At 34.4% G+C, this 68,711-nt stretch overlaps 3 protein-coding genes and 1 pseudogene across 6 annotated transcripts in view; 1 reads left to right on the top strand and 3 right to left on the bottom strand.

Annotated features, from left to right (window-relative positions):
• Positions 1-209, bottom strand: part of LOC119644951 (titin-like) — a gene marked incomplete at its 5' end in the record, with an annotated part of 41,131 nt that extends 40,922 nt beyond the window's left edge. The window contains 1 exon segment of the mRNA XM_038044694.1: positions 10-209. Coding sequence (XP_037900622.1) covers positions 10-209 — 200 coding nt within the window.
• LOC119644950 lies at positions 208-1,137 on the top strand (annotated as a pseudogene).
• Positions 1,138-7,989: 6,852 nt separating this feature from the next.
• On the bottom strand, positions 7,990-52,347 carry LOC119631985 (titin). 2 transcript variants are annotated; one of them, XM_038024641.1, is made up of 22 exons: positions 51,927-52,347; positions 47,172-48,744; positions 46,872-47,101; positions 45,445-46,812; positions 42,563-45,367; positions 36,655-42,498; positions 36,360-36,591; positions 36,111-36,282; positions 35,866-36,052; positions 34,630-34,978; positions 33,228-34,554; positions 32,461-32,590; positions 20,298-25,331; positions 18,820-20,055; positions 18,446-18,513; positions 15,569-15,875; positions 15,170-15,244; positions 13,158-13,262; positions 11,975-13,053; positions 10,224-10,284; positions 10,016-10,057; positions 7,990-8,160 (listed from the first exon to the last, which is right to left on the bottom strand). In XM_038024641.1, the coding sequence occupies exons 1-22, from the start codon at positions 52,162-52,164 to the stop codon at positions 8,135-8,137; spliced, it is 22,488 nt and encodes a 7,495-aa protein (XP_037880569.1). In that variant the 5' UTR covers positions 52,165-52,347; the 3' UTR covers positions 7,990-8,134. The 2 variants fall into 2 exon arrangements, with proteins under 2 accessions (XP_037880569.1, XP_037880570.1); XM_038024642.1 differs by lacking the exons at positions 7,990-8,160; positions 10,016-10,057; positions 10,224-10,284; ... (5 more) ...; positions 18,820-20,055; positions 20,298-25,331 and having other exon boundaries at positions 32,206-32,590.
• Positions 52,348-66,892: 14,545 nt separating this feature from the next.
• The window catches only part of LOC119645211 (titin), a 152,221-nt gene continuing 150,402 nt past the window's right edge, over positions 66,893-68,711 (bottom strand). The window contains exon 22 of one of the 3 annotated variants that reach the window (XM_038045238.1): positions 66,893-67,275. In XM_038045238.1, the coding sequence (XP_037901166.1) occupies positions 67,268-67,275 (8 nt within the window). In that variant the 3' untranslated portion in view covers positions 66,893-67,267. Of the gene's footprint in view, positions 67,276-67,519; positions 67,560-68,711 lie in introns of those variants that run through there. The other 2 variants (XM_038045248.1, XM_038045236.1) reach the window with 2 other exon arrangements.

The following is a 68,711-nucleotide window of genomic DNA, read 5'->3' as shown; positions in this document are numbered from 1 at the left end:
GTTTCAATTTTAGTAACTTCTTGTTTATCACCCTTGACCTTCTTGATGACGCGAGTGCGAATCTTCTTTTTTATTGGTTTGCCATCTTTGGAAATAGACTCGACAATACGCAGTTCCTCAGGAAGTTCTTTGACTTCTTCTGGTTGTTCCTCAATGGTTGCTTCTTCGACTGTTACTGTGGTGTGTGGTTTCTTATCGTCTTCTTCAATGGTTTCAATTTTAGTAACTTCTTGTTTATCACCCTTAACCTTCTTGATTACGCGAGTGCGAATCTTTTTCTTTGTGGGTTTGCCATCCTTCGAAATGGACTCGACAACACGCACTTCCTCAGGAAGTTCTTTGACTTCTTCTGGTTGTTCCTCAATGGGTGCTTCTTCGACTGTTACCGTTGTTTGCGGTTTCTTATCGTCTTCTTCGACGGTTTCAATTTTAGTAACTTCTTGTTTATCACCTTTGATCTTTTTAATTACGCGAGTGCGAATCTTCTTTTTTGTGGGTTTGCCATCCTTCGAAATGGACTCGACAACACGCACTTCTTCAGGAAGCTCTTGGACTTTTTCTGGTTGTTCATCAATGGGTGCTTCTTCGACTGTTACCGTTGTTTGTGGTTTCTTATCGTCTTCTTCGACGGTTTCAATTTTAGTAACTTCTTGTTTACCACCCTTCACTTTCTTGATGATACGAGTGCGAATCGTCTTTTTTGTGGGTTTGCCATCCTTCGAAATGGACTCGACAACACGCACTTCTTCAGGAAGTTCCTTGACTTCTTCTGGTTGTTCATCAATGGGTGCTTCTTCGACTGTTACCGTTGTTTGCGGTTTCTTATCGTCTTCTTCAATGGTTTCTATTTTAGTAACTTCTTGTTTATCACCTTTGACTTTCTTGATGATACGAGTGCGAATCTTCTTCTTTGTGGGCTTGCCATCCTTCGAAATGGACTCGACAGCATGAACTTCTTCAGGAAGTTCTTTGACTTCTTCTGGTTGTTCATCAATGGGTGCTTCTTCGACTGTTACCGTTGTTTGCGGTTTCTTATCGTCTTCTTCGACGGTTTCAATTTTAGTAACTTCTTGTTTATCACCCTTGACCTTCTTGATAACACTGGTACAAAGTTTCGTTTTTTTGTGTTTTCCTTGATCTTTTGAGAGCGTTTTAATAGTCGTAATTTCTCCTGGTAATTCTTTTGCGTGTTCGGTTAATTGTGTTTCTTCAGATGGTTGTAGCGTGAGGTTTGGAGTATCTTGTGTGTGTTCTGGTATATGAGGTGTTTGTGTGGTATCTGTGTAAAAAAATGATTGTTAGAGGGCGTATCTCTTGTAGTGTCTTTTTTACTGTTTGTGTATTATGTGTTTCTTGTAGGAATTTATATTGAAAGGGGGCTTGAAAAGTTATACGCCATATGAAATAAGGTTAATATTTTTTACGAGAGTTTTATTGGTACTTACCCACTTCATATTTTACCGTGTGTGAGTGAGGTTTGTCTAATATCTCCAGTACATGTGTTGCTTGTTTGATGTGATGTTTTTCAGGGTGTATTAGGTCTAAATCCTTAGTACTTGTGTAAACGGGTGTCATGTCAGTAATAAGTGTTTGTGAAAGTTCAGTTAAATTAGTGTGTGCTTTTTCGTGTTTCTGCCATTCTGTGAGCAATTCTGTTGCAGTTTGAATAGGTATGTCTTCTCGTTTCACAGGAATATATTTTTGCGGTGATTCGGTTACGATGGGAGTAAGTGTTGGTGTTTTACATAACTTTGGTAAAATTGTTTCAGTTTCTAATATTAATTGCGTTTCACATTCGTGTTTAGGATTGTTGGACTGTATATGTAGATAAGCATTCGATAATTTTGGTTTCGAAGTTATTGTTGAGAAATCTGAGGTAGTGTCTGCTATGAGCTGCGTGGATTGAACAGCTGTGGTTAGTTCACATGTTGCGATATCTGTTTTATTTGATTTAGTAAGTGACATATTATCTATCGATTTGTTTGAGAGTGGTGTAACGTGTTCAAAAGCTTCAGTGCTGTGGGCACTGTATGCATTGTGGGAATGAAATAACTTGTTAGCGTCAGCATATGGTAATACTGGATGCTGTTGTAAATCTATAACATTTTCTACAGGAACAACTTGATGTTCTTGAATATACGTACTCGTTGGTGTGACTTCAGTGTGGGCTAATTTTTCAATTGGTTTTAGGTCTTCTATACGTTCTGTGCTAACCGTTGGTTGTTGCTCGCTTGTGGTAGCAACTGCTTTGGCGTTAGCTTCTATCATGCTGCTGGCACGCTGCTGATTGAAATCATTCGAATCCAGCTCATTAGCATTTTCAAAAGGCGTTACGCTGCTTACAAGTAATTTCTCCTGATAACTATGTCTAATCACTGACGCTGATTGCGTAGTAGTTGGAGAGAATTCTAGAGCTTTTATACTTGTGTGAGGCGAAATTTCTTCAGTTACAGAAGCTTTCATATCAGATTTTGAAATTGATGGCTTTGTTGTTGTTTCATTTGGTTTAAAGTCTCCGCTTTCCTCACCAATATTTTCAAATGCTAGCACTGTAGTAGTACGTAATGCATCTCTTGCATCTGTTTTAGATTCTGCATGACTGAATCGGTCGAAGAAGGCTGGCTCAAGGTTAGTGCTTTCTTCATAAGCAATAGTAGCTTGAATAGTTTTAGCTTTATTTGATGGCATTTCCTGCGTAATGGCAGCATGTTGTTCCGCGCGTGGCTTGATCTCATATGTTTCAGTTATAGTAGTTAAACTTAGATTTTCTTCTGTAATAGCAGCGCGCAAGTCTTGGTGGGTTAAAATAGCTTTTTCTTGCTTTATATCAGATTTTTCCGGAAGTATGTCTTCTTTACCAAAAGTGGTTTGAGTGCTCACAATTTGCACTTCTCCTTCGTTGGGAGCTATTAGCACATTGGCCATTTGGGATCTAAAAGGTAAATATTCCTTCAGTTTTGAAACATCTTCGCACGCTGTCACTTGAGTGACGGTTTTTTCAATATGTGCGCTTTCATTTGTGGAGAAAGCGCTATGAATACAAGCGGAAGTTTCTGTAGGTATTTCTGCCTCTTTTTCTAGAACTAAGGGTTTATTAATTAATTGTGCTTTACCGACTGCTTCAGTTAGACTTGGTCGGACAAACTCTTCATTAGTTGAACTTTTCTTAATATTATCCAGCAGCTCCAACGCAGTTATTTCTGATATCGTAGTTTCTAGTTGCGAGCCTTCCACGTAAGCTTTAGCTCGCTCAGCTCTAGGAGATAACTCTGACAATAAACTTTCGCTTTGCATTACAACGTTAACTTCTTGCAGTTGACTACGTTGCAATACATCTTCTGCCTTACATTTGGCTATAGCTTCAGCGCGAAGTTTACTTGGGGCGTCCATAAGTTTCTCATATGGCGTGACTTTAAGAATCTGAGTTTCCGTTAACATTCCTGCAATGCAAGGCTTAGCCGTGTGTTCACTTGGTAGAAAAGCGCTTAGATCTTCTTCACTTAGTAGAGTCTCGGTAAGGGACTGAATATGCACTTCCTTGAAACGATCATTTAAAGTCACCGCAGCTTGAGACTTCTGACTTTCTTTCGCATCAAATTCTGTAAGTTTCTCCAAAGGTTGCACTTGCGTTGTACTTATTTCGTGGCTAGTGCCTTCGATATTTGGTTTTGCAACGATGCCTGTTAAAGGTAAAGTTTCAATTTCTGACGCACTCTCTTGAGGCTTAACCTCTTCAATCGTAGGTGCGCCATACATTTGGGAAGTGGTTATTTGGCTAATTTCACTGAATGTTTTTCGTGGAATACTTAGCATTCCCTCAAGTTCGGCTAATTGTTGTATTTCTAAAGTGACGCTGTGGGCTAATTCGTGTTCGACTTTTGCTTGCACAGGTTGTGCTATGTTAGATCCTTGTACCATTGTTGAACTGTCCAATAGTTGCGGTTGGTCAGATGTGCCAACATACATTAATCGGTCATCAGTGGTTTGTTTAATGTTCTGAGAGGCGAGATCGAAGTTTTCTAGTGTATCAACATTTTCCATTATAATTGATTTGTAAGTAGTCGGAAGAGGATGTTTATCTGACAATGTAAGTTGAGCTGCTTTACTTGATGTCATAGCTTCAGGCAGTTCTTGCTCTTTGCTTAGTAAAATAGGTGTTTCTTCTATTATTGTGCACTGTCGCAACTCCACAATTGATTCTGTAGGCTTTCCTTTTGTTAAAGGCTGTTGTACTTCCTTTGTTTTAATGTCTTCATAAATCAAAGTTTCCGTAGTGATGGTTTCGCTCAATACATCGCTTTCCTTCATGGCTTGTGCTTTTTTGGTATGAAAGTCTTGTAATTTTCCCATACAGTAATCGGTTTCGACGTTCTCATGGACAGGTACTTTTAAATTAATGTCAACTTTAGTGATCTGGGCTGTATTTGTACTTAGTGGGAGGGATAAAAAGTCTTGGATACTTTCCAATACATTCGTTTTCTCTTCCAATGCCGCTACTCCACTTTCCACCTCCAAATTAGCCATTTGCTTTTTGTGATCATCAGCAAGAGTCAACTGTTTTTCAGTTTCATAAATTTGAATACCTTGTACTAAAATTTCATTGAAATTTCCAGAACCTGAAATTTTACAATGTGTTTCCAACGATGAGTCATATTCTAACTCTATCAAGGAGTCACAGATTTCTTGAATATTTGTTAACGGTGATTTGTGAGCATCTACGTCGAGTCTTTCCTCGGCCTTAGCTGCGCTTGGAATTTGTTCTGTTTTTCTCTCATTTTCATTTTCTGATGTAAATGTTGTTTCAATTTCAAGAGCCATTTTGTTTTCCGTTATAGTCATATTAGTGAGCTTTGGAACATCCGTTAATTTTGTTTCGTAAGTATCTATGGGTTCCAGGCTTTGTATTTCGGAGTGAACTATGGGAGTGATTGCGTGATCTATGCTATAAGTCGCTTGCTGGTGGTTCAATTCGAATGGGTTGAACTCTTTAGGATAATCTACAACTTGATTGCTTGTAGTTTGAGCAACACCTAACGGGGTAGCTGTGGATGGAATTGCTTTTTTAGTAACTGGTTTATCTTCTGTTGGCAAATCTATTTCTTTATCATGGGTTTGGACCAAAGTGTTTATCAACGGTTCAATTAGATCCGTTTCGAACTGTGTATAGTGACCTTGAGGTTGGGTTTCAATGATTAATTTTCCAGTGAGGTCTAATTTTGTTTGAATAGTTGTTTGGGTCGCATGTTGTGTGGTCATATTAAAATTAAGTTTTACAACATTAGGCGCAGCGAATATCTCTTGTTCTTTAGAATGTTCATAAGGAAAAATTTCTGTAGTTTCGTAAGATTTGAGAACTTCTTCGCTCGGTTTGGGCGTAACCAGCACAGTATTAGGTTGTTTCTCCTTTATATGTTCCGCGCTTCCTTCAGATACATTAACTTCGTAGATTTCTATTGAAGGCTTGTTTAATGAAAGCTCTGACTTTATTTTCGCCATTTCAACATTTTTCTGAGTAGGTATTTCATCATGCGATTCCATAATTACTGGGGCGGTGATAACTCCAGCCGAAATTGCAAACACTTCTGGTTGCGCTTTGCCAACGTGAATTTGTGTTTCTTCTAAGCAAGTTGTCGAATTTTGCGTGCTCATTATTTCGACCTGAGCAGCTCTCATGTCTGTAATTACAGGTTTTCTATCAGCCGTATGAGGCGAAGGCTGAGTAAGAGTTTGTAATTCGCTTTCAGATTCTACAGCTTGTTGAGTTGAAACGCTCAGAACATTCGCAGTTTCTTCTACAGTAGCTTTGGCATTATCCTTTGCAGGTGTAACTGTTTTAAGCTCCATCTCCTTATCTTGCAAGAGAATTTCCGTAATATTAGCTACATGCCCCCTATCATTGAGTTTTTGTCTTCCTTTTTGAAGCTCAGGCGTCGACAGGTTTTCCTCTTTAGCATTTTCGAAAGTTTGATCTTGCTGAGTTGCTGCCAAATAACGCGATGGTATTAAGGTTTGTTTAATTATATGCGTCGGTTCCGTTTCTGGATTTACCATCTCACCTAAGCTTTCGGATGAAGTTGTTGCACTTACTTCGTTAGCTAGCAGTTGCGCGGATTCACTGGAAACCTTTGCAAGAGTTGCCGTGGTCTTAGAAATAGTTAAGTCTTGTGGTTTTATTTCATTAACAAATTCTTCCCTGCCGGTAATATGTAAATGTCCGGATATTTCGATCTTAGCTTGTTTAGCTTGTTCTAAATAGAGTAGCTGCTGCTCTTCTAAAGGGCTTTGCATGTCTGCTTGTTGCGTCAAGATACTGTCCTGTAGCACAAGGCGGTCGATAGCCAATGCAGTCAGCGTAGGCCTTGGTGTTGGAGTCTCTGTTACCGTTTCTGCTATTTTGCTTTCAGTTATCTCTAAAGGCAAACCAGTCTCCATTAAACTACAGGTAGCGTTAACAGTATATGGTTTGGGAGCGGGCATTAAATTGCCTTCCTTTTCAATAGCCAAGGGTTCCGCAGTTGTATAAAACTCATGTTCACGGAACTCAGTTTTGATATATTCGCTTGTGGGTTGTTCGCTCAGCGGAAGCTCTCGTACACTGTCGTGAGAAAGAGTTTCTGAAATTCCTATTTTGCTTAACATGGGAGTTCTATCACCAACTAACTTTATGTTTTCAGGCTTTGTAATATCTGCTTTCTTTTCTCTCTCTAAGCTAACTGTTTCCAATATTTCCACGGCTTTATTTTGGGACAATTCAGCTTGAATTATTGGTGTTATTTTTGGGGTTCTGAGAACACTGAGTGGTTCAATAGTATCTGAGATCATTATTTCTTCTTGTTGTTGAGCTTGCAATGGTGTTATGTTGAACTTAGCATGTTGATCTGTCTTACCTAAGTCAGGAATATTTTCACTGGCGCTTTCCCCGATTAATGGGATTGCAACAACTACAGACTGTAGTTGTTTCATATCTTTAATAGAGCTAGCTATTGCAGAAGTAATTTGTAAGGGCACTACCTTGCCTGCCATTTGTTCTGGTTGAACCTCATTGGTTTGAGGAACTGTCATTTTTATATTAGTCAGCGATTCACTGACTTTTTCTTTTGGTGGTATGAATTTTTTAGCACGCTGTTCAGTCTCTAGAACTAAAGACTCTTCTTTAAAGATGCTATTCTTTTGTGGCGTTAACTGCTTCATAGCTCTGGCAGACTTGGGCTTAACCGAAGGCCCCATAAGTGGAACTTCGGCAAGAGCAGTGGATTCAATGATATCTTGTGGTAGTGTTTGAGCTGGTAAAGCTTCGTATGTAGGTGTGGTCAAGTGTTCAAAACTTTCGTTTGTTATGCTGGTGGTGACATCATCGAATGCTTGTTTGTATAGTGGCTGAATTTCTGGTTCCTGTTTTTGAACTGTATGAATTAGCTGTTCTTGTTGTTGTTGCTCGACCATAGTTTCCTGTTCTTGTTTTTCTTGTACCTGTTTTTGTTGTTTTTTGAGCTTTCTCAATTTTTTGTCCATTTTTATGGTAAGTTGTTCTGTTTCCTGTATGACTTGTTCATGTTGTTGCACTTGTTGTATAATTTGCTCTTCAGCTAGAGTGGTTCTTACGGTTGCAGCTGATTCTGTGGATTGTGATTATTTTTTTTATAAGTAAATAAAAAAAGGAGAAACAGATATTGTCGTGCTGTAAACGTTTACAAAAATGAACAAAATTAAATTCCGATATGATGAGTGTCAACTAAAGAAGAGGAAGATTTATTGGTTAGAGCTAAAGAGACTGCAAAGGTAAATAAATGCACGAAAGTAAATATGTACACAGAGAAACAGATAAACAAATATTTTGAAGAAAGTATTGCATTTCTTATAATTCTAAATCGTGGAAAAGTGAAAAGACTCTGTAGTAAAACTATCAGTATGATTATCAGCGCTTGTTTTATTTATACTTTATATCACTTACCTTAATCAGAATGACTGATTTCCTTTTGTTTTCAATTATATATACATATATATTTGTTACTATATTATAATTTGTGCAATATATTTAGTGGGTTAGCAGGTTCAACGGATGTGTAGGCAGAAAATAAGTCGAAATCATAGCCGATCGATAGCTGCAACAAAGCTTATATGATAACAGAACAAATCAGCGAGAAAGCAATTCAACGGCAGCTAAGCTTATTAAAAAAGGAAAAAAAATAAGAATTCGCAATTAATTTGAAAACAATTGAGAATATATCGGTAATAACCGATGTAATTATACCCTCACCTTCATATGGGATTAAACACTGTATTTTAACAAAGAATTCCTTAATGTAATTTGCAGCTTGTCGTGCAATGAACATATGGGATCATCACTTTCCTACAACTAGATTGAAGACACTTTCAAGTATGGACAGGTTCTTGATTCCTGTGGTAGCCCAATTCACGTCATTTTATGTTTCTTACTGCGTATTATTTGAATTCTTAAAAAGGTTGAAGGAAGAGGTACATAAGTTGTAACTCACATATTTTCAATTGGTTTTTACGGTCCAAATTTGATAGCGTATTTTAAATACACTTATAATAATTAAAGGATTGAAGGACTCTCCATACAATTGAAAATTTTAAAATATATTTGATATCATGAAATATAAGAAATTAAGCACAAACAATTAAGAGTTTACGATAGAAGGCGTTCCAGTCGAGCCATTGCTTGTAATTAAGAAAACATTGTTGAGTATAAATATTTTGCTCAAGAGATAAATATGATTCATAAGTCGTAGTAAACTGTGAACTGAATCTCCGATTCCAGTATGTTAATTGAAACAAAATATATATAACAACGTTATAACAATGAATAACGTTTTTCGGCAAATGGAGTGGCATGTTCCAATCTAATTTTGCTAACAGACAAAAATAATTACCACATTTCGCTCTGAAAAGTTCGATATTTAATCTGCTCTCTACAAAGAGAGTAGATGCTAGATCTCTAAAAATTAGCCGATATATTGCAAAGCAAACAGCAGTTAACGAGCTGCTGCGGTTTATAACATGTTAGACTCCGACTTGTGCTATATTTTCGACAATTAGAATGATTGAACTTTAAGTGAATCGAGTTTGTCTCAGCACACGAGATGTGTACTTATTTAACGCTTTATATTAGACATGATCGGGTGGTTCTATTATCGTCTAGCGGGTTCGTTTTTTTTCTTATTTATTTCAGTTTCCTCCTCTAAGGCCTCTAAATGGCGTTATGTGAGTTTTAAAAATATTTTTAAAAACAATGCATTCCAAGTTTTTGAGTGGGAGCTATATAATTGTAATAATTCTGAAAAAATGACAATTAGTCGCCGAAGAAAATTTTTTGTAATTTGTTAGGGTCTCTATTCTTTGACTTAGAGAGGTTGGATGCTTTGTAAATTACCTTGGATGAAAAATATCAGGTAGGAACGTGAGCATAATTTTTTTGATCGTTTATGATCGCTATGGTAATCTGATCTTTTTAATTACTGTTTACTTGTATGCTAGAAGCAGCTTGTTTTGCAATCTAAACTGTCCGGGGTGTAATGAAAAAGACGCGTTTAAAATTTTAGTTTTTTGTTTGCGAACTTGTAATTTGGCACTATAGATGGGTAAAACAGTTCCAGCTTACCTCGTTGTTCGCAAATATAAAGCAGTGAAGGTATAATAAACTCTTAGGTTAGATTAGAAACGCCGTTATGGCAAATGCTACTGAATAACACATAAGAATATTATCAACACTTTCCTGGAGTTTTTGTGTTTAGTTTTTTTATATTAATTGTCATTAATTGTTTTTTTTTTTTTTTTAAATCATTTAAGTTATTATTATTTTATTTTTGCAAGTGTTGTTTATTTCATTATACAAAGATCTTCAAATATAATGGATAACGGATTATGTTCTAGTAAAGGTTATTATTATTATTTTAAATTTTGAAAATTTGTTAAAAGTTTTTGGTTGGGTTCTGTTGTCAAATGGTTTATTATATAGTGCGGTCTTATCATTCTGAATCTTCATATAGCAAACCTTCTTGAACTATGACAGTACGCTCTTCAACGATGGTTTCCTCTGTTTAGTTTAATTTAGGTACAGGTTTTGTTTATATTCATACAGGTATTAAAGCATTTGAATGCATATATGAAATAAAATTTTGCAAAAAATAAAAAAAAAAAGAAGCAAAGCATATATAAGTAAGTTGTAAAGCAAATATATCAGTCGTATTTCAAATGCTTACCGATTTTGATATGTGTTACAGCTTCACTGCTTTCAAACACATGAGTTGTTTCTATAGTTTTCTGTTTGAAAATTCATTAAAGTAAATTAATTTTTATGCTTACAGAAATTAAAACACATCAAGCAACAAAGCAAATATTGAACTAAATGCTATGAAACTAAATGCTATTATATTTTTCCCATTCTCGTTGTAGGTGACAATGTTCAAGAATGTATATAATGGAGTTTATTGGTAAGTAATTAATTTATATTTTGTAACTTTCAACATGCGCTTGTAACAAACTATGTTACCGTTACATTACATTTACTTCACGTGTCGAATATTTAAAAAAAGGAATGTCTTTGTATAAAAAATTGCAAGAAACCTTTCCATCTATTTCTTCGATACATCTACCAAGCCGTATACGATTCTTAAGCGTTTGTAAAGTCAAAATATATACATGAAGGGTTGTATATATATATATTTTCGATCAGCGTGAAACTACGAATTAAAGTAATTAACTCTGCCTTATTATATTACTGTTTGGGCTTTCCTGCATACATGCTTAATTGTACTGCACGAATTAAGTTTCTAAAAAAAAAATAAAACGTGATTTTCCTTAAAATACATCGATAACGTCTGAAAGTTTAAAGCGACGAATATTAAAAATGCTTCACCAATAAATTATGATCTATAACAGCTGTCAAGCTATCAATTTGGATTACAACATTTATCTGAGGCATTTAGTAATTAAGTGTGCCGATGGGTTTAATAACTTTTATAAAAGGGTTATCTTAAAGTGAATATAATCCTTTTTCTTGTCGCTGATTACTATGCCGTCTCTATGGGAAGTAGACATCTTTTACCTAGAGCCTGTATGCCTTATTTAGATTAGGTTAAGTTGAATCAAAGTGATGTGCCATAGGACGCTTCTAGAAATTAGAACACTTTTCACTGACCTAGAAGAAGTGGGTTAACTTGTAGAGTTGTCCTTATAGCGATTTCTTTATCTGAGTCTAATGATACTTTTGCTATTAACTAAGAATAGACCTTCAAGATCTAATGTAAATGTGATGTTGCGCTAAATGGCCTGTATTTGAAAGGTGCAAAACCGTTTTTAAGTTACGTACTGTAAATTGAATTGAATTAAGAATTTTGTGTTTGTATATATTATATGCGCCTTACTTTTTAAACCACGGATAACTTTTATGGAAAAACTCAGTATATTCAGATATACTGAAGTATTTTATTAATTTTGGATTAATTGAAATAGTATATCAGATTTCCAAAATATGTTATTTGAATGTAAAATCGTGAGTGTGGAATTTTGCAATTATTAAGATAATCTGTAGTAATTTATTAATTTTGGAAGTGTTTGATTGAAATGGCGCTTCGGATTTCCAAAATATGTTATTTGAATGTAAAATCGTGAGTGCAGAATTTTCCAATTTTTCAGAGCGTTTCACTAAAGTAAAATTTAGGGGCCCGAGTAAAATTACCGGTTTCTGAAACCCCCTTTGCATTGCTTTTGAAAAAATAATGCTCTCTAACAATAATGAACGGCTTTCGGTAATAGTGAAATCAAGGAGCATGTTGTACACACTGAGAGCAAAATTCATCCAGAATTGACAAAGCTGAACAACTTTTATGTGCTTCTAAATTCTGCCAAGCTATTCAGTTAAGTCCACTCTGCCTTTTTCACTTCCATTCAAAGGGTATCAAGAACGTAATAACTATCATATACACTCGAAACACATAAACAATAATCAAACCTCTTTTCCAGATATCTTCCAGTCTTGTAGAATAAAATCTTCTCGAACAAATTTTCTTATAACTGTCTCTATTGTTATCTCACAAGTTTCAATCATGCGTATGAAGGCCTTAAAACCTACAGTGGCAGCCAAAACGGCTTCATCCTCATTCGACGATTCGCTTAGGATTTGTGTGATTAATTCTTCATGTCCTTCGCGTTCCACTAGTTGTACGAGAGCAGCTTGTGATTCAGGCTTTTTCAAAGCAATAAAAATGTTTTGCTCATACATAAAATTGATTTCGAGCGTAGTGCAACCATAACGTATCAATAAACCAATAGTAGCCAAATCACGTAAAGCCGACTCGCCGATACTGCCGAATGATGCTGAATTCATTGACGTTAACAGCATATTGATTTCACTATGTTGCTTTATTTCTACCATGTCTTCGACTGTAATGGTTTTTTGAGAGATCTTTGTGCGAAGGCTGCGTATAGTTTCGCTGATTTCCACAGTGGTAGTGGTGGTAATTGACGTGATAGTACTTTCTTCTTTTTCAATAATCTCTTCGCTTTCCTTCACCGTTTCAATGCTTATGTGTTCTTGTTGTGTGCTTAGTAATTCTGCGTCAGCAATTTTACGATCTTTAACTTCCATTACTTCGGAAACACCACTTTGCTCTACTAGCACTGAAATCGGTTTACGTACTTTAATAATTTCCATCGACGTTTCGACTGTTTCCGCTGGTACTAACTCAACGGCTGTGGTGCTAACGGTTTCAACTTCCTGAACGCTACCTTCGCGAGAGCTTGAATAAGCTCTTACAATTATTGGGGGCGCAAGTTTTTTAATGGTTTTCTTTTTGCCTTTAAGCTTGCGTCCTGTAGTAGTGGCATCGACTTCTTTAGTAGATGTCGATGATATATCAAATTTCGCACGACTTAAAGTCATACCGATCTCATTAATAAATTTACAAGTATAATAACCGACGTCTTCGGCGCTAATATTCATTATTTGCAGAAAAGCTTCAGTTTCTTCAACTATCATATGATATTTATTAGATTCCCTAAGTTGGACATTGTTAAAATACCATTGCACATCTAAAAACAAATTTTTGGTGATTAATTTTGAGAAGGAATTCTGAGACCACAAAAGGATGTTGAAAGTTCGTGATCGTGCGAGAGGAATATATCTTTTACAATACCTGGTTTGGGATTGCCGGCAAATTGTACCTTAAATTTAGCCGTTTCACCTAGCGCAGCACGAGAATCGCGCATTTCATTAATAATTGAAGGCGAACACTTAGCAGCTATAAGCAAGAGATTAGATAGCACAATTATTAAAGAGACTATCTCAATCGTTATTAACATATATACAAAAATTTAAATTGTTTACTGCTACTGTTGCTACTTGTACGAATAACACAAAACATATGCGTTTTATAGTTGTTTTGCAAGAGTGCTTTGAATGCTTACTTACTTGTTTGTTTGGTGTATGATTAAAATGATAAAATTTTCGAGGTAAAAAGAAATGACTTAACATCTATATGTGACACTTTGCCCGAAAATATGGTTTACATATTAATTTCTTCCTTGTAGAAATAATCAAATTAATTAATTGCAAAATAATATCATTTGTAGTGCGATTTTAAAAATGTAATAAAACCACGCGTAATACGCGCAACAAATAAATTATGTTTGAATTGTTTCGAATTTGTTCTTATAACAAATGCACTAAATGTGAGAGAAAGCGAAGATCTGCTCAATCATTATATCGATCATATATCGTATCGCAATTATTACATGTCGATGTAATTCAAATCATGTTTTTACACGAGTTTACCATGATTTTGGTGCAAATTTTGGTGTCCTTTTGATTTATATGCTATTGTGATCAAAGGAAAAGATATTTCCATCTGGAAGGTATAGGCCTCACATTTGACACAGTTGTACACCTTGAGTTCTAAGCGATCTGAAGTCATCGCGAGACTACTAAACGATAATAAATGTGAGGATCTGAAAGCTAGGCAGGCGAATAGAAAGACATAGAGAGACATAATAAAATCGATTATGTCATGCATGTTTAGAAGGATTATATGTGGTTTCGGTAGATACATACTTGTAAGCGATCGAATGTAAACAGATGTAATTGAAGAACTCAGTTTGTTTTTTTTTGAATAAATAAAATTGAAAAGCTTATATTTTAGCCTTGTTTAATCATATAATTTTTTGTGCAATGTAAACCGTACTTTCGCAGATATACAATATCGTGTCCCGTTTTATAAGGAAAAAAAAAAAAACGTTAAAAGATAACCGTAGGCAAAAAAAGAGACAATAAGAATAAGAAAGAAGTTGAGATGAAGGAAATTTGTTTGTCTGTTTCTGTAATAGATTGCGATAATTCTGTTAAAGATTTGTTTAGAAGACGACAAAAAAAAAAAAAAAATCATGCGTAGCATAGCGGTACTGCTGGAACCTATTGTTAGCAACGGAGAGGAAGAAAACGTTAAAGGTATAGATATGAGAACATGTTAGGGTTCTGTCGTTCTTTGCTATTTATGAAATGTTTTAAAACTGGTTAAGTACCAAAAACAAAAGCAGTGAAGAAGCGTGATCAAGAGAGGTCTAAAACTCCTTTGAAGTTTCATAAAAAGCGTTTTTAGGAAAAAAAAGCATAGGAAATTTGCAATATATGATGAATACGTTGGCTATGGAATTTCCAATTTAAACCAATAGTGTCAGAATTGGTTCGATACTTGAAGAATGCTGGAATAATAAATTTTATGATTTTCTTAAAAAAAAAAAAAAAAAAAATGGCGTAAAACTTTTTTCTAATTACTGAAAAAAATGGATTTTGTTTTTTTTTTCACTTTGTTTTGCATAAGAGCTTTAGAACTCGGTTACATTTGGAAAAGAAAGACAGAGAAAGAGAGAGAGAGAGAGAAACAGAGAGGAAGAGAGAATTGTAAGTTTCTGGAATTGCTAGGCTGATGCCACACATATCACTTAATTTTTTGCGAATGAATTACATACAAAATTTGTCACAAAAAGTTTGTAAAAAACAAAATCACATGGGGAAGTGTTGTAAATAGACAATCGTTTTTGGTTTTTTTTTTTTTTTGTTTTAATTTGTATTAAAACACATACACACAAAAGTTTTAAGATTACTGTTTGTCAGCACACGTATGGTCTTTTGTCTTTCATTCTCAAAACTTACCTTTTAAAGCCCTTTGCATTTCTTCCATATGTGTCACCCATTCTGGTTTGCGATAATCTTTCGAGCCAACAATACCTTTTTTTAATAAAGAAAATTTTTAAGAGAAATTTTTTAAATTAATTGTTTTCAAAAAAAAAAAAAAATAAATAAATAAAATGAAAAAAATTATATTATATTTCAAAAATCGTAAATGTGTAAAAGTTGTGTGTTGAAGTTTAAACTTAAGGTAAGGATTAATATACAGAGGACAGGGCTTTATAGGAAAAACTTCTATAACATTTAAAAGCTGCAAAAGAATTGATATTAGAAATATATATATCGAATCATAATTATAATCTTCGTTACGCCATCTGTAAAATATATTTCGAAAGCTATAGAAGAGACAACATTTGAAAATACCTTCTTCTACTGCTAACCAAGCAGTAGTCACTGCTACTCCTAACGGATTGTAAGCCTCAAAACTAATTGTGCCCACATCATCAGGGTAAACATGGTTAATAATCAGCACTGATGTGCCATCTTCGAAATTCTCTATTTGATATTCCTCTGAAGGAAATATTTCCTCATTGTCGCGTAACCATTTAATTGTCGGTTTAGGCTTGCCAATAACTTTGACTTCCAGTTTCGCTAATTCACCCTCTTTGGGTTCGATTTTCTCTGGTAATTTTTTAATGAATTTCGGTGCTTGTTCGTCAATCGAGATCGTCTAGATAAGAAAAATAAAAGAAGAATATTAAGTTGTTTTTTTTTTTTTATTACAAATTCAATTAAATCAGATATGAAAGTTAGATGGGAAGAGTCGAAACAGCCAAACGCTTGATATCTTAGTGTGTGTGATAATATAGTGTAATATATGCTAAGTTGTAAAGAACCGGACGACCTTTTCAAGTAGCAATCATTGAACAGGATAGATGGGGCAAACAATCGTTAATTATCAATAAATATATAGAACCTAAACGAATTGTTTTTACATCTAGTCTCTTATTATGTAGAGACACAGAGACAACAAACAAAAGCGTAGCATCTCGAGGACTGGAATAAAGAAAGTTTTGCTAAAATCGGTAAATATTTTGCTCCTTGTCAAAAGACATCAAAAAGACTAATACCATCAACACGTCTTCACAATTCCAGTTTTCGAAAGGATATATGCTCTGATGGTCAAAAAATTACTATTTTATTAAATTTATTATCCACGCTTCTCCATAAAGGCATAAATGAGGTAAATGCAGTTCAAAAAAATCATTGTTTACTCAAAATTTTTTTGCCTCAAATGCTTGTTTTCCTTAAGCTGGTTATTCTTCGTTGAAAAGTGAAGGCCATGTTGCATTGAATGTCTGTAGTTATGCCCGCCTCAGATAAAAAAACTTATACATTTATCAGAACCTTATGAGGGTGAATGCGAATGATAGCGTGATCCTTCCGCACAATAAACAAAAAATCACAAGTTATTACTTGAAACAGTGAATAAATGTGAGTTTCTCATTTACTTGGCACAATTGATAGCTTTAATGAACTTTCAAGACCAAAAAACAAATTTAAGCCTATTGACCCTAGAAATAGGAACGTTAATATGCAAAATTAGCCAAATTTAACCAGCGGGACAATTTGACAAGAGTGATTAAAACAATAATCGAATTAAATGCAATCCTATAGGACATGGAAGGTTAACAGATAGTCAACCCCTCGATGATTCTTGTCGTGTAAAAGTTGTCGAACTTTATCCGCTTGTCAGTATAAATATAAGTTTGTCAGGAACGTGTTTTTTTTTAATATTTTTTTGAATTTGTGATAGATACTAAACCTTAAAAAAATATCAAGATGAATTATCTTTTATTTTAGATCCTGATTCATGTCATTTTCGTCTAAAAATGATTTCATATAAATAACTGCCTCTGTATTTATGCGAACATTCAATTCTGTTTAACCAATTTTTGCCGCTTTTTACAACAGTCTGCTTTTATTTCATCAATAGCGGGAATAATCTTAGTAAATGTGTGCAGTGAATGGGTTCATTTAGAACTGGTGGTTTATTGGAGTAAGCCGCTGCTCCAATATAACTCCAAAATCAAAAGTTCAATAGAGACTTCGCATGAGATCGCACTTTTTTTTGTAATAAATTGATGATGCCACGAAATGTATGGCATGTTGCAAGATTTTTTGAAAGGTATATGTCGCCTAAGTTCAAATAATTTAATAATGAATAGTCATGTTTCTGTAGCTGTTCCGGGTAACTGCATTTTCGCGTTAAAAAATAACACTTTCAGCCCACAAATCACACCTAAATTTTAAGTTTTATACACGTATTGGTCATTATTTACGAAGCCATTTAACCGAATATGGGCTTCATTCCACATGCACGAAACGGAAACGTGGATCATTGTTTTTGTTTTAACAATTGTTATTTACTATACCACTCTATATATAGTGTATCCCATAAATAAGGGTCATCTGAAGAATGTATTGAAAAAAAATTTGGGCCAAATTTGAGTCAGAAATGTTGTCTATTTACGTTTACTTTCGGACCCACAAAATGAATGACTCTATATTCATAATTCATGACACAGTTCAAATTAGCAAATGATTATAATTTGCCTATAAACACCTATGTTATAATATATGATTTATAGAAGATGCTGACCCAAAATAGATAAACATTTTCCCGTCCAAAATGAATGCAATATTTTACGCATTTTTGCACCCACCACCAAAGATTGGACTTTTCGCTCATAATACCTTGGAATACGGTTTTCAGACCTCTTACGTCCTAAACATTTCGATTCTTAATCTTTTTAGCCCTGTTCATTTGTCCACTTATCGATTTGCTCTTTCCTCTCTGCCTATCGTCCATTATTGAGAAGCTTTTCGAATCCCGAAAAATTTATGGACAAAGCTGAAACAGTAGCAGATTAAGTTTCAGAACAAGGCTGGAATAGGCAAAAGAGTATAATTTTCACTTGTCAGTGAGTAAATACTTATTTAAAACTTAAGAAAATATGCGCAAATTTAAAATTCGATATTGCAATAATGACTAACTTGTAACAGAAATATTAAACTAAGCTTCAATACAAATATTTTCTTATGGTATTTGCAAGGTTAGTTCAAGAAAAAGTTGAAAAGACCGACTGATACTCTTACAATTGACAAAAACGATTTTAGTAAATTATTATATCGGCTTGAGATGATGAATTTCCAAGATTTACGCTAAAGTGATTATAATTTTTTAAATATTTTTTCACCATAAGTATTTTAGTTTATCGTCGAACCAATTTCACTTACTTTATCTATTTGATCTTCCTCCGAAGCACTAAGTACTGTGATTTCAGAATCGGGGATATATTCAAATGCTAAAAAGAGTTGAAATGAATTTGAATTAGACGAAAATTTGCATATATTGTTTCAATGTTTTTTAATGCAAGCGTTTAGCAAACAACTTAAATAATATTTATAACCATGTCCATGCTCATTCCAGTAACTCTTTCTAAACTATTATGGCATTAGTAAAATGACTGGATTTAAAATTTTTTGTGGAAAAATTAATCACAAACTGTTACTAAACTGTAGACTTTTTGATGGTTTTAACTGTAAATAGGAATTATGGTTGCAACGCTATAAAGTGAGAGCGGTGTTTAGAGTGTTTTTCAACTATATACCTTGTATGTTAACAGTTGTTCTTGTTATTGTTTCACCAATTTTATTGCTCGCTATACATCTGTACTCGCCATCATTTTCAGGGAATACCTCGGTTATGTGCAGTTGACAAACGCCGTCAGCATCTTGTTTTATAATAATTTCTTTGTTCTCTATAATTTTCTCATCATTATGATACCACAGTATTTTTGGTGTCGGCTTTCCAACTACTTGGCACGTCAATAGCAATGGTTCACCGTCCATAACTTCTATTGGTTCGATTAGTTCTTTAATGAAACGCGGAGATTCAAATTCCAATGCCGCTTCCTCTGGAGCTTCTTCTAGTAAATTAATCGTGGCCGTTGTCGTAACTGAACCTCCTACATTTTCCGCTCGGCATGTGTATGATCCAACAAACTTTTTCTCAAAGTTTTCTATTAATAAAGTCGATTTGTTGTCTTGGCTCATTGTACGAAAATCTGTACAGGTTTTTATCGGTTCAGTGTGTAAAAACCATTGAAACGAGGACAATGGCTCGGATTCAACTACAGTTTCTAAAATAGCTACTGTATTTTCTTCAAAGAACATGGGCTCTAAGGCTTTAATAAAGCGTGGGGCTTTTATCTCCTGATCAGGTGCTTGATCACTGACTACTACTGAGCCGGAGGATTTGGCTTCGCCTATTTTATTTATAGCACAAACCTCATATTTACCTGCACGCTTACGTGTCATATTAATTATTTTGATTGTGGTCGTAGTTTCAGTAGTTTCAATTGTAACGTCTTCGTTTATTTGAATTTGACGACCGTTTCGTAACCAACTAATTTCCGGTTTTGGCAAACCATCGTATTTGGCCTCGAATAGCAGAGTAGCGCCATGTGGCACTACTTTAGCACTTAGTGGTGTTACCGTGGGTGCCTTTAATAATTCCACAGGTTTTTGCTCGATCTTATTTACAACGGTTGCATTGCCTACAGCACGGCCAAATTCATTTTGCGCCTGAATTGTATACATTACCGCTTCGTTTCGTTGTGGATTCATAATTTCTAACGCGACATCACCTGTCTTTTCATTAAAAAACATTTGTACGCTTTCATTAGGTACGACTTCTTCGATGCCCTTGTACCATTTAATCTGTGGTGTTGGCTTGCCTATTACCTGACATGTCACTGTAACTCTTAGGCGTTTGGGGGTCTCCTCTTCAGTATACTGTATTTTCAGTGATTTTGTAAATTGTGGTGCTAGGCCTTTCTCTTTTTCTAGATTTAGCGTAATAGTGTTTGAGAAGTGAATTAGTTGTTGGGGTCATATAAAAAATACATTTGTAATAGCGTATGTCTTAAAACTAAGGAAGCTAAGGGAACTATGTACAGTCTAAAGGGTTGTTGGAAATGTATTTATTGTACAAGTTTTTCATAATAAGCATCCATATTTGAATAAATTTAAAAATCGAAGAACCCGAAGAAGGACGGGCTTAAATATATTTTAAATTTGCACTTACCCAATATTACGTTTGCTCGACTAGTGGCTGCTCCGCCCTCGTTTTTGGCTTCGCAAGTGTAAATACCGACTTCGTTGGGTGTAACTTTGGCAATTTTCAGCTTAGCGACATTTTCTGTCACTGTCATTTCATATTTTTCCGAAGCAAATAAGAGTATGTCGTTAAAGTACCAGCGAATCTCGGGGAAAGGTAAACCTTCAATTTTGCATTCAAGTACTATTGGTTGATCGGGCACGCACATACGTGGTCTTAATTTTTCTGTAATGCGTGGTGGCTTACTTTCCTTTTTCTTCTTCTCAACTGGACGGTGTTTTTGTTCCACGATTTCAGGGAACGTGGTTTCCTCTACTTTTTGTTTGACTGCGCCTTGTGAATCAACTTCCTCATCGACCATTTTATCCATTACTTCTTGTACACGCTTCTGTGTAATTAACTCAAGCTCTGGTAATGGTTCACTGGTATCCAATACAACATGGCTCTTTTCTTTCTTGACAATATGTGAACTAATTTTCATGTCAACATTTCGCTTAACTTCCTCAACGTCGACTTCAATGAGCTGCTCCGTCGTTATATACTGAGGCCGTACTTCTTCACGTTTTTTCAATTGCAAAGTTTTCTGGGAAATTTCTTGTGTAGATTCTTCTTCCACAATACTGTCTTCTTCTGCCTCTATAAGCTGTGGCTGCTCCTCAAATGAAACTTCTTTCAAACGTTTAGTGCGTTTCTTGCGTGCTTTTTCTTTATTTGTAGGCTGTTGTTCGCTAGCCAAAACTTCTTCTTCTGGTTGAACTTCTTCTGCTAAAGCAATTTCTTTCACTTCCTCAATCGGCGTTTTTTCAACTTGATCTTCTTCGGCTATTGGTTCAGCGAATGGTTCCGCCAACTCTTCATATATATCATCTACGGAAGTATAAGCAGTTTGCAATTTAGGTTTCTTTTTCTTCTTTTCTTTTTTCGCTTTGCCAGGGATCTCTTCTTTAGGTTCTGGTTTTGCCGTAGCATCGAAATCGGTTTCTTCTTCCGATATGTCATCTTTAGGCTTTAATTTTGGCGCTTGTATAATTTGATCTGGTTTCTTTGATTCCTCTTTACGCTTCGGTGGTACTGGTTTTAACTTTACCTCTACTGGTTGTTCTTCAGGCAGTGGTCGACGTTTTCCTTTAGGCCATTGTTTTTCCTCAACAGGTTTTTCCTCCGGTTTTTTCTTTTCACCGCGTTTCCAGGGTAACTGAGGCTTATGCAGTTCGTCTGTTATTTCTTTTTCCGTTTCTATGTGCTGTGCTGTTTCCAATTTAACTCGCTCAGTATCTGATATATCTGGTAAGTCTTCATGTTCGGGTTTCTTCATCTTTTTAATCTTATCTCTCTCTTCAACAACAATTTCTTGATCTGGTCTCTCAACATGCTGCAATAATACTTCTTCCAACTTTTGTTCTTCAGGCTTTGACGTAACACGTTTTACCGGTTTGAGACGTATTTCCTCCAATGTTTCTTCTTGAGGTAATTGCTTTATTTGTTTTCTAAAAGGTTTTAATTTGACATCCTCCAGTTTTTCGTCTTTTGGTTCTGGGTACGACTTTTGTACAATTTCTGGTTTGGATGTTACCAAATCTACTGTTTCTTCCTTAATCGTTGCTTCTAGTGGTTGAACTTCTTCAGTTACCTCTTCTTCCTCTTCGCCTGTCGATTTCTTTGGTTTTTTTCTTCTAGTACGTTTTGTAGTGATTTCTTCGGTTATTTCTTCTACAACAGATTCTTTAGTTTGCTCAGGTTCTGCTAATTCTTCCGGTTTTCGTATGGGCTTAAGTGTAGACTCTTCTAATATTTCATCTTGAGCTTTTTGTTGCCTTGGTTTCTTTGGAATTGGCTTTAATACAACTTGTTCACGTTTTTCAGGCTCCTGAGGCAAAATTTTTCTTGTTCGCCTGGGATGCACTGTTTGTTCAGGCTCCTCCTCTATTTGTTTTCTTCGCACTGCTGGTGAAACAGAGTCAGTTTCGTCTATAGTTTCTACGGGTGCTTCAGGGACATGTACAGATTTTGGTGTCTTAAGTGGTATCTTTTCCGTAATTTCTTCAACCTCTTCTTCAATACTTCTTCGCAGTGGAATATCTTCAATTTTTTCATGAGCTTTAATTAATGTATCTTGTTCAACCTCTCTGGGAGTTGTGTCATGTGGTGATTTCTTTTTGCCACGAACCCAAGGTACTGGCTGCAACTCCTTGGATTCTAGTGGCTTACTTTCTTCAGACAAAATATCTGTTTTCTCTTCATAAAATCTTCGTGGAGTCTCTTCAACTTTTTCGGCTTTAGACGGCTGAGCCCGCTTCACGGGCTTCAGTCGAATTTCTTCCGCCTTAGGTTCTTCCATTGGTTTTAAACGCGGTCTATGTTTAAGCTTAACTTCCTCCATTTTTTCTTCTTTTGGCTCCAGTGGAACTTTCTTTTTCTGCTCTCTAAGCTCTTCAATAACTTTCTCTTCTTCTTTATCTGGTAATCTGTCTGTTTTAATGCTATGTCTCCATTCTTTCGGCTTGGATTCCTCAGGTTCTTGCGGTTCAGTCTCCTCCGGCGAAACATCGATTTGTTCTTCATAGGCTGTTTGCACTTTTTCAGGAGTTTCTTCTAATAATTTTTGTGGTTTCTTTTTTCCACGTTCCCAAGCAATCGGCTTAAGTTCTTCGCGTTCCTGATATTTGTTGTCATCCGGCAAAACGTCTATAGCTTCTTCGTATTCTTTTTGCGGTGCTTTTTGCGTTTCTTCCGCTTTTGATGGTTGAACACGCTTAACAGGCTTTAACTGAACTTTTTCAGGTTGGAGTTGTTCTTTTGGCTTTGAACGGGTTATGGGTTTTAGTCTAACTTCATCAAGTTTTTCCTCCTTTGGTTTTTTCATTTCATATTCCAAAGCAATCTGTGTAAGTTCTTCTAGTTCTTGAGTTTTGCTAACATCGAGTAAGACATCTGAAGCCTCTTTGTAAGTTTTTTGCAACGTTTCTTGAACTATTTCCGTCTTTTGCGGTGGAATGCGTTTAATAGGTTTCAACTGAACTTCTTCGGGTTTTGTCTCTTCCTTTGCTTTTAAACGTGGTGTAGGTTTCAGTTTAACTTCTTCCATTCTTTTTTGTTTTGGTTCTGGTATTAATCGGGACTTAACTTCGTGCTTCCTAAATTCCTCATCAAATTTCTGGTCTTCTAAGCTGCTTACTTCCGAAATTTGACCAACTTCCTTTTCTTGCACAGATTCCCGTATTTTCTTTCCCCGTTTCCATAATACAGGCTCAGGCTGTTCAGTTGGGTGCGGTTGGGTTTCTTCTGGTAAGATATCTGTGACTTCTTCATAGTTTCTTTCAATCTTTTCCGGTAGTTTTTGAGTGGACTTCTTTTTACCGCGCGCCCATACGACTGGCTGAAGTGATTCAGAATCTTCTGCAGGTTTTTCTTCTTCTAACACGTCGACTGCTTCTTCATATGTTCGAATAAGTGGTTCGTCGACTTCTTGAATTTGTTGTTTTGTCCGTGCTAGTGGCTTTAAGTGCGGCTTTTCCGTTTTTTCTACAGGCTTTGGTTTCTGCCGTGGAGTGGGCTTAAGCGTGATTTGCTCCATTTTTTCCTCTGATCGGGGCTCAGAAACAATACGTCGTTGTGTAGTTTTGGTGGCTTCTTTAAGTACGGTTTCTTCGGTTCTTTCTTTTATCTTTGGTTTCTGTTGTTCTTCTAATACACGTTGTTTTCTGCCTCGCTCCCACTGGAGTGGTTTCGAATCTTCAGATTGTTGGGCTTGTGATATAGACTCAACCAGCTTATCTTGTATTTCTTCATAATGTTGAGGCCGAGTTCGAAGTAGAGTCTCTTCACGTTCTTGCCTATGAAGCGTTTGAGTATCTTCGATTTGAATTAATTGTTGAGGTTGACGAACTTGACGCCAGTTAAGGGCCTGTTCTTCTTTAATGCGTCGTTGACTTTCTAGTCTTTCACGCTCGCTTACACTGAGAAGATTAATGTCTTCAGTGGTGATGTAGCGCTGCTTCTGAATGTCTTCCACCTCAACATACTTCTGTCTCTCATTTCGGCGCATTAATTTTTGTATCGACTGCTTAGAAGTATCATCCACCTTCATAATGACCGTGTCTTCAGTGGCCGTAGTAGTCTCCTGAGTAACAATCTCCTCGGTCACTAAATGACGAAGTTCAACTTCTTCCACTTTGAATTTCTCAATTTCTTTATGTATATGTTCAACTTTTTTCAAATGCTGGCGCATTTCCTTCCATGGTATGGCATCACCCTTCTTTTGCTGTTCTTCTATTAATTTTTCTATCTGCTCTGTCATTTCCATAATTTCTGACGTTTCCAATTTTTTCAAACGCTGAATTTCATGATCGCGTATTTCTTGTTCCTGTACACCATGTTGCGGCATTTCTTGATCAGAAATTTTGGGTCGTTCAATGTGATGCAAATAAACTTCATCTAATTCGAATTTTTCTAATTGTTTCTGCACAGTGGCCACATGGCGTAGTTTTTCCCTCATATCTATCCACGGTATGGCTTCTTTCGGGGTCTTACCTTTGATTATCTTCTCTAAGGTGTAACCAATGTTCAACAAACCTTGGTCACGTTCACTTTTAATGGACTTTAATACTACTTTGGCGGCTTCTAACTTTGGTATAATTTTCTTTTCAATAGGAGCTGGTTTTAAAGTAACAGTTTCTTCCGTCCAGGATTTGACAGGTGCAGGCTTATAACCTGGTAGAAAAGGTGATTTGTCAAGTGAACGCCCACGTCTGGGACGTGATGATTTACGCCAGGGAATCGTTGATTCAGGTTGCAGCGATTTACTACGAATTTTAGACTTTTTAGTGCGTGGTCGTGACTTATGCGGTACTTGGCCATTTATTTGTGGGTATTGCTGATATTGCGGTGGTTGTAAGGGCTGTTGTTCTGGGGATTCTGGCAAATTATCTTCTCTGCTTGATGAAGAACTTTCATCTTCACCAGAATCAATAGTTTGCAATTGATAAGTAGAGATGCGACGCTCTAAAATATATAATGAATACATTTAATGCTTCGTAATTTTTTGCATTGAAATGTCCAACTAGTGTCAGTCGCTCTGTCATAACACATCGCCAATAGTTATACTTCAGTAATTTGGTAAAAATGTGAGAATTCAAACGCTAGTATAGTTGACAAAAATAATAGAAAAACAGCATGTTGGCGCCTTGTTAACGATAATTAGCAAATCAATGAATAAGAAAACCATGTCATTAAATACTAGCATTAGGAAAAGGGCTCTCTTAACATAAAAGGTTTCAAATTTGAAATTTAACTGCAAAGCATATAAAAACACATAAGACGTGACATTGTCAACAACTGGCTTTTAAATACATTCATATACGTATTCGCCTATATGCGTACAAATTACCTGTTGGCTGTTGGTCATCTGAGCTTTATAGGGGTGGGTGGACTTGTACAAAGTGATATACACAAAGAGAACAAAAAAAAAAAAAAAAAAAAAAAAAAAAAAAAAAGCAAATAAAATAATTAAATAAGAAAAGACGCTACATATAAATAGAAAAGCCGTATATTTTTCTTAAATATTTACTCGATAAAATATTATATAATTTTTGAATTGTATAGGACCATGAGACACATTTACACACGTACTTTTTCAAATTGCTACAATTTTAAAATATTTAGAGAATTCTTAACATGCTTGATCATTTTAATGATAACAATTTATATGCATGTGTTAAAGCATAAAATATGAATTTTAATTAATTTATTTTGGCAGTTTTTTTTTTTTTTGTTTGTCTAATATTTGCAAATATATATTTGTGATTATTTGATTGTTTTCAGTCATTTTAAGCAAAATGTTTAAATATATAGAAAAAACTCAAGATGATTAATATTTTTTAAAATTCACATTAGCAAAAAGTTAAAAAAAAAAACACTTTTTAATTAGTCAAACAGATGGCTGTAGGCATTTTGTGCGTCACGGCAAGGTATTATTATTATTATTATTATATCAAATGGCCTTGCGAGTCTCTCAAATTAATCTTCAATTCATATAGATTGCAAAGATTGATTCATAGTACCTTGAATTATGAGAAATATATAAAAAATCTGTGTCACTGTCAACGTAATCATAATGAAATTATGTTGGTTTTTCTAAAAATTCAAGAAAGTCTAATAATAGTTAGGGGCTTGTAAATTAATAAATGCATGACACTCTTATTGCTTTAATTGTTTTTATGCAAAAGTACTTATCAATAAGATAGAGTTTTTTAGTTTCTTCCCATTGTTGTTCTAAATTCGCTGCTGTCGCTTTCTCTATTTCTATTAGATGCGCTTAGAGAAACATAGGAGAGTGAAACTTTGCAAAAAATTACATTGAATATGATCTAATTGATTGAAATCTGTAACGTTTACCTTTTAACATACAAAGAATTTATACAAACAAGTCCGCTTTAGACTTAAATTATTATCTATTTGTTCAGTAAATAGATCAAAATACTCAATGTTTAAGATGATTGTATATGCATTTATTTTTTTCTTGAAAGATAACCTTCAGTAAATTTCATTTTTAATTCAATCGATTCTAAGATGTCTTTGAAAACGCAGATAAAGTAAATGATAATGATAATCCTATAAAGTGATTATATACGAAAGCCTTATTAAGCAAGTTTGTTTAATTGTGTGTTTTTAGTAAAATTTGTTATATAAAGTACGAAAAAAAATTTTTTACAAGCTTTGGTGTTTCGAGAACAAGACCAAATAATTTATACTGAATCCCTAAGAATGGCTGATCGCTTTAAAAAGATTAATTAGAAATTTAAGATCTTTTACAGATAAGTTTAACAAATCTTTCATGCAAAGGTTCTCTAAAAAAAAAAGATACAAAAAAGATGGATATGATTATCCACATAGACGCTTAGAGATCGAATTGAAACACGGACAGTTAAGACAAATATATACAACATGGTCCAAATATTTAAGCTTTTAAGTTTCTTATCCATTTTCATATAATTTTGCATTCATTAAATATATGAATGCTTGCGTGTAGCCATCATCTGAGTGAGGTAATCAAATTTTTAAGTATTCCGATTTTTTTCTTTTTACGATTGATTTGTAAAAAAAGAATAATTGCTTGTTAAATGAAATTTTTATTATTGTTATATTCACGGCTCGCTGAAAAAATGTAACATTTCATAATCTCTATTTATACGTGCACATGTGCCATGACTTTTATGTGGGAGAATATAATATTTACAAGTAAAATTATTGCATTATGGCATTATTGCAATTAACAAGGAAATGCTTGATTTGTAACGAACGCATTCAGAATCTAATCAAACAAGAAAGTATTTCATTTAAAATTTTAATAGCAAAAAGGCGAACCTAAGAAGCGTTTGCTTTCAAATATTATTTTTTTTTTTTCGCGTATAACCTTCGGTTTTTTGTATTTCATCGATAAATAAATAATATAATCTTAAGATGTAAATGTGCGAGAAAGCTTAAAATTTAATTGAAAATGATTTCTTTATTTTTTCAAATTCTTTGTTTTTTGCAGACAAGCGCAGAGAACGTTCCCAGCGTGTAGCCGCTACATGGGGTAAATGATAAGAAAAGATACATTTTTGGATACATTTTCTAATTCAATTTTGAAATTGAAAAGAAGGGAAGTATTAAAAGTTTATTTGGAAAATTGTTTCAGAACAACAAAAACAAAAAATTTCAAAGTAAACATTAGAAAAGTATGTTATAAAATATTACATTACTTATGTCTATGATGTTCTTTGATATGCGAAATAAGGATTCTACAGCTCAATGAACATGAAGTAGAGCATTGGAAAAGGGATGCACAGAAGATCCTACATATATTTTATATTGGTAATCCGCATACAGATAGATGAATTAATATAGCTGCGTTTATCTGTTTCCGTAACTGACTATGAGCTTTCTATTAAAATTGTTATAATAAGTTCGAAATTTTACCTGAAAGAAATAACATGATCTCAATTTTCACTCGTCAGTATTGTCATTATAATGCAGTATATATTAGTATGGTTTTACTTTTGTGTAATTATGCATACTGCTCTTAATCATATCGTATAAAAATGTTAATCAAAAATATTCATATTAAATGAAAAATTTTACAAAGCTGCTGGAAGCGAACTACAAAGTTCGGCGTCAAGCGAAATCAACTTCTTCATTATTCTGCATTCCGTATTGTTATGCTTTGGGTGTTATCATTTACAAATTAGATATAAAATTTTCCTAAAAATGCGCAACACTGTTCGAGTGTCCCTAATATAGTTATATTTGCAGCTTGATGCTGTTCCTAAATTCAAAAGATTTACAAGTCGTAAGTAGATTTTATGTCTATTAAAATGTGGGCGGCGGATATGGTCATGTTGTACACTACAAGAAATTTTTTTTCATTTTTTAATCTACTTTAAACCTAATGAATATTTTTATGAATATACGACATTTTTTGGTCCAAACTCTCAGTAGAAAAATCATGTAAAAAAATATTTATTCATAGAGAGTCAATGAAAAACATTTTTCGCTTGATAGCAAGAAATGTATACAAATATACACACACAAACACACATACAAGCATATATACATATATATATATATATATATGTACACATATATATATATAAAACATGAATCAAGGTGACAATTATATATTGTGAGTGTTAGACCAATTAATATAAAATTAGTCAAAGTGCTGAAATAATGCTACTTTTTTTGCTTTTCGTTTTTTCTTTTTTATAATTATCAGAAAGTTATGCACATGAACCTAAATATGTGGGATGAATGAATGGTACATTGGGGAAGAAAAGGTCAGGGAAATCTTATATCGAGCAAAATGAAAGTAAAACATATTATTGGATATTGGTTGGTTGTGATGTAGAAAAATTTTGGAAGATATTCGCAGGTTTAAAATTTTATCTATATATTGCGGTAACTGAAATTTCCATTAAACTAGATGTTGATTTGAAATTTTTTATTAATAGCTAGCTAATGGAGGAGCAGAAGGAGATTCAATTATTTCTATAAAACTACCTTCGCCTATCGTGGATTTGTTAAGGCACTTATTACTGAAGCCTGAAGAGCTATTAGTATGAATAAAATTTCAATAAGTATGTTACTTAAATTTTCCTCAAACTTAGTGTTAGTCATGTTTTGTTGTTCATAAGTCCTACGCTAAACGATATGTAATAAAGTATTGAATATCAAGGCTCATACAAAAATTGCATAGTGTTCTTTCACGGTAATCCATCCCGAAGAATTTGCTTTAGGGCCTTCTAAGTTTGATAATATTTATAATGGAGTAGGAAAAATTAAATTGCATACATATATTTATCGACATGTTTAAATGTCCATATATGTACATATATATACGTATATATACATATATATGTATACATGTATATATATATATATATTTATTTATCGAGAACCACACAAGTCATGAAATGAGTTCAGTTGAAATCAGTTCAATTCATTTGAGTTTAGTGTGTATTATTTTTAAAAATAACTTTATGATGATTCTTCGTATGTTTTTTCTTTTTTGTTTAGTTTAATAAACGTCACCTGTGGTAGGGAAGAAATTTTTTCAAAACGAAAGAGTAAAATGAATATTTCAGTTAATACAGAAATTTAGTCTTTCACAATAAACGACAGCGGAAGGTTGCGTCGAGCGTGTTTTAAAAAAGCGAATAAAATATTTTACAGTGAACGCTTTACTTACCTGTTGTGCTTTCTAGCGTTTCTTCTTACTAGTTTTAACTTTTGAGCGGGAAAAGGAGGGAACGTTAGAGAAGTGTTTTGAATAATAGTTTGATTTTTTAAAAGCTTTTCTTTTTATTATTATTATTTTTTAACAACATTAAAAGTTATACATTAAAAAATATTTTTTAAAAAGAAAGATACATGAAATTTGCGTTTTTTTTTATTTTATTGGAATTAGAGAAATAAAAAAACATTTAAAAACAATACAAAGAAAATCAACATAAATTTAAATGAAATGACTTTTCTTCTTTTTTTTTTAAATTAAGAAAAAAAAAAAAACTTAAAAGTGACGCCCAGTCGCATGAGTATTTTATGATTAATTTTTTTTTAATAGTTTTTATTTATAGCAAAGCAACAAATTTTGAAAAATGAAATTTAGCAAAAAACATAATAATTTAAAGAAAAAAAATTATAGCGTATGTATATAACATGAATAAAAAAATAACATTTTACAATATTAGTAAAATTAAGCTGTAAGTCAGAAAAAAAATTAAATATAAAAATCTCATGCAACGTTACTACAAAATATAAAAGGACATATATAAAAAAAACATAATAAAAACAAATTATTTCACTTATCAAAACCCGAACAAAGGGAATAATTTTTAAACATTAAATCTATAGAAGAATATCTGGGAACACTTAGAGGTTTACAAGTCCATTCTGTCCATATATAGTACTAAAGTACGATACAGTCGCAATGAAATTATTTTGAAAACGCAAAAAACAACACAACAAAAAGCGGTATGTTTGTTTAAGCAAATCTAGCAGAAGGAAAAAAAAAAACGTTTTACTAATATTTTCTCTTTCGTTCAATTATCTTGCAGATGATGATTCAGTTCGATATTAAAAGGGATAAAAAAGACATATGACGATGTTGACGATGATGTTTGTTGCCAATGAATCAACAATCACTCGTAACCAATTATTTAGCTGAGGCATGACCGTACAATTAAACAACGTCCCTACCACCATCTCATAAGCTGATTCATACAATTAAAAAAAAAAAAGAAAAAGACTCTCGCGTGCCAAGAAAGTTCCTTCTTTTTTTTATTTATTTATATATATATTTATTTGATTAAATAAATGACATTTTTTATAGCTTTTTATCAAGTTTGTGACTTTGAACAGGAGCGCCCAACAACTGTAATGAACCGTAACGAAAATGCTTTATGGTAAGATTGCAATTCTTGCTTTTGTTGTACACTATTATTAGATTAGCTATTGAATAGACAAATGAAAAATTGAATAAATATATATTAAAGCAAAAAAAAAAAAAAAAACCAGGACATTGTTGTTTTTATTGCTCTTTAATGGTTGGGTGTGACACTCGCGGATGGGGGCCATGCACGTTTTGATTTATTGTTATTTTCATTTATCGCTAATATGTTCTCTCTGGAAAGCGACATGAAATCATTTCTACTTAGCCAACGCAAGACATTTTGGCATGCGCCAGCATGTCTATCAAAAAATGCCTTTAAAATATAACGCATTAAAAAAATTAAATTCGAATATCATCCGTACGCGTCCAAGTTTTATAAGGTGAAAGTTTGGAAAAACGGTATCATTCTTAGGAGTACGGAAAAGTTTTCGATTTCATTTAGCATAAAATCTTACTACAACGAACGCATCTCTGCATATCAATCTCAATATAAACACATCTATGCGAATGTCAATGAGTGTGTGTTACCATAAATTGGATGTGCGTTGTTTTTTGCGCACGAAATATCTTTTGGTTCATATCTTTTTCGAAAATTTCTATAAAAATGAAAATAGCATGTAAACATACGTTCGCACATCTGTCATGTTTTATAAATTTTTATAATTACTTAAGAAAAGAAAATATAATGCGTTTTATGCACACGTCCCTAAATGTTTTCTGACGCTTTTTTTTTTTTTTTCTTCAAAATTCTTCTCTTATTAAAATTAACTTTGTACGCTTTCTTCTATACGTGAGCGCATAAATTTTCTTTAAAAACATGATTTTCTTTTTGTTAGCATTATGAGCTTTTTATTAATATTTTTTCGATTTTTTTATATCTGCTTGATTAGTAAAACGTTTTTTATTTAGTTTTCAATTTATGCGTTTTTTTTCCTATTTTTTTTTTTTCCTGTTAATGTGTGTTTATAATAATAAAAAAGCAGCAAAAAGAATATATTTCCGTTTCGTTTCGTTTTTCAAACTTAGATAACTAGGTGTAGAGCTACATTTGCTTATAAGTGTTCATTAATTTGTTTTAATAAATTTAAGTTAAAACTTGTCGTCTCTATTGTCATTTGGTCATTTATGTCTGCTTCTCGTTTATCAATTTGGTTTTCTTGCATTTATCCCATATTGTCATACATAATAATTAATCCTTACTTTTTACAATCAATTTGGCAGACGATTCAGCTTGTCCGGTAGATGAAGTTACACGCACTGTAAATACACCGGAGTCTTCTTCATAAGTTGTCCCAATTAAGAGTACCGCAGTGTTACCATCAAATATCATCTGAAACGTTTAGAAAGTGAAAAGAGAGACAAATTACCATAAAAGCAACGTGAGAACTTATCTTTTAGTAATTTGCATAGTGTTCGCTTATCTTGTGCTTCAAATGTCAAATTTTGGAAAAGTTACAACTAAACTACTTCGCGCAACACTAAATGTAATTTTTTTTAAGTCTATTTTCTCCATACAAAAGTTTGCTCAAATTTCATATATAACGAAAGATTAAAAACATTATTTTCTATATGTTGAAATAGGCGTTTGATAGCTTTAAAAGGCTTTTTCAAATTTCATATATTTTTGCGCAGCATTTATTTCAAGGAAGGCTTCTTTTGCGAACGAAATTAGTTTTACGCTCAATTAGTTTTGAACAGAGTATTTATTCGCATGGTTTTTGGGAAGCTATATGGATATATCCAAACTTTGTCTGGCTATCGACGGATTTCATATTAAAATCAAATTTACCGTATTGAGTTCACGAGGTGTTCTGCTTTCAGACAAGCGTAAGATTTTATCGTTTTCCTGCAAGACTTTTCGTACCGTTATATTTAACATTACCTCTAACGTCATGTCCTAATTATTGGATTTGTTTAAGTCTTTAATCAAAACACTTTTCACTTCTATTTTTGACTATGCCATTTACCTGGAAATCGGGAGTTTCTGGTATGAGAGCACCCTCACGGAACCATTGAACACTGGTCGGTTTGACTTTACCAGTTACTGTGGTTTTAAATTGAGCGGGCATACCTTCGGTAACGGAAACGTCTTTTAAGGCGGTAATAGTTGGTGGAGCATCTAAATTTTCGATAGGCCGAACTTTTAACTGGGCGCTGGTTTGTATGCTGCCTAACTTGTTTTCCGCTACACATTTGTATGTACCTTCGTCTTCAGGAAAAGCCTCCGAAATGACTAGCTGATAGTGTTCACCTTGACGTGTCATTTGGAAGTAACGCGAGGGCTTGACGATGTTTTCTCCACGCATCCAACGTGCAGTAGGAGTTGGCTTGCCCTCAATGCGGCAGCGAAATACTACTTTGCTTCCCTCCTCGATTGACTGACTCTTAAGGGGTTCAACAATATGTGGCGGTTTCTCTGTATCAGGAGCGGTGGGAGTCGGTTTATCGCTTGGTTGTTTGGTGGCACTTTGAACAATGCAGTCAGCGTCGCATCGTGCCTCACCGGCTGAATTAACCGCTACGCATTCATAACGCCCTGAATCTTCTATAGATGGTTCAATTATTAAAAGCGTTTGTACACTGTCTTCCTCAAGCATTTTAAATTTGATGCTCGGTTTAATTTTCAAGCCATTCTTAAGCCAATAAACGTCAATTGGACGGCTACCGGTAACTCTAGCGTCAAAGCGGGCCAACTGTCCTGTAGTCACTGTAGTACTTTGTATGGTTGTAACAAAGCTAGGTGGAGTAATGCCACCTTTACCAGCGCGTCGCCGTTCTTCAACTACTAAATTAGCACTGCATTTAGCGGTACCACCTCGATTTTCCGCTATGCAGGAGAATACAGCTGAATCTTCGACAAACACCTGTCGTATAATCAAGACGGATTTACCGCTAAAAGTGTGAATTTGCAGATCGGGTGAACTCTTGATTGGGAAATTTTCGCGGTACCATTTCACGGTAGGCATTGGTTCACCATCGAACTCGACCTCAAATTTGGCTTGTTCGTTTTCGAATACACGGCAAGGTTGTATTTTCTTGGTAAAAATGGGTGGTTTGGACGGTTGCACAGGTCCCTTTACAACGCGCTCTTGCACGGTACCCTTATGTTCCATCTCGGTAGTTTCGGTAGCAGTAATTTTCCGAGTAATTTCCAAATCACCGACCACTTCCTTTTGTGTTTGTTTCTGCTTACTCATGTGAACCTCACGGCCGTGAACAGACGATTCTGAAGGCTCAATGGGAGGTTTGTGTATAACCTTTTTGGTAGTAAGAGCTGTGGACTCGGAGTCTTCCCTGAAAAAAAATTGTTGTTAGCATGCAAGGATATGTAAGCTAAGTATTTTCTTTTTTTGATTGAAGGATACATACAGATTTTCTTCATAGGATTTCGCCATGCCTTTGGTAGTTGTACCACTAACAATTTTTTCACCGGGTATGGCATATTGATGGTTGTCCTTACGTAAATTACTCTCCTTAAGTAATTGTTCAGTTTCCAGTTCTTGCAGTTTGGAATAATAATCCTCATTTTTCTTCTTTAACACCGACTGTTGCCAGTCAGGACATTCCGGTTTAATTTGTTTCGGCTTCAAATGTTCGACTCCTTTCAAAGGACCAATTTTTTGATCGGCTAAATATTGTTTACGCTCATCGAATATCTTTTCCAATTCAGTTTCTTGACGTTCTTTTTGGTAAGCAGTAAGTTCATAGTCATACCAAGCTAAAGTTAATGTAGGATATTTGCGTTAATACACATATTCATGACGCACAAAATGGAAAGCTTATTACAAAGAGCTTTGTCGATAAAGCTTTATACTGGCTTTTTTTTAAATAAAGCGGTTTTTAAAAGTTATGTTGATGTTATTTATAAACAAATCGAAAGCTTTTTTTTTAATTTGGAATCAATAAAATTTTATGAATTTATAAGGCGAAGAAGAGATTTTGATGAAGAGAATGAGACAGAAAAACGTCACGAAATGAAAGAAATTATGTTTTTACATACAGAGAGCATGCTAAAACGTTGTGCAAAACTCATTAAAAATAAACGGCGAACGCTAATATTATAAAAAAATTGAGAAGAATCTAATCATAATATATACGAATATATAAAAAATTTCACATGGTATTAGTGACACAGAGAGATAGAGAGAGAATAAGGTAAGAATTATTAGTATCTCACACTTGTGTAAATCACTCATTCTCATACTACCGTACGTCACCAGTGAATTTTGCAATCCACCGCGTTGATTTCATATCCTTAAATATGGCCATTGTAGATTTTCCAGCTTTGGAGATAATTATAGGTAATTTTTGATGGGATATTTAATGGGATGGGATATCAGGAATTGAAGTGTGGAACTTCGGATAAGAGCTTAAGTACTATATTGTGCTTTAATATATTTTATATGTATATTTACAATGTAAAATGTGTGTATCTTCATGTTAACTATGTATGTACGTTAAGTATATGATTCTTTATTAAAATCTGTTATATAATAGTATTAATCGCTTGTCTTTGTATTAGGTAAGCTAATAAAACCGTATATTGTTGTTGGTGATTAAATTTCTGATTTTTTAAATATGATAATAAATGTTCCGAGTACTTACGCCGTGGTGAGTTCTTTAAAACACCGCGGTAATCGTCAGAGCGAGCCACTACTTTAAGTTCAGTAGATGCGATAGACTCTCCTACTGAATTGCGGGCAATTACTTCAACTTTACCAGTATCGTATTGACGAGTTTTAGGTATGTCCAAATGAAACATTCCATCATTTGTCAATTTGTAACGCGAACCCTTACATATACGAAAAAATTTACAATATATACCTTTAGTAGGTATGAGTTAGACTTACATGGACTACAGTGTGACCATTAATAAGCCACATAACTCTAGGGCGTGGGTAACCGGTAACACGTACGCAAAATCTGGCAGGCTCACCTTCTTCCACAGTTTGAGCTTCTAGTTTGCTAACGAATACCGGCTTCGAGCGCGGCCTAGCATCGGGGTCCACTTCTTCCGGTACACTAAAGCACGATATAAAAATCAAACGTCAAAATCTCGCATGAATAAGATATCATGTTTTAAGTGTCTATATACTTACACTTGCCAAGAAGCTTCCATTTCACGTATGCGCTCAATACTGTGCATATGAGCTGGTAATTGAGAATCGTAAACAATACCAGGTTTTCCAGACACTTTTATAGTAGCTTTAGTCTCATCCATGCCATACAGATTAGTAGCACGGCACACATATTCCCCACTATCTTCTGGATAAACCCAACCAAAGTTCATAGCTACATAACCAAAGTCATATATAGGTTGGAAACGATTTTCTGTGAAAGAGAAGCGTAGATGTTTTTACATACTCATAGCGAAGCATTTTCACTACCACTTACTGTGCAGCAATGGTTTGCCATTAAAGAACCATTCCACTTTCATATTTGGGTCACCGACCGGAGCTAGCTGACATTCGAATTTCGTGGATTGCATTTCGCTTAGTTTTAGCTGCTCTTTTATTTGTGTAACAAAACGTGGAGGTTGTTTGCGATCAGGATCGAAGAGGTCATCTTCGGTTAAATGAATTTCAGATGTATATTTCTTAATAGTAGCTTCCATTTGTGTTAGAGTCTCGGAACGTTTCATACCCCGTGGTAATTGATTTTGTAAAATAATTGAAGGTAATTGTTTACAAGAGATGGTTGCTTTGGTGCGTGCTTCGCCGTGCTTATTATAAGCACGGCATACATATTCACCAGAATCTTCGGCATACACGTATAGGATGTCGAGGGAGACAAAACCCATATCGAAAATATTTTTATATCTGTGACCAGACGGTAAAAGTTTACCGTTGCGATACCATTCCACACGTAAGTTGGGGTCGGTCTTTGGTTCTACTTGGCACTCGAAGCGAACCGCTTCAGCCTCTTCCGCAGTTACCGATGCTATTTCGGTAACAAAATACGGCGGTCCGTACACCGTCTCCTCTATTATGGGCGTCTCTGGTATACGCCCGCGTTCCAATTCTTTAAGTTTCTCAGCCGATATGCCTTCGGGCAATTGGGAGTCGTACACAATACCATGTTTACCTTTGCAAGTAACCTTAGCGGTAGTGGTAGCTACACCCCATTTATTTGTAGCTCGACAAGTATACTCGCCGGAGTCGCGTGAATACACGTAATCAATGTCGAGAGCAATAAATCCAAAGTCATTTAGCTGATGTACACGCGAACCCGTTGGCAAAGGACGTCCGTTGTAGAACCATTCGATTCGCATAGTTGGATCTCCTACAGGTTCTACACGACAGTCGAAATGTATTGGACCACCTTCGGGTACATCGAGATTGTCTTTGATTTGCTCAGTAAATTTAGGCGGATTGGGCTGTTCTTCATCGACGATGATCTCTTCCCGTTTATGCATATTTTCTTCCAACTTTTGTAAACTTTCGGTGCCCGTACGAAAGTTGCAAGGCAATTGAGGCTCCATGATAATGCCTTGGCGCCCTTTAACTTGCAATTTGCAAGAAACCGTTGCTTCACCGTGCTTATTCGTAGCCTTGCAAGTGTAAAGACCAGAATCACGTTGGTAACAACCAGCAATTTCCAGAATTACGAATCCAAAGTCATTGATTGTTTTGATGCGAGAGCCAGCCCACAATGCTTTGCCATTGTGGAACCACTCAACGCGCATACTGGGATCATTAATGGGCTGTAAGCGGCATTCAAAATGAGCTAGTGAATTTTCATTAATGATCATGTCAAATGGCGTAGTAATGAATTCTGGGGGCTTTCCGGTTTCGTCTTCAGGAGTAAACTCTGTGCTTCGCACACCTAGACCTTCTAGCTCAGCGATACGGTCAATTGTGCCTTCCATACCTTTGGGCAGTTGGGATTCCATTATGATGCTGCGTTTTCCTTGAATTTTCATGGTAGCTGTTGTTACAGCTTCGCCGTATTCGTTGATAGCGCGACACGAGTATTCACCTGAATCTTCTGGGTAAACGGGAGAAATTTCTAATATAACAAAACCAAAATCACAGAAGGTTCGAAATCGTGAACCAGCTTTTAGTGGACGTCCATTCCAGTACCATTCAACACGAAGTCTTGGATCATCAGTTGGAGTAACACGGGCTTCAAAATGAGCGTTTTCACCTTCACGCAAGTTGTCAAGATTCTCTAGCGGTACTGTGAACATCGGAGCTTTGCCTTTAGTTTCTTCTACAGTTTCATCGCGTGTACGAATCATACTATATTCGAGATTAGCTATTTTCTCCAAACCACCTTCCATACCACGTGGCAATTGGGATTCTAGAATTAAACTTGTTTTCGAAGTACATTTCAAAGTTGCAGTTGTAACATCTTCACCGTATTTGTTAACAGCTCGGCATTCATACACGCCGGAATTCTCTTCATAACAATATAAGATATCCAAAATAACAATGCCGAAATCATGGAAGGTGCGAAAGCGATGTCCATGAGGCAATTTTTTACCATTAAAGTACCATTCGACCTTAAGGTCAGGATCAGCTACCGGTGTGAGACGAGCTTCAAAGTGAGCGCTTTGGCCTTCAACCAACTTTGTAATGTCTTTAATCTGAGTTATAAATTTAGGTGGCTCTGCTAGTATAGGAGTGGCATCCATTGGCTGTCCTTGCGGACATTCAAGTTCTCTGATCCTTTGCAAAGAATCCGGTTGCAAAGTATCATAAAATACACCACCCCGTCCTCGGCAGTTAAGAGTGGCTTTGGTAAAATCTTCGCCGTATTTGTTGTATGCCCGACAAACATACTCTCCACTGTCATGATCTTGCAGGTAAGATATATCAAGCACAACAAAGCCAAAGTCCGACACAGTCTTAATGCGATTCGAATGACGCATAAGTTTTCCATTGTGGTACCACTCAACTTTAAGGTCGGGATCGTTGACTGGAATAAGTGTGCATTCGAAGTGAGCGGACTGTCCGTCTTTAAGGCCTTCTAAAGATTGGATGTGAGTTGTGAAATGTGGCTTTTGACCACGTGGCTTTTCTACACATTCCAAGGTACAGTTAATCTCAGCCGATCCATATTTATTTGTAGCGCGGCAAGTATATGTGCCAGAATCCTCAATCTTTGTTCCCAAAATTTCTAAGGCAACCATACCAAACGCATAAATTGTCCGTACACGATGGCTAGCCTCGAGTACCTTACCATTGAAGAACCATTCTATGACCATAGTTTGATCGCCTGTAGGTATGAGATTGGCCTCATAATGAGCGATTTCGCCTTCACCAATATCGGAAATATTAGTGAATTCAGTAGTGAAACGAGGAGGTATACCTTCCTCTGGTTGTTCAGGTTTGGCACCATCTTTACGCAAGGACTCTTCTAAATCTTGTATTTGCTCAAGTCCTTCAGCTCCTTTGGGATGCTGAGTCTTTTCAATTATACTTTCTTTGCTAGTGCAAAATATGGTGGTTGTTGTGAAAGCTTCACCAGCTTTGTTGTAAGCTTTGCATGTGTAGATACCTTGATCTCGAGTGTATATTTCAGTGACATCCATTGTGACAAAACCAAATTCGCTTGTCATTTTGAATCGGGATCCATGTTGGAGTAATTTACCGTTGAAATACCACTCAATAAAGAGATTTGGATCTTCTTTTGGCTCTACATTACCTTCCAAATGCAAAGGTTCACCTTCGTTCAAACGAAATTCGGCTTGCAAAGGTTTGGTCCATACAGGAGCTGGATATTGAGTTTCGGGCTTAGAAACTTGACGTTGATAGCGGTTTGCTAAAGCATCTTCGGTTTCTTGTACAGCTTCTAAACCAGCTTCACCTTGAGGGTGCTGGGTATCTAGGAACATGGTTTTTCCGCTAGTACATTTCAATGTACCTGATGTAGTCGCTGAACCTTTGCTATTGATTGCTTTGCAAGTATAAATACCGCTGTTTTCAGCGTAAGTGTTAGACATGTCTAAAGCACAGTAACCAAAGTCGTATATGGATTTGAATTTAGCAGCTGCCTGCAAGGGCTGACCATTATAAAACCATTCAATTTTCATTGTTGGATCACGAGAAGGTTCAACGTTGCATTCGAACCGAACATTATCACCCTCTTTGCATTCAATGTTGTTTAGATGCGTAATATACACAGGTATTTCATAAGCTGGCTCTGGAGCTTCCGGACGGCCGGGTTTGGGAGCCTCAAGTTCCCCAATACGCGACAAAGAGTCAGGATGCAAAGATTCTGCTTGCAACCAATGACGGTCTTCGATCTTAAGTGAACAAGTGGATACCGCTTCACCCATTAAGTTGGTTGCCTTGCAAGTGTAAATGGCCGAATCATCGGCGCGCAAACCATTAATGGAAAGAGTAACTAAGCCAAAGTCGAAAGTGCTGCGTATGCGAGAGCCTGTGGTCAAAGAAATTCCATTTTTAAACCATTCAATGCGCAAATTAGGATCGGCCCGCGGTTCAACTTGAGCTTCCAAAAGAACATGTTGACCTTCATTAAGCTTATCGTAGCTCTGCAAGTGAGTTGTAAATACAGGAGCTTGTTGTGGAGTTGAATCAACAAACATTTCGGGGACACGATTCATTGCAGCTTCTTTAAGTCTAATTGCTTCCCAGGACTCAGGAATTAACGGCTCACCAACAATATTTGACTTGGATTTGACTTTCATAGCAGTTGAAGACACAGCTTCGCCAGCCGCATTATAAGCGCGGCACATGTAAACGCCGGAATCTTCAGGAACAACGGAGCTGATATCAAGAGTAACAAAACCGAAATCATTTGTAGTCCTCAAGCGTGAGCCCATCTTTAATTCAACTCCGTTAATGTACCACTCAAACTTTAGTGATGGATCACCAACCGGAACAACGCGGGCTTCAAAGTGACCATGTTGTCCTTCCCATAACTCCGAAGGACCAGTAAGTAGTTGAGTAAATATTGGTTTTTCAAATGCGCGTTCCGGCTCCTCAGGACGCGGAGCTGCTGGTCGTTCTAACTGATGAATGCGACTAATACTGTCCGGATGTTGCGTATCCAATTGGATGCTCGCCTCTGAAACTACGCGCATAGAAGCTGTAGTAACAGCTTCACCAAGAGGATTGACAGCACGGCACATATATACACCTTCATCTTCTTTACGAATGTGAGAAATGTCTAGGGAGACATATCCAAAATCATGTTGCTTTGTAATACGAGAACTATCTTCAATAAGTTTTTCATTTCGATACCATTCAACTTTAAGATTAGGATCGCCCACGGGAATTAGACGGCATTCGAAGTGAGCGGTCTGGTGTTCATTGATGCGATCTATGTTTTGTAATGGTTGCGTGAAGACCGGGCGTTGTTTTGTGCCAGGAGATTCTATTTCGGGTCTTTGGAATGGAGCATTGGCTTCCAACTTTCGAATTTTCTCCAACCCTTCAGGATGTTGGGTATCTGAAATAATAGTACCCCTAGCGACAACTCTCAAGCTGGTGGCCGATACACATTGGCCGAGTGCGTTGACTGCGCGCACTGAATATTCACCAGCATCTTCAGGCACTGCGTGAGTTATATCCAAAGCGACATAGCCGAAATCAAATGTAATATGGAATCGAGCGGCTGAAGGCAAAGGTTTACCGCCGTGATAGAATTCAATCCTTAGATTAGGATCATGCATTGGTTGTACTTGGGCTTCAAAGTGAGCAGTCTGGCCTTCATAGATTTCGGTCGTGCCACGTAATTCAGTGGTAAAGTGCGGCGGGCTAACTGGTGCTTCACCAACTTCAGTACGAGTAGTAATTACTTTGGCTTCAAGTTTTTGAATTTTCTCCAAAGCATCAGGATGCTGTGTGTCCAAAATCATACTGCGACGGTTTAAAACACGTACATTGCAGGTATTAACAGCTTCCCCGAGTAAATTAGTAGCCTTGCACATATATGTGCCAGTATCCTCGCCGTAGACGTACAAAATATCCAAGGCTACATAACCGAAATCGTGAGTTGTTCTATAGCGATGACCGAGCGGTAATTGTTTACCGTTGCAAAACCACTCTATTTTCAAGTTAGGGTCATTTATAGGCTCCACGCGGCACTCTAAATGAGCGTGTTCACCTTCTTTAAGATGCTCCAAGTTGCTTAAAGGTGTTAAGAAAATTGGTTTTTGGGTTTTTTCTTCAATTTCTTTTTTAGGGGGAGGGGCATGAGTTTCAAGTTGCCGAATTTTTTCTAAGCGCTGAGCATCAAGTGTGTCGAGATCCAAAGTTTTGTTTGCTGAAATATATAAAAAGACAATAAACAAAAAAATATAGGTCCACCTATTTAGTTTAATAATCACCTGTGACGTTTACAGCACAAGTCGTAACTGCTTCCCCTACAGCATTCTTTGCCTTACACATATAAGTTCCCGTATCTTCGGCATGAGCGTATAAGATATCCAAAGCAACAAATCCAAAATCATAGGTAGTTTTAAAACGATGCCCTGTCTGTATTGGCCTACCATTGCAGAACCATTCAACTTTCATTGTTGGGTCATTAACTGGAGTGAGAGTAGCTTCTAAATGGACTAGAACACCTTCATTAACGTTGGCATTACGTAATGGTCTTCCGAATTGCGGTCGTTCAGCCATAAATTGCTCTTCTTCTATCTTACGTTGGAAGCGTGATCCATCTTCCAGATATTGAATTTTTTGCAGAGCTTCTTCGTGTTGAGTTTCTCGAATAATCGACGACCTAGTCTGGACGTTTAAGCATATCGCATTCACGGCTTCACCTAAATTGTTAGTAACGCGGCATGTGTATTCACCGCTGTCCTCAGAATAGACGGTCAGAATGTCAAGAGCAGAAAATCCGAAATCGTAAGTGGTACGAAAACGGTGCCCTGTACTCAATGGTTTGCCATTATGAAACCATTCAACTTTTAAGTTAGGGTCCGGATATGGTTCGATGCGGCATTCGTAGTGAGCGCTTTGCCCTTCCACTAAGTTAGTAGGGCCAATCAATTTGGTCACAAAACGTGGTGGTTGCGTAACCACGTAATCTTCTTCTTCATATCGTTGATAACGGGTGTGATCCTCTAATTGGTGAATTTTATGCATAGCAGCTTCGTGTTGTGTTTCCATTTGAATGGCCGTTTTTGACTGAACAATAAGAGAGGCAGAAGTGACAGCTTGACCAAGTTCGTTTATAGCACGACAAGTGTAAGTGCCTGAGTCTTCAGGATTCACATATTTCATATTTAAGGCCACATAGCCAAAGTCATGCATCGTGGTTATGCGATTAGAAGCTTCAAGAGGTTGCCCATTTCTTAACCATTCAACCTTCAAGTTAGGATCGCCAACAGGAATTAAACGAGCTTCAAAATGTACTGCTTGACCTTCTGCCACACGAGAATCGCGAACTGGCATCGTAAACACAGGAGCTTGAGTTATAAGTTCTTCCTGAACACTCATACGTTGCCGTTTCGCTGTTGAATCTTCCAAATGTTGTAAACGAGGCAAGGCACTCTCATGTTGAGATTCTGAATAAATAGATTTTTTAGTGTGAACAACAGCCACGGCTGAAGTAATTGCCTCTCCTACAGCATTGTAGGCACGGCACGTATAACTGCCAGCATCTTCCGGCAGGCAAGACATAATGTCTAATGCGACAAAACCAAAGTTATTGGTTTCAGTGAAGCGTGAACCTGATTTTAGAGGCATATTATTGTGATACCATTCCACACGCATTGTTGGGTCCGAAACTGGGATTAGACGACATTCAAAATGAGCACGTTGATTTTCTTTAATTTCAATATTCTTCAGGGAAGTAGTAAAAACTGGTGCTTGTTTAGTTGTTTCATCTACTTCCTCACGACGGGAATAGCGGGAACGATCCTCTAAGTAATGAATTTGCTCTAGGCCGGCCTCATTTTGAGTAATTGTCACAATTTGTTCTGAACTACGACATATTAATTCAACTTGTGTTTCATCAGATCCAATCAAGTTTACGGCACGGCAAGTATAAACTCCAGAATCTTCAGCAATCAGATCAACAATGTCGAGTGCTACATAACCAAAGTCGTGAATGGGACGGAAACGATGTCCAATGGTGATGGGACGACCATTTTTGAACCACTCAACTTTAAGATTAGGGTCCGTAACAGGTTCTATTTTACATTCAAAGTGAGCATGTCCGCCTTCACGCATGTTAGTTAAACTTTTTGGATGTGTGAGAAAACGAGGACGAATGTTAACGATTTCGTCAACATACTCGTTTCGGCGATAACGTGAAGAATCTTCAAGATACGCAATTTTTTGTAGCCCGGATTCATTTTGAGTTTCTAAAATTAAATCATTTTTGGCGATGATACGCACAGCACATGAGGTTACGGCTTCACCCAATTGATTTCGAGCTTGGCAGGTGTAAACACCAGAATCGACAGCATAGCATCCTAATAAATCAAGAGCTACGTAATCGAATTCATAGGCTGGACGAAAGCGATGTCCGGTTTTAACTGGTTGACCATTTACAAACCATTCAACACGCATCGTTGGATCTCCTACTGGTTGCAAGCGACATTCCAAATGTACGTTGGTGCCCTCCATAGTTTCAATATTATGCAATGGACGGGTAAACTGTGGAGCTTGCATAATTGTAATGTCTTCTTCAATGTGCTGACGGCGACGTGAAGCATCTTCTAGCTGCTGAATTTGTTCCAAGGACATTTCATTTTGCGTTTCGGTAACAATATCCGAGCGATCAATAACGCGCACACATGCCGACGTATGAGCAGAACCCAAATGATTAGTTGCACGGCACGTGTATTCACCAGAATCGACTGCTGTAGCTTGAACAATATCTAAAGCCACAAAACCAAAGTCATAGTAAGTACGGAAACGTGAACCAACAGTTATAGGGTGACCATTATGGAACCACTCTACGCGCATAGTTGGATCTCCCATTGGTTCTAAACGGCATTCTAGATGGATGTTTTTGCCTTCGTGGATTGGTTTGGGATCCGAAAGGGGTTGAACAAATATGGGCTTTGATTTAGAAATTTCTTCAATGTCATATTGAGGTTCCACAAATTGTTTGGATTCCAAGTGCTGCGTCTTCTCGTAGAGACCACGATGCATACTAGATGTGTCAATGCTGGAACGAGCTAATATATAAAGTCAAATATTACAAAATTGTTTCGCCTCCTTTTTGCATTCAAAATTCGACAAACAGTGTACTTACTTTCTACTACCATAGTTCCTTGTAACTGAGCTTCACCTAGTTTGTTTCTGGCGACAACTGTATAGACACCTGCATCTTCCGCGCGAACTTGGGATATATCTAAAGCTACGTAACCAAAATCGTAATAGGTTTGTATGCGATTAGCAGCGGTTATTGCACGTCCATTATGGTACCATTCGATTTTCAAGCTTAAGTCACTTTGAGGCTCGACGCGTGCCTCAAAATGGGCTCGTTGGCCTTCCAAAATTTTGTTAGTGCATTTCATAGGCCCTAAAAAGCGTGGCATTTGAGTTATATTAGTTTCTTCCTCCTCCGAGCGAACATAACGTGAGGAATCCTCCAAATTCTGTATTTTTTGTAATCCGTCCGGATGCTGAGAGTCGGAAACGATTTCTTTTTTCGAGATGACTGTCAGTTGCGCAGTGGTGGCATCTTCTCCCATAGAATTATAAGCTCGGCAAGTATAGATGCCAGCATCGTAAATCGTTAGTTGTTTAATGGTCAGAGCCACGTATCCAAAGTTAAAGAACGTGGTGCTACGGGAACTTGCTTCTAGAGGCTGACCATCTTTATACCATTCAACTTGCATAGTGGCATCTCCTGTGGGCTCTAACCGAGCTTCAAAATGAGCATGACCGCCTTCATGCGTATCAAGTTGATGTTGTATTTGGGATTTAAACTGGGGCGGAGCTATTGGCTCAGGAACTTCTTGGATGTGCCGCCGCTGCTGAGCTTTTCGATAGTCTTCCAATTCTTCAACTTTTTCTATATAACGTTGTTGCTCGGGAATACCTAGCTCAGTCGTTACTTGAGATCTTGAATGCACGCGAATTGTTGAAGAGCTAACTGCCTCACCAGCGCGATTAACAGCACGCACAGTATAAGTGCCAGCGTCTTCAGAGCGTAAGTGCATTATATTTAACGAGACATAGCCAAAATTGAAAATAGCCGTAATGCGAGAACTAGCAGTTATTGGACGACCATCTTTATACCATTCAACCCGCATCTTGGGATCATTAACAGGAGTAAGTTGAGCTTCAAAATGGGCATTTTTTCCTTCCTCAAATTCACCCATGTCCTGAAGCAGTGGCCGAATAAAGACAGGCGGTTGATTTGTAAGCTCTTCAATGCTTTCGTGGCGTTGATAACGAGAATAATCTTCCAAATGACTAATATATTGCAAACTGCTTGGATGCTGCGACGTTTGCTCAATGGACGGACGTTGAGTTACTGCAAGTGTGGAACGCGACTCAGCCATTCCAGTAGCGTTGGTAACGCGGCATAAATATTCACCGGCATCGTGATCTACTATACTCAACAAATCCAAAGCAATAAAACCGAATTTAAAAACAGAAGTAGCACGAGCACCTAGCCAAAGTTTGAAACGTTATTTAAGTATCTCTTGGAATAGATCTATGTAAACTTACTTGCTGCTAGAGGATGACCATTAAAAAACCATTCAACAATCATACTTGGATCACCAACAGGTTCAATGCGAGCTTCCATGTGAACTTTGCCACCTTCAACTTGTTGAACATTTTGTAGCGGTATAATAAATTGTGGAGGTGGGTAGACACGTTCTTCTTCTCCTGGACGTAAATGTGGCTTGGCACGTTCAACATGACGCAAATATATAATTTCTGGCCCGGGTTGAGGTCTATAGATGAACACAGATATCCTATTTATTCAAAATTTCTGTGATAAAAAGATAATAGGTCTTAACTTACTCCGGTTCTATAATCCTAGTAGGTCTGGGCAAGTTAAGACGTTTTTGTTCAACTGGTGGTTGTTCTCTAGGTACTTCTACATAGAGTCTAGCCCGATTGGCAGTTGATCCGGCAATATTTTGCGCAGTACATTGGTACCAGCCAGCGTCGAAGGCTTTGGCCCGTGGAATTTCCAAACAGGTTGCGCCTCCATCAATGCCAATGAAGCGATCAGCCGTTGAAGATATTTGTACACCATCTTTTTGCCAGGTGATGCGGGGCATCGGTGTACCAATAGCATTGGCACTCATAGTGATGGGTTCACCTTCGCGTACAGTCATTGTGCTGAAGCGTTGAACAAATTTTGGTGCGACAACTTGTTCCTTCTCTAGCACACTTAACTGAGCTTCGATGGTGATCTCACCAGCTTTGTTACGTGCCAAACATTGTACAGCTCCGGCATCTAGACGACTTACATTGGTAATCATTAGTGAGTGGCTGCCAGATTCATTGACAAGAATTTTATGAGATGCATCGTCGTTGATCTGACGACCATTTATAAACCAATAGACTTCAGGGTAAGGATTGCCTGTAACGCGACAATCAAAACGAGTCATTCGGCCTTCGGTGATCTCCCGATCGCCATAGGTTTTAATAAAAGTGGGAGGCAACGCTTTGCCAGCCTCTAGTTGTTCAGCCATTGCATCAACTTGTTTTGGTTCATGAGCCGTTTCTGCAGCAGGCTCCACCGCCAACACAGCTGAAGACACAACACAGCCCTGAGTATTTTCGACGAGTAGAGTATAATGACCGGCATCTTTATGCGTAGCTTTCTTTACGCGTAATGTAGCTATGCCACTTGAATATGAAATTTCATATTTATTAGAGGTTAAAAGACGCTGACCGTTATGGAACCAAGTCAAGCGGGGTTTTGGGTTTGAACCGACTTTTGCAGAGAAAATTGCGTCGGAACCTTCAACTAACTTTGAGTTACGTGGTTTCTGTGCAATTTGTGGTGCTTGAGCAGGACCCATAGAATGATCAAGTTCTTGGCTGAGATAATAATCTTGCTCGTAGGTCGCACGACGTGTAATAGCTTCCCTGAAGGACACTTCACGTAACAACCTATATTCAAAAGTGTCTACACGAAATTCTTCTTCGATCGAAGTAAACGAATAACCATTCGTATAAACGTTTTTATCTAATCTCTGAACTGGCTGGATGGCAGGCATTTGTGAGCCTTCTGGTTGAATGTAAACACTGCAAATCGCTTCGCCATATTGATTGCGAGCAGTGCAAGTGTATTCTCCTTCATCGCCGGGTCCAATTTGATTTATCAGTAGCGATACCTCACCGGTGGCCTCATTATAGCTCATGCGAAACTTTTGAGATTCGAGAAGTGGTGCGCCTTTTCGAGTCCAAGTAACGAATGGCCTTGGATTGCCACGAAGTTTGCCTTCAAATAGGGCATTGCCGCCTTGAGCGAATCGAGCATTCTTAAAGATTTGCTCAAATACGGGCGGTGAAATATCGCCTTGAGCGTAGATATGTGTTAAGGCTGGCTGGATGTAGGTCATGCCGCCATGTTGTTCAACTGGAGAAGAAGAGACAAGCCAAAGAAAAAATATTATTTTTCTAACATGATTAAACCAGTATCCAAAAAAATTGTATTTTTCTTAATTGTTATTCTCAAAATGACAGGCTTATTTATCTTGTATGTTTGCGAATATAATAAAAAACTGCATACCTTAACGTACATATCTTGTATGATCTCAGTATAATTGAATTAGTATGATAACTGATAGATTTATTTTGCAATTTTGATTAACATTCCTTACACATATTTTATGAATCTTAGTTTTCTGTTAAAAGATAAGACTGAATTAATGAAATTTATCTTATCTTTTTTTTGTCTTCGAGATAATTTATGATATTAAAAGATTTTGTTTACAGAAATAGTCAAAACACAATGCTTCTCAAAAATTTTACTGTTATAAATATTATTGTGGGACAAGTAGAATGCACGGTGCACGAGACTTACATAATTATTAAAATTTAAATATTATTTTAAATAGGTTGAAGTATTTCTGACATGATTGTAACGGTTTTTTTACATTCTCCATAAGTAACGATAGTTTACAATTTTAAAGAAGACAATCCACAGATTGCTTTCGATACTTTTAATTTTTGAAACTTATGATTATGGGATCTTGCATTTTAATTACAAAGTTCGTTCATACCATCGTCTTTAAATTTAAAGACATCGTCTTCATATAGTTCGCATAAAACCTGTCATTCCGTTATTATTCCATTAAATCTTTTAAACACATGCATACATTTATGTGAGCTTAATTGTCACATAAATTACATTAGAATTTTATAGAAAAGTGCATAAATATATTCCATTCATTGTATTTCTATATACCCAAATATAACAAAATATAATTTAAGTTGTGCTTTAGAAAAGTTATTAATCTCTATTGAGGACATTTGGCTATACTTTTTGTGCCATCCATTTTTAACCAAATTGTCTTTTTAATGTTTTTATAAAAACTTTGAGTTTATATTACTTTTTGAAGCAAAGTGCAAAGTTTAGAGCAACATGATGGCTACGACAGCTGGCAAGCATCTCAGAGTGTATAAGCAAATAATTTTCTCAGATATTTTACAATTTTTTCGAATAGTTTTGATTAAAATCCCTGATTTAAATTAAGCACATTTTTAATTATGAAACATTCCGAAATGGAACAGTAAAACCTGAATCATGGGATAAGGTTTCGCAGCTATCCGGCAAATTTTACAGGAGAAACATTTCGTGTAAGGCTGTTCTTGAGGATATTAAAATATCCGATCAGTAAAGCTGTTAGCCCTCGTCTACCATTTCTTGGTGAAGGAAAATTTTAGTAGCTAATAAGTCGCCTAAGTACTAGAAAAGTTCCCAATATCTATGATAGAGCAACATTGATTATAAGTGCAAGAATAGTATGAACGTCGACATATGCCGGCAAACCGCCGCTGTTAGAAAATAAATAAAGAGAACGATATTCGTATTAAGCGGATTCTTGAAAAATTAAAGAAAATAATAAAAGAAATTTCGATGGCGTTTAGCCAGCTAAGTAATTCTGCATGTGCATATATTACTGTCATAGGGTTTCTCTATCACAAAAAATAGTCGCCATCATTTTATCAGTCGTAGAAATAATCTTTGTGTATCCATGGTTCATCTACAATAATCGATAGGCGAATAAATGCTAGTTTATTTCGCCTAAACTATCAATCTAAACAATCTAAGCAGTATACAATGTGCGATTAGCTTTCTAATGTCTAAACTTTCGAAAAATATGTGACAAACACGTTCTTTGCTCACGCTAATAGCCTCTACCATCATGTTCTTGTCGATGGTGACAGTTATTGGCCGGCCCGTACGTTCTGGTACGGGCCGTTCTCAGTACTGTTGTCTTTCAATTCACTTAACTAAAACTTCAGTACAGTAAATAATGGTAAACGATTCTCCTGTGCAGAGTCCCGCTCGTTTTTTATCGGTCTATTGCATTTCTAAAGGAAATGCTTAATTACAGCTCAATATAGAATTTAATATGTGTTCACAAAAACACTTATATCAATGTACTTAAACAACTGCAAAACAACAAAAGCACGTTCAAAATTCATGAGCAGTGCTATCATTTTCACATCGGGATCTTTGTAAACAAAGTACGTACATGGCAGCGCAATAGCTAATACAATTAAAGGCTATAAGAAGAGGCGTTACTACTGCAGATATCGCCAATTTTAAGCCCTCCACCACTATTTGTAACATTGATAATGAAAATATCAAAAATTTCACAAATTCCTCGAATAATACTCGGTTATGTCGCGATAAGTCATTGATCTCCTGGATCTAAGAAAATACTTTTAGATAGCAATTGCGATTTTTCGTAAATGCAATCGTTTTTGTTTATGTATACATACTTATGGGTTAAACACTAGGCAAGTCGAAATGCTAATTGGTCAGTTTAAACAAAGTTCAAACATATTAACAAAAACGCTCTTAGCTGGAGAATATTTTCTCCTTTTCGTAAATATCACGCATTTTTTAATCCCATTGATAAATAAAAACGAATAGCAAACGAATTAATTAGAGACGAAACGTGAGAAATAGCGAGAAGCTTAGTATTTTCTCAATATTAGGTTCCCAGAGGTGTTACAAAATTACAACAATTTATTACACCTTTCGGCACAGTTACAGAGGCGAAGAAAAGTTCATTATTTCAAGATATCAAGAGATAATATCGAATAATTATTAAAACACTATAAATCTTCAGGGTGAAAATTATCCAGAGATACCATGGTCACAAAAAAGTATGCGATTATTATTGTACATTTGCTTGATATGCTAGATGTTCAAGGTTCATCCTAAACTGAATTTAGTTGTCTTTTCTGTTAACTAATCAAGCTGTTTTGGATATATGGTTTGGACGCCTACGCGAACTATGATTAAAACGACATCATCGAGCGTGTTAATGTATCATCTTGTAAATAATAGAAAGCACATCAGTTTGTATTGCTTTGAAACACAAAATAATTCTAAATCCGCGGGTGTGAACTATTCTGTGCAGAGCAATACTGATCCACCCACACATACGGACGCATATACGCACACACACGCACACACACATGATTCGCTTGCGAAATTCGTTAAGTTCAAAGCAAAAAATTTCAGAAGAAGGAGAATATGATTTACTCTCTCACATGCACTACACTGAGAGAGACACTGACCTCTTTGCTGAGTGGTAACTTGACTCCTTTGTACATGATGTTCTGTGCGGCTAATCCTTTGTTGTTGATGCATTTCTTGATGTTGCATCGTGGAAAATTGTTGTTGTGTTGCTTGAAATTGTTGTTGAATTTGTTGTTCTTGCATTTGTTGTTGTTGTTGTTGTTGTTGTTGCTGCTGCTGCTGCTGCTGCTGCTGCTGCTGTTGCAGCCACGGTTGATTCGTAGTTTTTCGTTGCATTTTTTAAGAAATTTCGTTATATAACACAACACTACCACCAAAGGGCATTTAAATAGTTAGAAACTATTGATAAAGCAAAGCTAAAGAAGCTTTTCAAAAGCAAGCTCTAAAATTTCAAAAAATTGGCTATTGTTATTATTTGTATCCTTTTAACTTTTTCTCTAAATGAAACAAAAATTTTTTTCCGCTACAAAACTGAAAAAAAAAAAAAACAAAAATACAAAAGAAGAAATTGGTTTTGTTTCTTAGTGTAAACAATAACATTATTTGCTATTGGATTTTTGTTTTTAAAATTATATTTTTGTTTTTTGTTGATGCTCTCTATTTATTTTCATTTGTTGGCTTTTTTTAATTGGGCTTTGCGTTTTAAGTACTGATATCATTTATCGTGATTTATGTTTACATTTTTATTTACATATTTTATTTATTTCGTTATTGTCTACTAACGAAGAACAAGGTTAACGTAGTTTGTTCCATACCGTTGACAACATTGAACACTATATAAAGTTCATACGAACTTATGATCAAAATAAAGCTTTGATTTGATTTGTATATGTCGGTTAGTCCTTCGGAAACCCTTAACTCTTGAAACACTTAAGATAGTAGAAACAAGAAGATGGTTGAAGCTTAATCCCTACTTGTACTTTGTATATGTTTAATTCTACAGTTTATAAATATGTTTGATTTGCTTCGATACATGTAAGCAGTAGCTAGAAAATTGGCCAAAAAAATATATAGAAATATGAACACTACATCCCAATAGTATTGAAAATAAATGAACATTTATAGAAAATATTAATTGAAATTTTGTGTAAGTATTCACCAGGGCCGTCTGAAGATACGATCCAAGCGCATTCAAAATGCTCCCAAGTATAGAAATATTTTACAAGTTTTTTAAGCGATAGTGACGCGAAGTATGTGCCCCCAAGGCTAAGATAACTCTCTTCTTATTTTTCGTGCAATCGTTTTGAAAAAATCTTTAGGTTTCGTTGCGTTTTTAAAAATGTTGAAGTATAGTTTTCTTTTTTTAATTCATATGTGAATTAATTATTTGCAAATTTCTTTAAATGTTTGTATAAATCCCTTTTAGTTTTTCTCTTTCTCTCTCTTTATCTCCCCCTCTCTTTCATTTTTTCCTCTCTCCCGCTCTCACACACAAATAGATAGGGAAGGTGAACATTAAAGCGTCAAATACACTATACTCACTAACTTATTCACTCACTCACTCACTTACTCACTCACTCACTCATTCACTATCAGGTATATATACACTACTTTATTTTCAAAATCTATTTTTAAGTTCTGAAAACTTGAATAGCACGAAAATATTCAATTTCTTTTTTTAAACGATGATCCTCATAGTGCTTCTCCTACGCTGAGTTTTTTTTTTTTTTTTCTGAATCATTCTGAATCATTTTTTTTTTGAAAATTTGTAACGTGTCTAGCTGTTTACTATATGTTTTTGTTTTTTTTTTTTTTCTTCCTAATTTACTTTTATTTGAATATTAAGATGACATTATCCTTGTTAGACTCTGCTTAATCCTGGACGGCATAAGTTTAGCAAGGATAATGTTATACTTTAAATTAGTTCGTTTTTGTGTCTTTTAGAAGCTTTTATAACGGTTTAGTTATAACTGAAATTTATTAAACCGCCAACGAATCGCCGATTCACCTATGAATTATCTCAACGTCGTAAAAATCTTTTTTTAGCTATTCAGCAAAAAAGAAGAACGGACACATTTTTCGTTTCAGCACTTGTTACGAAATCAATTTGAAATTATTTTTGAAGCATTCCTTATATGAAAATTTCATTTATTACTTCTTACTTTCACTTTTTATCCTTTGAAATCGTTTACACTTTTTTATTATCTTTTACTTTTTTATTTATTTATTTTTTTCTTTTTTTTTATATAAAACTCTATGTATATACTAGATATTCTACATATATATCTTATATATATTTCAAAATTTTTTATTTTCTTTTTTTTTTTTGAATTGGTTCAAGTCAAAAATCCCCGAGACTGAAACCAAGACGTCGATCGTTTTTAAAGTGCGAGCGAAGAATGATACAAAATTCTTTGATGATTGTACAAGCAGCTCATGCATGAGATAAAAATTCAGATAACGAGAGCATATATGCATCACTTCGCTATTAATCGTTAGTGTTCGTTAAGATATTTTTAAATTTCCTATACATTTTGTTTTTGTCCAAAAAATTTGTTTGAGTATTCAAACAGGATGATCTCTTTCAAGGAAAATCATTGCGTCTTTTAAAAAATTAAAATATTAAAAAAAAAAAAAAAAAAAATTAATTTATTAAAAACTTCTTTAAAGTATAGTCTTTAGAGTTTTTTCTTTTTTTTTTTTTAATGAATGCATTCTTTTTCTTCTCTTTAAATGATTCTATTCGGTCGCTCCTCAACACTTACAAAGGATGGATTTGCTAAACGTTGATTTCTCTTTTCATAATCATCATTAACGTGATTGAATGTATATTTAAAGTAAATTGATTTTATCAAAGTGCACGTACGTATGTATATACGTTCGTCTCTTTGGTGATTGATAGATATCTTCTTAGACTTAACGCGATGTAAATAAAACAAATATAGATAGATACTGAATATTAGAAGGAATTGTCTATTCATCATCATATTCCATCGCCTTTACGAAAGGTATTTCCAATATACTGTTATATCTATGGATAAAACTATGTCAAGATATTTATTTATGCAATTTCAAATCATCAGTTTGCATCCTACATGGGAGGGTACTCAAAATGCGCTTTAAAGCTAATAAATGTTTTCGCATTTTTTCTCTTGTTCTCTTTAGGGATAAAGCTTCGTGTGGTATCGTTTGTGTATCGTGTGTGAGTTGGAAAACTAAAAATAAATGTTGATTTATTTTTGACAAGTATTTTTCAACATTGCACAGTATTAAAGAAAATTTTGTATTTTCAAAAATGAAGAAAAAAAGAAATTCTTTCGTAGTGAAATGACAATAAAGTCTTGACTTAACGAATACTCTAACAATTTTCATCAATTCTGTATTTTAAAAGGATTACATTACGAAAACCTTATGTATTCATCATTGATAATGAACAAATTATAAAAGAATTTGGCTTAGAAATTTTTCAAATTTTCAAAATTATTTGAGATGAGGTGAGTTTTTATGTCCATTAGAGATGGATAAAGGTATACTTATGTCGCCCGTTCATATTTCCCATCAAGATATAAGTTCTTCACAAACTTATAGATAGTATTTGGAAATAGTTATTCTGGTGCTTCGCGTTGCGTGGTGTTTCCATTGTCTATCTTTTTTTGCTTTTATTCTCCGAATTTTCTTTTCAATCGTTTTTCGTTCCGTCTGTGCTTAATTATTTTCGGCTTTTTTTTTTTAATCCTTTGCTCTTTTGTAACTTCTTTAGTCTGTTCTTTTTTTTTTTTTTTTTTTCATTCTTTTACACTTAGAACAATCATCAATTAATATCACTTGTAAGACTGCCATGAAAGTCAACTTGATCGTCTTATTAATCCGCCAATGTTTAAAAAAAAAAAAAATATCAATTTTCTTTAGATATTCAAATCAAATTTTGAGACCTACATATATACATTCATATTAGTGTGTTCAAATTATTTAGTCAACATTTCAATGATTGCTGCTCAAAAAAAAAAGAACAACATAAGAAAGCTGTACTCGTGTTAGTTTACCCACATGAAACTATGAATTCAATCAGGACAGGATTGAATTGGGTTGTCTGTATACGGAAAGGGCGACTTTTAAGATTTTTAAAGCTTTCGGCGGTATAAAGCAAAGTTTCAAACCCTATTTCCTTCTGTGGGTCTTTAGTTAATATTCATAATCGGATTATACTGTATATTTTCGACTAAATATATGGCCGCAATGCTTCTTTCCGTTAAGTTTCAAGGGCTCTACTGTGCATTTTGCTTGAATTTAAGAATAAACCATATTTTCCTCTCAAACATAAAAAAAAACGAATAATTTACAAGAAAAAAAAAATTTTCTTTATTTTAATTTTCTCATATATTTATAAATTATATTCTTTTTTGATATCTCTCTGTCTTATTGCAATAAAATGTAGGAGTTATTATCATAAGCTACGAATTTCGCAGCATACGAAGACCTTTTTATTACAATAACCCATTAAAAAAAGATTGCTATTCTTTTCTATTTGATATCTGAAACAATGTTTATGCACTTATCCACGGTTTTCCTTGAAGGTTTTTTCCTTTGCCGTAGACTACAGGAGAGACAGACTTATCTTCTTAGAACTATCATCCAGAACTATCATCCAGAGCATCATATAATGTTTGTCATTTTACAACATGGATTGTTTAACAACCGTTGAACGTGTTGAAAGTGTAAAAACTCACTACGAAAATACTGATTCTATATATCGTGTATTACGAGCGGAGGAAGGAAATTTGACGAAACTACATTCGTAGCAGATTTATTGAGGCCACACATTATCGAAACGCACGCTCGACCGAAAATATAGGTGTTGTTAAAGAAAGTGTTTAAGAAGATGCAAATTTATCCATTACACGGTGCGCACATCATCGGGCCTTTTTACGTAAGGTGCGTAAAAGACATATTCATTTGGTGCGTTTGAATCGAATTTTCTTCAGTGATGAGCCTCATTTTATGCTTAGTAGACATATCAACAAGTAAAATTGTCACATTTGGGGTAATGAAAATCCTTAAATAATTGTCGAAAAACCTTTGCTTTCCCGAAAATTCAGCGTATGACATGGCACTTGGTTTGACAGGTATGGTGGTCCGTTATTTGACGAGAATGTGACACAAATCTTCAATTCGGATCGCTACAGCCACATGATTAACAAGATAGAGATGCTGAGGATATGCGATGCCACAAGCCTTATCCCGCTTTGGCATTGTTGCGTGAGCTATTTCCCGGACGTGTAATTTCCTTTTTTTTGCGATGTGAATAGATGTGAGCTATTGCCTGCTACATGCAGACAGATCATTGAAAAAGTAGCCCAAAAATAGCTAGTCCTGTACAACGTCCCGTGAAGGACATTTGAAAGACGTTGTATTCCATAAATAATGTCAAGGATCAAGCTACGTATTGAAAAAATGTTTGATCCAAATTTCAATCAGAAGTCTGTTCAATTTAAATTTACTTTCGAAACCATACAACCGATAACCCTACAGGAATGAAGGCAATCTCTTGTGCATAGCCTCTGCCGATTTAATCTCAACGTAATATCAATTTTATGAATGTATTAGAAAATATATCATAATTTTTTTTTGTAATCTGCCCTGATGTTGCATACCACAATCACTTGGAATGCATCAACTGATCGTATTTTATCAAACTTCTTATGGAATTAATTTTCTTACAGGTTGCTGGTGAAACTTTTTTCTTTGTTCCGTTAGTTGTAGTGTATAATAAATTCGTTGCGTTCGTTGAAAAAATCCTGAAAAACTAATTTCCTTTTTTTTTCTTGTTTTCTTTATATATATATATATATATATATATATTGGATTATTCATTCGGAATCATTTTCAGATTGTGTTCTTATGTATGCGCGAAATGCGTTATCTGTCTCACACAGGTAACATATAAATAAGCATAAGTCAGCATAGGAGAATTTGTTAAGGTGTGCGTAATGTTTAAATCATTTTTCCACATAAGTAACAATTTATGTTGACCCCTAATCACGTACAGGCGCCGATCGTATAACTCGTACGTTAATTCGTACTGCCCTGTATCGAAAACGTGTTATACGAAACTTTTTCATTTATTTATTTATTTAAACTATTTATATATATATATATAAATTAAACTTAGATATAATCCAAATCAAAGTAGTGTGTATCGTGTTATATCGAAATAGTCTTTCGTTCCAAACATATCGATAGATACAAAAGTAAGTTTGCTTTAAATTTTTATAAAAAAAATTTGAAATTCAATATAATGATAAAATGCAAAAATTAAAAATATGTTTAGAACTTCATAATAAAGATTAAAAATTATAATTAATACAATGGTTTTTCCAAAATTTGTTTGGAGCTCCTCTTACTAACATCAAGAATAAAAGTAAAAAAAGAATTGGAAAAAAAAGGCCTTGGGGTACACATATATCGATTTTTTGAAATCGTGTTACATCAAAATCATGTTACAATAGTCGTCAATTTAGTTCCGGGTTGTATTGAAAACGTGTTTGACAGGTAAGCTTATTATACGAGAGACCCCTGTGCGTATATGTCTATACAGTGCTTCTCTGTTGGATAGACTTAAAAAAATACTCTGAGTGAACTGACCACTTAAGGCCCTTCTACTTTACGGATTGCTGCAGAGCTAGAAATTAATTAAATCGGAAAAGCTAAAGATTTTTACAGCCCACCATTTAACGATAGAGTTATATGAAATACATCTTTCCGGCCAGAAATATGCATAAAGAACACATATTCTTGATAAATGTAAAAAGACTCAGTAAATTGAAATGTGTCCATCCAAGCGTCTACTTGTATCCTGTCATTGGAATGCTAAGAAATTTGATACATGCACGTACATATATGTTCCTAAGCTCGATGACCAACTAAAAAAACACAACAGCTCCGCATCATCACCCTGTTTAAGTGAAAAGTCATCACTTCGATCATGGTCCATAATCGACTACAAGCTTTAACTTTTATTGATCCTAATAGATTTTTTACTTGCATTGTTTGGGTATAAAAATGGTGTTAATTAATTAACTCACACTTGTACAATTAATAGAATACTTTGCAATTTTTATTTATATACATACATAACCAAATTTCCATTTTAAGATATATAGGAATTAAAGTTTCCAAAAATTTGTTCCTAAATCGGAACGTCTCGAACTAAATCATAACGTTTGAGTTATATAATATTCTCCTGCTATTACATTAGATGAAATCTACATAAATTTCATCTTGCCGATGTAAGATATATATATATAAGTAAGTAAGTAAGATATATATATATATAAATATAGAGTTAAGTCGAATATACTTTCTCCAAATTATCATTGACTGTATCATCATAGTGATGGCGGATTTGTTTTTATTATAGGGATAAGAACTAAAATCTCCCAATAATTACAAGATATAATCGTTAAGACATTTTCTGTCCTCGATAGACTTAACAAATTTAAGACAACAATAAATTGAATTTGAATAACATAAAAAAGAAAAGAAAGTAATATATCTAAGTTATATTATTGAAATTTTGATAAGGACATTACGAACAATTAATACAAAATCTCCTGTTAATATCTACATAGGATTCGGCTAAAGTGCATCTATTATTGAATGTCTTCTTACATTGGCTTTTCAATAGTGGGCTAAATAAATGTGACACATCGTTTATATAGGTTTATCATTGAAACTATGTGATTGATCCGGAGTGTACATATATATGTATTATTATATGCTTGTGTTCTTTTTATTTCGACACTTGTATATATACAAATATGTATTATGAATAATATTGTTATTTTCATAATTATGACAAATGTTTCCACAAGTATACATCTATATAGATAGATAGGTATGATTATATACGCAGGTATGAAAATGCTTTGCATTTTCATTTGTTGCTATTGTAGCATTTTCGTAGTATTATTAACTTGTTTGCTTTTTTCACAAAACTCAACTTTTTAATGGGATTTCCTTTAAAGGTATTATTTAGTTAAACTTGTTTCTTATTTGATTTTTTTTTTTTTTGTCTCTTTTGTTTTTTTATTTATTTTATTGTTGCGCATAAAATGTTCATTTAGTATCTGGTTGTTTTGTCACTATTAGGCACTGGCTTCTCAAGGACAGTTTATTGCATAGCTTGCTGTTTATTTATTTATTTTTTTTTTGTTTTTGCATTTTTTTTTTACTTTGCATTTTTTTATCAACATTGAATTTTTAATTTAATTTAAATTTGGTATGTACTTAAGTTGTTATTTCTAAATTTCATTTTCAAGAAATTATTTCTGGGCCATAGGCCTGTACATACAGAAAGCATATATTTTGTTGCTTTAATATTAATAGTATCTCATTGATTACATGTTTTCAAAAACCTAACATATATATGTATATATATTTAGGAAATTACGAAAATTTTTTGCAAAAAGAAAATTATAATGTATTCCCTTTAGGAAGAATTCTTTAAGGCCCATTACTAGTTTGCTTATACGATTTGATAATAAGGTAAAGTGATCGAATCACTTGATCAATATTGATATCTATTTATATGATAGCCTTTTAATTGTGAGCGAAGCGGATTTAGTTGATTTCTGAAATTTTTTTTGAAGAAAACTTTAACGCACAACTTAAAGATCTATGTTTAAATCGTCCCAATTTATAAATTATGAAAAAGGGAAAAGTAATATATCACTCAATAATTCCTGATGGTTAAGAGAACATTTTTTTTTTATAAAAATTCGATTTTATTTATCGACATAGTCTCCTTATTCAACAATTCGTCGCTTTTTTATAGAAAGAAATATTTGTCAAATCACCCAAAATAGGCGTCGGAATCCGCAATGACTGCATCATTCGATCGAAATCTCTTTTCAAGAATTAGCCGTTTCAGATTTATAGAGAGACAACAGATACCTGAGACCGAGATCTGGGAAATCACGTGGGTGCGGCGGCAATTCGAATTTCAATTGCAATGCAATTTTCCCATCGCATCCATCGAACTGCGATACGGTGCGTGTATTGCGTTACGAGTAAACGCGATATCATTTTGGAAGACAGGTTTCCTATGCCGAAAAGTTGATCCAAAATAGTGAATATATAGCTTTGTTATATTTAAGATATCAGGGCGTCTCTTGACACTTCACTTTTCGATTATCGAGAATAATTTTCAAAACTTTAATGATGCGTTCTACGTTGTAGACATTTCTTTTAGGCGTCGATTGTGTTCAGTGCTATTAGTACAAACCGTAGGGCTTGCTTAAATTAGTACCTTTCTTCCGGGAAGAGTTGCCATCATATATTTCAAACCAATGCCGATTTCAAGCGGTACAGATGCCCGTCTCCTGGGGGTTTCAAATTTTCTAATAATAATATGGATTTATTGTTAAATACGGCATCTATGCGTCATCCGTAGAAATTATTGTTGACCGATGTCTTATCAGTTCCCCGACTCAATCGGTCTTGAATTGCCGAACATTACAAATTCGTTTATCATTAATGATAACGATCTTACTACACGATTGATAAGTTTAAGCATATACTGCCATGAACTAATGAAAAATATCGATGCACTTTATGCGATTTTCGAAGCACGTTATTATGCTTTCGCAAACACTTAGAAAGTCTAACTATATCTACTCTGATTGCTAAAAAAAAAAAAAACTTTTTTCTTTGCAGCACAAAATTTTTCAAGTTTTCAAATTAATTTGGCAATTAACTCTTAGAGATGGGTAAACACTATTTATTTATTTTCTTTTTTCTGGAAACTTTTGCTTAAATATGAAAGATAATTAGTTTTATTATAATACAATTACATACAGCACGCATAGATCCATTAATTTTCAATGGACCATAAAAGATATACCAAAAAAAAAAAAGAAGAAAAAAAATTTGTAGAAAGAAACAGAGAGAAAAAGTTTCTTTTTTTTATGCTTGCTTACGATCACATACTCGACATCCGCAATCGATGAGAAGGTTTTTGGGAAACTTTTTCAATCGGTTGTTGAAATAGTTTTTCTTTTCGAGTCTTATAATATAAGCCTTGTAACTTACATTTAAGTATAAAAGAGTGGAAAGGTTTTATTTCCATAAAATAACTTATAATAATAATAGGCTAGGATGTGTTTATAGTTTTTGAGGAGGCAAAATTTCAAAGTCGATTGTCGCTCAACTAGGTATAATACATCAATTTTTCCGATGTTGCTAAATATTTAAGATGAAATTTTGCTCCGTTTTTTTTTTTTTTGCCTTGAATTTTTTCAAAATTTAAAAACAAAAGGGGAACAAAAAGGAAGATAGGCGGAAGAAATCGGATAATGATGAAAACAATATGTATAAAATTTATACGATTTGCGAAAGGTGTCTTCTTGATTACGCCGCACGTGTAACGGGTGTAAACTTTTTTTATCGATGGTAAGCGCAAAAAATTTTACCCCAAGACAAGAGTTAGTTAAAATTTTCACACAAAATCATTTATTGAGTCTTTTTAAAAACAACGAAGAGTTACTTCATATTCGATATAGTAAAAGGTTTTTTTTTTTTGTTTTTTTTGTTGTTAAAAACAACTTCCTTGAAACTTCCTTGCATCACTGAATCAAACGTTCGTTTGGAACATATGCGCAAGCGTCTGCCTCTAGATCGATTTACTTTAACTAATGAGTTCTAAATATTCATTGCCAAGTTGAACATACAGACAAACAAAAAATTATGCTTCTACATATTGAATCGGCAAAGAAATTTCTTTTCCAATATGTGTTATATGTGCTTATCGATTAAATCTCTTACGGGAAATTGAGATAGAATTCTAAAAACATAGCTCCAATTCACTTTTAGTTCAGACCTATTTAGAGCTTCATTCATGTGTTGTACGCAAAAAAAATAAATAAAAAAAAAATTATTATTAAAAATTCTTTAAATCTTCAAATATTTTTGTCGGTCGTTCAGAAAAGTATAAAATGTAAAGTATAACGTTAAACTTATTTTCGATGACGTGCTAGCACTTTGATAATTAATGCAAAAACCCTGTGTTGCTCTATATTTGCCTGAGATTTAAACGGGGCGTACCATCTTCTCAAGGATTAAAATGAAAAAAAAAAAAAAAAAAAACAAAATAGTTTTTGTGAAAAAGGGTAAGAAATTATTTCACTTATATTTATTTCAATATTTTTATTTTTTTTATAATAATTGCATTTTTATTGTTCACACTACACATTAAACATTCGTTGCAAGACAATTTGAACATATGTACTCATTGTGTTTTAACACACTTTATTAATGTAATAATATCTGCGATTTTAAAAATCATTTAATTTATTTGTCGATTGTCGTGGCTTAAACACGTGTAAAATTGATTTTATTTAGCTTTATATATATTTCACTTATATATTATTTAAAGAAAAATGCGTAGCGGCTCTTTTAAGTAACTTGCGCGTGCCCATATCTGAGTGTTTCCAAGTTTACGTTTCTACTGTTTTATTTTATTTTTTTTTTTTTGTGAGATGCCACTGAATTTTCATTGCGAAGATGTAGTTTTTCTTAATACGTATTTGTTGTTATTAGCGTTTTGGTTTGGTTTCCTTTATTCTTTCTGTGTGCAGATTGTTATTGTTTAATGTTTTTTTTTATTTTTTTTTATTTATTTATTTATTTATTTAGTTTTGTTTTTTTTTTTTTTTTTGTTTTTCTTGCTTTATTTTACTGCAATCTCTCGCTCTTCATTGCTAGCTTACGACTCTTACAAAACACTATTGTCTATTTTTTTTTTTATAATCATCCAACCGTCTCAATACCCAACAGCAACAAACATATCATCTTTTAATATAAGATCAGCTGTATAAGTCGCAGCGAATGCAAGACATTAGTTGAAAAATTAAGATTGTACCCATAAAGTAAAGGCTTACTTTTTATTCTTCTCAGTAAACATTAGAATAAAATTACTTATGTATTTTTTTAATTAATATCGTTTTAATGTAATAATATATTAAGTTTACTAAGCCACTTGTAATTACCTGTAATTTTTCATTTTCATTCGGAATTCATATGTGTAAAGTTGTTAATTGACCTACCCATAGATATATATATGTCTATAAATATTATTAATCTATAAATATTATCGAAATATTAAATTGAATGGAACGCATCTTAGAGCATCAATAAGAAAATATATATGTCGGGTATCGGCACTAATCTCATGTGCAACTTTTCTAATGTTAGTGTCAAATTTCAAATCGGTATCCAATGCAGAGCATTTTTGTTTTTGTTCAAAATACGCTCAAATTTTCAGTTTTTACAATAGTTATAGATTTTTGTTTTTATAGGTGTGTTTATAAACAAATCGTAGCTACTTTCTATTACGCTGAGCTGTGGTATTGTACATTGTACCAGGAACACCTGCGTTACATATGAGAATTTCGAAAAAAAAAAAAAAAAAAAAAAAACAACAATATCATGGTAGATATGAGATTAAATGGACATAAAATTGTATGCTGTTTGCAAGTATTGCAAATATATGTATAAATATATAGTACCTAATGGGGCTGTACATGATAGATGTAAAAAGTATTGTACACTCTTCTTGTTTTATTAGCTGGTACTGTGTAAAAATACATTGCATAAAGTTTTCGTTCACGATCACTCTGCTAATATATCGATTCTGAATTCTAAATTAAAACGCCTTCTTTAAGGTTTATTTAATTAAGCGCTATATTAATTCGATCGTAGTATAATAATATCAATAGAAAAACATTGTTGTTCAAAAGCGGGCACAATATGCTGAATTTCTTTTAAGCCCATAAGCCTCAATATATGCGATTTGTGCACGTTTTCGTTGATCATTTTTCTTACTGACGTTTTACAACATTTTTGAAATATTGAATTTATATTGCATTGAAATGATTTCAAACAAACAGTTTTTTTTTTTTTTTTTTTTTTTAAATAAAAAATTTAAGGCGTTTAAGTTTTCTAACAAAAGAAACGAAAAGAAAAAAAAAAAAAAACAAAAATAAGAAAATTTCTTATAAAAAAATTTTTTTCGGTTTCTTTTTGCATATTTGAAATATTTTTCCTTAATAATTCTTAAAATTAACGGAGCTCTTTGATTTATTACCAGATTTCATTTTTTTTTATTTTTTTTTTTTATTTTTAAACAAACAATTACACTGACACTGTTTTACGCTTTGCAGAGATATCTATACATTTGTTGTAATCAATTCAACGCCTTAAACGCCTTTAATTAAGTAAATGATTTTAAACAAATCATGTTTTATGCTAAATATCAAATACGAACAATGTTCTTAAATTAGCTAAAACATAAGAATTTTATGTTCTACATATTATGTTAATTACATATATACAACGCTTTCTTAACTTGCTTACAAAATAAAAACATACAACACAATGCTCACGTAACATAGATACGGTACAGTGAATCGCTGAAAGGAGCGTAGGAGAAAAAAATTAAAAAAAAAAAAAAAAATTGAAACATAAATATGAAGAGAACAAGTTAGAAAGTTATATACGCGTTAGGATGAATCTTTCATTTTTAATATATCTATCCATCCGATCAAATCACTACGTTAAAGTAACAATAAAATTGTTATGTAAAAATGTAAACGAAGCAAAAATTAATTGATAAGACATTTTGGTTGTCCTGAGCAAAATATTTGTACTAAATTTGATATCATTCAAATCACTTATAAGGAACATTTTATAGTTCGTTATTGGGACCTGATCTACGGCCATCGACTATGAATATATGTTAAGTATCAAGTTTATATCTCAATTTTTGTGCCTACGAACAACGCTAGACTCACGGACAGTGCTACAGCGATTCGAAATTTAAAGCTAATTAACTATATATAACCGATCTACTACGCTTATCTTTGGAAGGATCAATCTATCTATCTATCTATCTATCATCGTCCAAATGACTTTTCTTCTTCTCTAAAGAAAAGAAAGCGTTTGAATTTCCTGTTTTCTGTTAGTCTTAAAGTGAAATCTTTATCTTATTAATAGATTGGACAACGAAGAAGAAATTCGTGGGATTTTTTTTTATCAAAAATCGATTTTATCGTTCTTATGTTTTAATTGAATAACTTTATTACACATATAAAATTTTGACCAATAACACTGACCAATTTTCCGCTATAAGTCATCAGTGTAAAATATGTAGAATTTCTGTGCGAACGAAATAGAACCAAGTAGTTTTCTCCGATCTGCTTTGAATTCTATAGAGGACGAAACAACTGATAGTGCGGCAATCAAAATTTCTCAACCAAGTTATCTCATTTTGCTAACAGAAATTTATGCCTTTGCAGTCTAGCAAATAGCTGTGCATAGCGACCAAAGGAGCTAGTGTAACCCATATGGATAGCCAAAGCAAATCCTTCCGTTCCATTGCATCAAACCGAGATTTGCTATCGTTTGTTCTCATAGCCCGCTAACAACTTATCGAAAAATGGCTCAGTATTTTTTCATTTTAGAAGTAATTCGCAGGTATAAAGATTCGATCCATTATAGCTCTTAGCGTTCATATGGTATTCAATTATCGTTCATTCGTTTCGTATCCCGCCTTATATAAATGGGATGTAAAGTGTTTTTTGGGCAATATTTTGTTCCGAGAAATGTCATCGACTTGCGCAATAATTGGTTGACCAAAACGCCTTCAATTTTCACATGCACTATAGTGCGCTTTCAAAATATTGATGCTAGTACTAAAGTTGCCTCTATGGCAAGGCATCTTGCTGGGAAAACGCCTGGAATTCTCTGCTTGGCGGAATATTATGTTCTTTTGATGACGATTTGATATTATACTATATCGCAATGAATGGATATCCTCTTGCCGTATTTGTGTATATATATTCGATTCTACAATCATTCACATGGTATCATATATACCTATATATATACCTATATATATATATATATGTACAAGATATATAAATTATACGGAAAATCTCTTGCGAATACGATATAACAAGTATATTTATATATATATATATATATATACATATATATATATATAGATAAACAGTATCCTACGGATATTTTCCTTTAGCGGATACTTATACGCCAGACTTAATACAGCGTGTTATGCTTTAGTTAGGTTAAACTGCAATTATTTTACATTCGATTATGTGAGTGCATCGGTATTAAGATATTAACTACAATTCATATAAAAAGGTTAAGATTTTCAATCCATCAATTGAAATGATGGTAGGTTATGATATTGCAACATTGATATTCAAAATACAAAAAAAAATTTATTTGAAAAGGAGACTTTCTTTAGTTTTGTTAAATTTAAATCTAAATTTATTTGTCAAAATTTTATGCTTTTTCGTTTTTTTTTGGTATTCATGTTGCATTCATTGATGAGAGTTCACATGTTTCCATATAAATGGAAATGTTAAGCATCTACAGATGAGAGAAAAGATTGAAAAATAAAAAACGAACAGAAAAGTAATATTTAAACTAATATAGAGGAAATCTACAATTAAACTTAAAATTTATTAATTAAAAAAAAAACACACCGTTACGTTTAAGTATAAGTATAAGAAAATCATTAACGAATATTCATTTAAAAATTATATCTACCACAATGTATATATATTTTTATTTTGCTTTATTAATAGGTATAAAATTAAATATATTATATAATCTTGTTTTAGTAACAAAAATATTTCAAGATATTTAGTTTGCTGTAAATAAAAAAACAGTAAATTTTTATTATTTGTTTCTTTTTTCTTAAATTCTTCTTCATCGATGATAATGGTCGCCAATGGTGGCCAATGCATGGCTTATGATCATGACTTGTGTTAACTAAAAGTCCGAAGGCCTACAATGATTTCAATTTTTTTTCAAATATTTGACTTAAAATGAAAATGAGTGTGAAAATGAGTAAAGTTAGTGACAAAATAAAAACTCATTACCCCACTGAGTGTAAATAAAGAAAAAAAAACAAAAAAAACAAACAAATATTTAAACTTTTGTAAAGTGTAACCCTAATTAATATTCTTTTTATATATGTAAGTAAGTGTTGTACTCTATAACTTGCAATAAATTTAATCGTTTAAAACTGATATAATAATAAAGGAATTATATGCGTGAGATTTATATAACTGTTAATTCTGCTCTGTTTCTCAAATCATCTCACATTCTTTTACTTTAGTTTTAGTTTAGTTTACTAAATCATTAACTGGTTATATAAATTTGTAAATAATTTTCTATTTCTTACTTTTTTTTTTTTTTTTTTTTTTTTTAAGAGTAAATATTTTAATAAATTTCTATTTTATTACATTTTCCTTTCGTTTACTAATGCGTAACGCATAAAACATCAATGTGGTCAAAAGTTGTGCTCACTTTTCCTTTTTTTCTTTTTTGCGTTAACGTTAAAGTCGCCAAAGTTGCTTACTATGTTTGCCATATAATGCTGAGAACACTTATCAAGTGCTTTGTTTGGACAGCAAACAAGAAAAAAAAAAAAAAAGGTTTATTTCTTCAAGAGTTCACAATTCATTTCGTTCGTTGCATTCACATGCGAACTCCCCTTTTACCCGTAGCTATGTTATATTGTTAAATTCACTACAATTTAGAATAGGATATAATATTAGGAGATAGAAGTAGATTGAACCCTAAAATAGAGAAGAAAGAGCAATGTATAGTATTGTATAATCCCTGGTCTTTATCCCTCAATATTCACCATTAATATGATGTCGTATCGATGATATCGTATTTATTACAATTTGATTGTTATATCGCGCACAGAATCGCGTCAGCTAAGTTAATCAGCCTTGCAGTTGACGTGAGCAATGCGGCTACGTCCATCTATATGCTCTTTTCCACTTTATATT

The sequence above is a fragment of the Glossina fuscipes genome, unplaced genomic scaffold (genome assembly GCF_014805625.2).
Source record: "Glossina fuscipes isolate IAEA_lab_2018 unplaced genomic scaffold, Yale_Gfus_2 1, whole genome shotgun sequence".
NCBI classification, from domain to species: domain Eukaryota; kingdom Metazoa; phylum Arthropoda; class Insecta; order Diptera; family Glossinidae; genus Glossina; species Glossina fuscipes.
This window is presented reverse-complemented; position numbering and strand designations above follow the sequence as displayed.

What these genes read in the sequence shown, in the direction of transcription:
- LOC119631985 (XM_038024641.1), bottom strand. Translation starts at nt 52,164, where the DNA reads ATGCAACGAAAAACTACGAATCAACCGTGGCTGCAACAGCAGCAGCAG. An exon ending in ACTAGGATTATAGAACCGGA is followed by an intron (nt 47,102 to 47,171) that starts GTAAGTTAAGAC and finishes GTTCATCTATAG; the next exon opens with ACCTCAACCCGGGCCAGAAA. An exon ending in ATGGAAGCTTCTTGGCAAGT is followed by an intron (nt 36,283 to 36,359) that starts GTAAGTATATAG and finishes ATCGTGCTTTAG; the next exon opens with TGTACCGGAAGAAGTGGACC.